At 35.7% G+C, this 72,089-nt stretch overlaps 1 protein-coding gene and 1 long non-coding RNA gene across 2 annotated transcripts; both read right to left on the bottom strand.

Annotated features, from left to right (window-relative positions):
- Positions 1–4,151: 4,151 nt before the first annotated feature.
- LOC133092329 (uncharacterized) lies at positions 4,152–11,035 on the bottom strand. Its single transcript, XR_009701040.1, has 3 exons — positions 11,002–11,035; positions 7,803–7,845; positions 4,152–4,245 (listed from the first exon to the last, which is right to left on the bottom strand). It is a non-coding gene; the product is annotated as an uncharacterized LOC133092329 (long non-coding RNA).
- A 2,102-nt stretch (positions 11,036–13,137) lies between these two features.
- On the bottom strand, positions 13,138–70,154 carry MRPL1 (mitochondrial ribosomal protein L1). Its single transcript, XM_061191513.1, has 9 exons — positions 70,055–70,154; positions 61,816–61,927; positions 51,161–51,419; positions 48,682–48,765; positions 47,048–47,119; positions 43,586–43,697; positions 37,576–37,682; positions 14,721–14,802; positions 13,138–13,299 (listed from the first exon to the last, which is right to left on the bottom strand). Exons 1-9 carry the CDS (start codon positions 70,092–70,094, stop codon positions 13,181–13,183), a joined length of 987 nt encoding a protein of 328 aa, XP_061047496.1. The 5' UTR covers positions 70,095–70,154; the 3' UTR covers positions 13,138–13,180.
- Between the last annotated feature and the right edge of the window lie 1,935 nt (positions 70,155–72,089).

Genomic DNA, 72,089 nt, shown 5'->3' with positions numbered 1-72,089 from the left:
CCCCCGCAGTGAAAGCGTCAAATCCTAACCACTGGACCGCCAGGGAATTCCCTGATTCTAAAATTTAGGTAGAAATACAAATGATATAAAACAGTCAGAACAAATATTTTAAAAAAAGAACAAAGTTGGAGTGCTTATATTTTCTGACTTCAAGACTTACCATAAATTACAGTTATTAGGACAATGTGGTAGTAGTATGATGATAGACAAATAGATCAGTGGAACAAAATAGAGAGTTCAAAAATAAACCTACACATATATGGTTAATAAATTTTTGACCAAGGTGCGAAGTCTAGGGAAATAGTCTTTTCAACAAATGGTGCTGGGGCAATTGGATATCACTATGCAACAAATATACTTCCTTCATGACATCATGCAAAAAATTTATTTGAAATAAATCATAAATCTAAAAGTAAAGGTTAAAACTTATTAACCTTATAAAAGACATGTAATAGAGGAAAATACAGAAGAAAAATTTTGCAACTTTTGTGAGGGAAAAGATATATTAGGACACAGAAAGCTCTAACCATACAATAAATATTAATAAAATAGTCTTTATGAAAATTATAAAATTCTGCTCTTTGAAAGACACAACTAAGAAAATGAAGTCAGTCCTCAACTGGAAGAAGATATTTGCAATACATATATTTGACAAAGGGCTTGAAACCAGATAATATAAAGTAACCTTACAATTCAATAAGAAGACAAACAATCCAACTTTTCAAAAGAGCGGAAGATTTGAATAGACACTTTGTACTAATTACCAAAGGAGATAGAAGAATAGTTAATTATCACATAAAAAGATGCTTAACATCATTAGTCACTGGGGAAATGCAAATTAAAATCACAATGAGATATCACTATACACCCACTAGAATAGCTAAAATTAAACATAAAAAATCCAACTTTTCCCAAGGATATGAAGCAATTTCAACTTTCAGATATTGCTGTTGGGGGCATAAAATAGTACAACCACTTTGGAGACCTATTTGGTTGTTTCTTATGAAAGCTGTCACCATATGACCTAGCAGTTCCATTATTAATCCAAGGGAGAAGAAAACAAATGTCCACCAAAAAAAGCTTGTACATTAATGTTCAGAGAAGTTTTATTCATAATAACCACAAACTGGAAACAACACAAATACCCATCAACAGGTGAATGAATGGATAAATACATTTGGCATATCTATATAATGGAATATATTTCAGCAATAGAAAAGAATAATCTATTTGATACATGCAGCAATGTGGATGAATTTTAAAATATTAAAACGTATACATAACAGTGTATGATCCATCCATATGAAATTCTACAGCAAGCAAAACTATAGTGACAGAACACAAATCTATTGTTGCTTGGAGCTGAAGGCAAGAATCAGTACAAAGTGTACAAGTAAACTTTTGGGGGTGATGGAAATTTTCTGTATCTTGATTTTCATCATGGTAACATGGGTGCAAACTTTTGTCATACTAGGTGAACTATACAGTCAGTTCTACTACAATGTTTGTTTTCAAAAATGCAAACTTGTTTTAACACAATAACAAAAATTTTTAGTATTAACTTGACTTTTGATTTTACATGTGATTTCATCCACTAAAAATACTAGATGAACACAGAAAGCTGCACGCAACTGAAATAAGCCAAGTATAAGTATATACCATATGCCAACCTTTGTGCTATTTTCCTACATTTTACTTCAAACTGTTATAAACCCCACTATACACTGTTATTACATTTGCTTTTAAAAGGTAATTTTTTTAAAAGAAAGGATAAAAATCAGAAAAGCATTTTTCGTATTTTCCCACATATTTTCCATTTCTGGCATTCTTCATTCATTTGTATGGAACTGGGTTTGTACTGGTATCAGTTTTCTTCCTCTTGAAGGACTTCCTTTAACATTTCTTGTAATTCAGGTCTGCTGGAAATAAATTCTCTGTGTTTTATTTGTCAAAAAAGTCTTTATGCTGCTCTCATTTTTGAAGGATATTTTCACTTGACATAGAATTCTACATTAACTTTTTTTAAAGCATGTTAAAGTTATCATTCCATTCCCTATTTGGCTTGCATTATTTCTGACAAGAAATCAGTAATTCTTATCTTGGTACCCCTGTATTTAATGTTTCTTTTTCTCTCTGGCTGCTTTTGAGTTTTATGTTATCACTGGTTCTCAACAAATTGAATATGATATGCCTTAGAATGGTTTTCCTTTCAATTATCCTGCTTGAAGTTCGTTTACTTAGATTTAGAAATCATAGTTTTCATCCTGTTTGTTAAAAATTAAACCATTATTACTTCAAATATACATTTTCTGGCTCCTCTCCCCTGCCCTTTTCCGATACTCCAATTACACATACATTAGATCACTTTGAATATTCCTCAGATCACTGAGGATCTGGCCTTTTATTACTATTATTATTTTCATTCTGTACCTCAATTTGTATAGTTCCTATTGCAGTATCTTTAAGTCATTCTTCTTTTCTTCTGCAGTGGCTATAGGTGTTAATCCATTGGTGAATTTTCCGTTTAGATACTGCATTTCTAAATTGCATTGCAGCTCTAAAGCTCCCTTTGCCTTCTTTAATGTCTCCCATTTCTCTCCTCATTATGCTCACGTTTTTCATTACACACTTGTACATATTTACTATAGTTGTTTTAAAGCCCTTGTCAGCTACTTCATTCATCTCCATAATTTCTGAGTCAGTTTCAATTGACTGATTTTCTTCCTTACATATTCCTTCCTTTTTGCATGTCATAATTTTTATTGGGTACCAGACACCATAAAAGCTATGTTCTTAAAATTTTGGATTTTGTTTTCTGCATTTAAAGAGTGTTGAATTTGGCAGGCAGTTAACTTCCTTGCCAATCAATTTGATCCTTTTGAGGTTGTTTTTAAAGTGTTATTGGTGGTCCAGAGTAGCCTCTACTCTAGAGCTCTTTTAGCCCTATCTGAGGGCACAACTCTGGGATATCTACTGAATGCCCAGGATTTTCAATAATGTCTTACCACTCTGGTGGTCAAAACTCAAATGTCTCTCAGCCACATGTAAGTTCTGGGAATTGTTCAACTTAAAGCTCCCCAATAATTGCGTTTAGTCTAGCCTTGTGGCATTTCACTCTATGCAGGCCCATCTTAGCACAGAGCAAAAGTCTCAGTGAACCCCCCTGCAGAGTCCTGGAGCTTCCCTGCATAGCGCCTACATCTCTGGTGCCATGCCTCACAAACTGAAGCTGCCACAGCCTTCCCCAAATCTGATCTCAGTGACTTCTATAAAGAGACTGCCATGCTTTCCTTGGTTTCCTTCTTCCTGTGCAGGGTCTGGAAAGTGACATCAGGCAGAATGCTGAGGCTTTTGTACAACTTATTTGTTTCCATCCATTTAGAGAACACACACCCGTACTGCATGTTTTCCAAGGTCAGAAAACAGTAGCTTCAAATATTTTTGTCCAGTTTTCTAGCTGTTCACAGGTAGAGGGCAAGTCTGGTATACGTTATTCCATTATGGGCAGAAAAGGAAAGCTAGAATTTTTTTTTTTTTTAACCCAGTTTGAGCTATGTACATGTTGAGGCTCACATATTATCCTAGTATTTATGATAACAGCAGTTGATTGTACCTTCATTTTATAAAATAATTTCATTTACATTACCTGAGTAGTTTTCACAACACTTTGAGTTAATAAAGGTGACCTTTCTTATGATTGCGTTATAGTCAAAAAGATTGAGGCTCACAAGGCAAGTGAATGCTCAAAGTAACACACTTAGTAAGGGTTGGAGCTGGGAATATGACATTAGCATAAACTACTACTGCTAAAACTTATCTCCTGGTTTCATCTATATCACCAAACTCTTTTATTTTTCATCTATCCTCCCTTCCTTCTTTATCCGCTTCAGGTTTTAATTATCTTTCATCTTAGGTTTTAATCATCAGCTTTATCATTTTAGCATAGTCAAAATTTTTAAAGAAGCAACTTATTCTCTAACATTTCACTTTGAAAAATGCTACTTTGTCATTCACTACCATAAATTATTTTTAATTTTAATTTCAAGTGACAAGCTATGATCAATATACATCATACCATAACCAATATACTCCAAAACCATATAGGACTCTAAAGGTCTTCCTAACCCCCAAACTGTCAGTATTCATGTGTAACCCTGTATCTGCATCATCTTTCCTCCTCTTTCAAGTCATTTCCCCTAACTTACTTTGACCTATGAAGCTGCAGCAAACTTCTCAGAATTTTTCCTAGTCCAAAAGAAAAAAAAAATCAATTAAATATTAAAATAGAAAGGAAAACAAAAAATTTTGAACAAGAATAAAATAAAAGTAAGCCAGCTCCTCAGTTAGCATGACTAAGTAATAGATTTAAATGACAGCTTTCTAAGAATGGGTCACATTTCTCTCAGTGTAATATAGGGCCAACCAGCAATGGCAATACTTAAGAAAATTTTAAGACTCAGCTGATTACCTTGTACCTTGAGGTACAGGATGAAAAGAGTGTTTTAATCTTCCATCGCACTTCTATTCAACAGTGTGACCACGTGGAGCACTGTACTGAGAAAAAAAAAAACCTGAGACCACACAGAAATCAGTGGGAAAACATTCTGTGAGTCACGTCATCTGTCATAATCTGCCTGGTTGGAAACAAGGGATGACAGAATGTGAGTCAGGTATTTGCAGTCTCCAGTCTAGGTTAAGAGTAGTAATATTTGAAATTGCATAATATACCAGGAACAATAATTTTAAAACCTTAAACACCTAATTTTACCAAACATGGGATTTAGATATAAAGAAGGGGTAATGTTCAAAACCAGGTTCTAGAGTCTGATGGAGGGCCCTTTATTACATAGGATAATCCAAACGAAATTAATCCTTTCCCCAGAAGATAGTAACTTGTTGGAGTCAGAGAATAACAGATTTCTTCCATCTCTTTTAATTTTTTGAAGAAAAAGTTATTTTATAAATCCCATAAAACTCTAGATCACCTGATAATTTTTTTTTTTTTTTTAACAAAACAGAGGCTTTAACCAAACAGCAGTAAAGGTACAAGGGGCTGGAAGGCCTGAGGGGGCACAAGGCAGGAGGAGCCAGGAAGGTGGTGACCCTGGGAAGGAAGGAGGCACTGGGCCTCTCCTGGGAAAACTATCCGACTCTTGTGGCTCCTGTCCCAGCCTCTGCCCAGATCACCAGCCCAGATGCAAGGGACAAGCCCTTGTATTGTGCTTCTCAGGTGATCCCTTTTTCCAAAGGGCATGTGGGCCCCGATACAGGGAGAGGGTAATGAAGAAGGGCAGGAGTGCTGACATGCCAGCAACCCCTCACCCCTAGGGCGGGTCTGCCCAGCCCGGGCCTTGCCCGACCTCAGAGCCAACTTCAATCACTGGGGAGTGACACCCTACATTCTGTCTTCCCCACTAATGGGATTTTTACATTCTTCAAAAATTACTGGACCATGTCACGTTCTGCAAAATGGTTAAAATGAAAAAGATAAACCAATTATCGGCAAGGATATAGATCAGTGGGAACTCTCACACACCGTTGGAAGTTATATTGGTACAACTACTTTGGAAGACTGTGAAGCATTATCTACTATAAATGAACATATACCTAACTTACGATCCAGCAATTCCGCTCTTAGGTATATATCTAAGGGAAATGCATACATATGTTCACCAAAAGAAGTGAACAAGAATGTTAATAAATAGCATTATTTGTAAAATCCCTAAAACCTCCCCCCCAAAAACTGTATAAGAATGTCCAGAATAGCATTATTTGTAATACCTCAAATTGTAAAGAATCCACATGTCCATCAACAGTAGAATGGATAAATTGTGATATATTCACACAATGGAATATTAAAACAGCAATGAGAATTAATAAAATATAAATACATACAACATGGATGAGTTTCATAAACATACTGAGTGAACCTGGGCCTCCCCCCCAAAATGCATATGGTAATTATTATTCCATTTACAGAAAGTTCAAAAAGAGGAATAACAAATACATGTTCTTAGAAGTCATGATAGTGGTTACCTTGAAGAGGAGTATTTTTCAAGGAGGGAACAAAGGGGTTTCTGGGGTACTGGTATTATCTAGTTCGTGACCTATATGCTAGGTACATGTTCACTTTAGGAAAATTCATAAAGTTGTTCATAGTTATGATTTGTGTTGTATGTCAATAAAAAGTTTCCTTAAAATTACTGGGCAATACCAACAATATACAGCTACATAGGAGAGCTAGAACTTGAATCCTTATAGTTTGTCTCTAGGGTCTGTGCTCTTAACCACTATACTATTGTAGCAATCTACCTTAAAGAAGTACTTGCTAATACTATCTATTTTTAAATACGAAAAACCTACATATGCCAACAGGCAATTAACTGTAAATGTAGGAACATAATTTGTACAAGTATAGAAGATCCACATGGAGCCACAAGGGACGCTGATTGGGAGAATCATAGAAGTTTTGCTGTATCGGATTTAAACTTTTTACCATGGGAATCTGTTCATGTGTTCCTATTTATGTTTAATAAAATGAAATTGACATTTCTCCCCTCCAAAAAATAAATGGGCAACATTTTTTTTGCATTCAAAGAATATTTGCTATGTATGTAAAAATACTTTGAGTAACAAAGTAAATGTTTTTATTTCAAAGAAATACATTGATTTCATAGAAATCATAGGACGAGACATTTAATAACTATTCAAGGAATGAATGACCCTTAGAGATTTGTTGACCCTCCTATCATTGCTATTAATTCCTCCTAGTCATTCATCAGAGATAGTGACGTGATATAGTGGACATCTATTGGTCTTGCCTGCCCAGCACCCAGTGAGCCCCTTCTTTTGGTAAAGGCATTTCAATATTCCCCCTGGGCAATTTCTTCTACCCTACTGCATGCAGTTTTGGTGAGATTATCAATTCTGCCTTCTCCTGACCAAGGAGTGGGCGTGTAAACTAAACTAGGCCAAACAGACTCTTTCTCCTTAAAATTTAAATCTTGAGTAGAGTGACACAAGGTCAGAAAACAAATTCACCTTGACAGTAGCTCTCTGAAGAAGCTGTCCATTGGTTCCTGCTACTTAGATCCCTTAAGCTGCACTGCTTCCTATCCTTTCCAAGTACCAGTTGTTTAACTTTTCCTTAGATTCTGTGAATCACTACATATCCTTACATTACATTTCTTCTCTGGTTAATTTCTGTTGACTGTAACTGAGGAAACACTGAAACAGCTGGATGTAAATATATTCAATAAAAAGGTTACTACAACTTTGCAAGAAAGTCCATAGTATTTAACTTTTGCTTAACTTTTTGCCAGAATTTGCTTCCCTAGAAAGTCTACATTAGTCCTACCTCCACTTCTGGAGCTTCATAGTATAAATATACTCCATCTTCTAAATGGCACACATTTAAAACTCTATCATTTATCCCCAAGCACTTTCTCAGCAAAATAATTTATTTTCAAATTAAAACATATATGACTACTACACACTCACTAGAATGGCTATAATAAAAAAGACAGACAATTCCAAGTGTTGGCAAGGATGTGGAGAGACTGGAACCCTTATGCACTACTGGAGGGAATGTAAAATTGTATAACCAATTTGGAAAGCAGTTTATATAGTTTATATATTTACATAATTTACACAATATTTTTAAATAGACTTTACAAATAATCATCTAGGCAATGTCATCCTAGGCAACAATGACCATGAAGTCATGGTCATTTATGTGCAAGCTATATTTTCCTATAATATAGTAAAAACATACTAAACTCTTAAAGATGTGGCTCACTTACCATCAAAATTCATTTCTTGGTCTTCCTTGGTACACTTATTGCCCTTTGGGAAACACTGGGTTATTCAACTTAAAATTTACATAAATTAATTTTCATTAAAGTAATTACCAACTTAGGAAACAGTACTATAAAGTTTTATGCAACATATGACAAGATATAGGAAGTGTTAAACCTTTCATTTAGCAAATAGTTGAAAATTGCTTTTGGTTGGTTTTTTTCAAATAAAAGTGACTAAAGAGCTGGAGATGTGGGAAACCGCCAAAGCCAAGACATCTCCCTTCCTACCCTATACCCAACATGATCACAACCATGTTATTTCAGGGAGAAAAAGGAGACCTCCCCATGGGAAGAAGAAAAAAAGGAAGTATACGAAATGTTAAGCAGTTATTTAAGGAATTATGGGTCATTGTTTTCTTTAAATTTTTGATTGTGTTCTTCCTTTCTCTACTTGCGAAATTTATTTAATGTCCTTCTATTTTTTAAAATAAAGCAATACAGTAAAACTTTTTGTTCCTTTGAATACCTTCAGAATGAAAACTATTATTTCAACCTATCCCTTATAATAGTTACATTTCTAATTTCATATTTTGATTCAAAAACAAAAATTTAAGTGAAGATACCAATTTCTTCCTTCTTATTTTTTAAAGTATTGATATTTATATACAACCTTTTGTGGCTAGTTCTGTTACTATGTACTCTTAAGTTCTCAAAGCACTAGAAATAGGTGTTTTGCCATTACATGCAAAATACAATCCAAAGAACCTAAATGCCCTCAATGGCCAGAGGAGAACACAAAAACATTGGGTTCTGAAAAATGGAACTAAAATTTTCTTGTACTTATAGCTTGATTATTCTTGAAACTCTTTATAGGGATTTGCTTTTAATTATTCTAACAAGGATGAGGACGAGCTGGGGAGTGGTAGGTAGATGGAAGGGATAGACGTACCTAGAACAAGAGCATAATGTTGATAATTGCTGAAGCTGGGTGGTAAGTAAATGGGTGTTCTTTTTTTCTGTATTTGAAAAAATTCTATAATAAAAGTTAAAACAGAAACAAATTCTTTAAATTCTAAAAATGCATTATTACAGAGTGACAACTAAAGCAACCTCTGTAACATGTCCAAAACAGAACAAAAAATAAATACATAAACAAAGCTCCAAGGGGTCTATAAAGTATTTTTGCTATTTTATTTGTATAGTCAAATGAGAAAACAAATATTTACCAATAAGTACACAACTATTTAAAAGTTGTATGAAAGGTTACTATTGCCACCTACTGGACACTGCGATTACTACTTGCTATTAAAAAAACAGTCACTATTGAGTAGGTCTCCCCATCCCACCATAAGCCTCTGGTCTTTAACAAGATAATAAGTAATACCATTAAACTTATGTTTACGTGTGTCTATATTAGTAATGTTAATTAATAATGTTATATCACATCATTTCTAACAACATGAAATGCCAACTACAAAAGCTGTGTCATAAAAGTTTTGTTAGAAAGTACATTAATGATCACCTTATGATGTCCTTGTTTTACAGAAGATCCCAGATTTTGAATTGTTTGCCCATAGGAATTTAAATTGTTTACACATAGGGATAGACCAGGAAGCTAGAAACTACTCCTGGCTCTTAAATTCAGTGCATTATCGTTTTTTTCATCTGTCTTTTAAAATCTTGACTTTTATTAAAAAATTTTCACCTCTTATAACTTGGTTAATTGCATATACCAGTGATTCTCAACCTTGCTGCACAAGAATTACCTGTCGAATTTGAAAATAAACTAATGCTGATACCAAAGCCAGAGTTTTTTTTATCCAAGGTTAAAAGATCCATTAGTAAGTATCAGTGGTTCTCAAAATATAGTCTTTGAACCAGCAACATCACCATCACCTGCGAATGAAACTGAGCAGGACCCTGTGGACAAAGCCTTTCCTTGTCCTCCACTTCCTTGCTTGCAGGAAAAAGGCTTAGCCTCCTAGATGTTCCCTGAGTTCCAGAGGGCAGATTCAAACAGAAGAGTGAAGGAATGCAGAAACAAAGGAAAGGCAGTCAAGAAGCAGTGCAGCCATGGGGCAGGGTCCCTGTTCCTCCTGAAGGGCTATACATAACAATCTGATAGTTCTCCAGGAACTATCCCACCCAGGTAGAGGATGGTAACTTCAGTCAGAGCACAAGCTCTGGATCCCAGATAGGTTGGAACCAGAAGGCTAATGATTGAGCTTCGTGGAACATCATCCCGTTACCTCACCACCAACCAATCAGGGGAAGGTCACACACCTTTCAGTCCTCCCCCCCACATTTTGCCTATAAAAACTCTTCCCTAAAAACCTTGGGAGAGTTCAGGCTTTTTGAGCACCAGCAGCCCATTCTCATTGTTCGGCCCTTGCAATAAACCTTTCTCTGCTCCAAACTCCAACATTTTGGCTTGTTTGGCCTCACTGTGCACCAGGCGCACGAACTGGGTTTGGCAACAGGAACTTATTAGAAATGTAAATTTTCAAGGTCCACCCCAGATGCTGACTGGTGCCAAGCAATTTGTGCCTGCAAGCCCTCCAGGTGATGTGGATGCAGGCTAATGTTTGAGAATTACTAGTATTGATATTTACCATAATTATTTAAAACTTTTTACTCTTTTTAAATATAAGATTTTAATTTACTGTTTTCTCAGAAAGAAGAAAATACATTAATAACACAAAAGAGAGAGGTTTATGTGAAGAGTAATCTAGTGCAACTCTACTATTTTTCCAGAAGCATACCATTATGAACACTCAACATTAGTTCTAGTTAGCCAATAGGAAAAATGCTCTAATGGAAGGTTTGGGAATAATTTATTCATAGGCCAGTTAATAAGACCCTGGAATACTCTTGCCCAGAGCAAGTTTTCCAACCATATTTCCTTGTTCTGGTTTGTTCTGCTCAGAAAGGCATCTTTCTAAGACATAATTAAGACCTTTAGCCATATCATACCTTTTAACTCAGGAGTGTCAGTTCTAGAAATATAGAGGAAACTAAATTATGCTCAAAGGTTTTCTCCAAAGCATTGTAAATAATAAGGTTAAGGGGGACCTGAAAGCAAGTTAAATGCCCCAAAACTAAGAAATGACTCCATAAATTAGAGCATCAATAGGATGAAATATTGCTCAATCATTAAAATGCTTTTCATATGAGATTTTAAATAATATGGGGAAATGCTTACTTTATATAACATCATGTGCGTACATGTTCCCTCTGTCTCTCTTTCTCTGTCAATTGAAAAAGATAATGGGAAGCACCAAAATATTAATACTGGTTATCTGAGTAGCGGGACTCTGAGTGATTTATTTTTTTATATTTATCAGTGTTTCTAAAGTTCTCTATAATAAGAGTATACTTACTCTATTAATCAGAAGAAAACCCACAAATACAGTAATAGAGTTTCTACTCTGTGAACTAGGGTCTTTAAATAACAATCAGTATGCTTTCAGAAGACCATAAATGTGGGAAACAAGTAGATATCTTTTTCTCTCCATCCTGCACTGCTCTTTTCTCATCCCACTCCTCCAACCCTTTTATTTCAACTTTCTTCACATCACTCTGCCATAACCCCATAACCAGACATACCGAGAAACTGAAGTGTAATTATTCAATATTTTAAAAATTTAAAATTGGTTAGTTAAATAGTTTATCTTAGAACACATAAAAAGGAGGTAAAATAGCCTAATGGTTAAGAGAACAGGCTTCAAAATCAGACAAATGTAGGTTTGAATCTTAGTTTGCCACTTATAGGACCTCACACAAGTTTCAATTTCCTTAACTGTAAAATGAGAGTACCGCCCTTCTTACTAAACTCCAGCGAGGATGAAATGAGAGAATGCATATAAAGCATAAGATAGTAGTAGGCACTCAATAAAAGGTAACTGCTGTTACTGTTTTGTAGTTAATGCCACAGTTGTTTTTAGTAAACAGCCCTTAAATTTTAATTTTCCTGTGGGAAAAAAGGCTTAGTGGAGTACAATGGTTGTTCACATCTTTTGGACTTCTTAGACCACTAAAATTTCAAAAACAATTGGAGAGACCTACATGGAGCCATCAAAATATTCTTTACAAAGTGAGTGTTATTAAAACCCACCAACAAATTTATCAGGACTATTATTTCATATAAGAAAAAGCCCTTGGGCTTCCCTGGTGGTGCAGTGGTTGAGAATCTGCCTGCTAATGCAGGGGACACGGGTTCGCGCCCTGGTCTGGGAAGATCCCACATGCCGCGGAGCAACTAGGCCCGTGAGCCACAACTACTGAGCCTGCGCGTCTGGAGCCTGTGCTCCGCAACAAGAGAGGCCACAATAGTGAGAGGCCCGCGCACAGCGATGAAGAGTGGCCCCCGCTTGCCGCAACTACAGAAAGCCCTAGCACAGAAACGAAGACCCAACATAGCAATCAATCAATCAATGAATCTTTGAAAAAAAAAAAAAAGAAAAAGAAAAAGTCCTTGAACATTCCCTAAAAAAAGTGGAAGACAGTCTCAGAGTAAAAGAAATCGTTCCCAAGAAAGGACAGTTGGCAACTGCATGACAAAATTATCCTTATTTTTTTTGTTTTGTCACATACCAGTAAACACTTAAGGACCAACACCAGTAAGCAAACTGGTAGCCTGATTCTTCATCCATAAATTAAGTTGTTTTATCTACCTCATGGGATATTCATTCAACAAACACTAACAACTTGCTATTAAGCAGAGGAATTCAGGATCAAATAAAGTATATAAAAACACCATACACAGTGCCTTGTATATTACAAAGCACCATTAAAATATACAATATTTTTTAAAATAAATAAATAAATAAATAAAATATACAATATTGTTATTACAAAAAAATACAAATACTATAAATTGATTCCTAAGAGAAAAAAAAGGTTTTCCATCCACTTGTTTTAAGGGCTTAATCATTTTCTATATTCATGCTATCACAAAAGACATTAAGGAATTATTAGAATGAAGATTTTCCATATTTTTTCTTTAGAAAATAGTCATATTTGTGATGTAGCTCATGATTCTGCCATTCTCTGTCTTATGGGAACTGAGGACGTTACTTTTCCCTCAGATGGTATGGCTCTCAAGGGAAAGTTATTAAGCTAGAAATTGCTGCTGTAATTACCAGATTGTAGAATCTGAATACTAAGGAAGAAAAGTTAACAGGATCTAAAAGTTAGGTTCAGACACAGAGCAAATTTTATTTTCTTAGTTTTGAAAGTATTATAAGATTTTCCAGTGTTAAAATTTACTTTCAAGTATGATGATCAAGAAATAACAAGACACCAAACTTAGAAATTAAACAGTTTTTAATTTTCTCTGTTGTTTCTTGATCCACTGAAAATAATTTCTCAATGCAACACATTTAGGCAACTTTTTTGTCACTTTCTTTGGGTTCTACTTCTTTAGGCAATAATGACTCGATCTTTAGTAACAAACCTTCACTTGCTGAACTTCGAAGGAAAGCACGTACCACAAAGGGTCCTGAAAACAAAGACAAGAATCAATTTTCATTTTATTCCACAGATACCTAATGAGCAAATACAAACGTACAACAAGAAACTTTATAGGACTCGTGTTACCTTTTCACTTGAAAAGTACTGATATTACTGAACTATTATTTTGAATTATAACAAAGGGAAGATCGCTTCATTTCTAGAGTAGAAGACAAACTAGCTGTACCATAGTATATTAGAGATTTATAGATGAAACTACACATATTCACTAATAATTCATTTCTCTCTTTCAGAAGGTGATCACCTAGAATTTATTTCATTGCAAAGTCAACAGTAAAGGGAACAGGTGATGATATTTACATTGATGGCAAGATTCTAAATATTTATTTAAAACAGTCAGCACAGATGCTAACTCTGTGTTACCAAACATTTAGTAAAATTCCTTAAAAATTAAAAAGCCTTTCATAAGAACAATGTTAAGGGACCCATTTCTCTTAAAATGGCAAAGAGAAGATAACTACATTGTTTTTAGAGATTTACTGTTCATCATTCTACTCCTGATATAGGTTCAGAGGCTCCTATAATCAAAACAAAGTTCTCCATGAAAGAGAAGAATCTATACACATACAATCACTAAGTACTATGGTCATATCTAGCACAACAGAATTAACAAATGAGGTATTTATTCACCAGTGTGTTTAACTCCCAAAGAAGGTTAAACATAACGTGAGATTGTGTTTTAATTATACACTTGGTTTATAAAATGAAACATGACAGATTCCTATAATGGTAAGCCTGTAAGTGCATAGTCAATTGAGGGTTACAGACTCTTGCTTGCTTTCAACCAGCGGAAAGAGAACACGTTTGCCTGAGGAAGGACTGTGAATGGCAGGTAATGCAGTGGGTACTACACGTGTTCCTAGCCTATGACACAGCTTCCACATCAAATTTCACTGTTCTCCATGAATCACCCCATTTATAAATAGTGATTCTTGTGACATGATTAAAAACCTTGTTTCTTTTCTAAAATAAATAAGATTAAGAAAGCCAACTGCTAGTACCAGTGACAAAGTGAATGGTCTGGCTTCAAAATACCATCTATCTCATAAATGACTTTAGTTTCTGCTTAAACACTATTGTAGTAAGTTTAAGGCAATCCGTTACAGTTTTCTTTCAAACTTTATTACATTTAATGGTAGAAATAATGTGGGAATTTATAAAGGTTTCACGATGTATTCCTTATTAATGTTAAAGAGGTCTCCTCTCCAAACAACTACAACTTCTTAATAAGGTCATTAGGAATCCTTTGGAGAATTAAATTGTATTTCTTTAATCCCTGGAAATATTATTGTTATTGCAGTTGCATATTAACTGGATTGTTTTCTTAATATTTTACATTTTTAAAGTATCACAGAGCTACAAGGAAGTCTACCCCAGAGAACCACTTACCCAAATTCAGTGGTCTTTGCCTACAAACTTCACTGATAACTGCTTGCAGATTGGCAGCTATCTGGTCACTTGACATATCCAGCTGAAAGAAAAGGATATATAACGTTAATGACGTGAAAGTGAGATGATAATACAATTTTTGGTAACTGTATCAGTAGTTGTTCCAGACAGTTTTTTCAAATATTCAACTAGTGCAAATTATGTATTAGGAGACCCTACTGTGAAAGAAAAAAACTTCCATAACTCTTTTTTCAGAATACTACATTAACATGTCTTTACATGTCAAGACTTAATTACCTTTTAGAACACATTATAGCAAAGTGTTTTAAAGTTGCTCCACTTGCGATTCCTTGAATTCCAAGTAATTTCCCCAAAGCATATCCTGCGGCAGAATACACCATTCCCCCCACCCCTTCCCTATCACCAAGGAATTAGTGATATTCTTTCTTCAAGTTATTTGTTTATTTTTTAAAAGAAACTAAGAAAATATTTAGAAGTTCATGCTTTCAAAAGTCCAAAATGAAACTACTTGACAACACACATTCAAATAACATATCCCACACAGAGACATTTTCAAGATGCTATGCTAACACTCTAACTCTGCAGTAACAATTATCCTGCTACTTAGTAAAAGCTACAGTAAGTAAGTATATAGTGAATGAGCCCTATTCATAAAACACCTAAACCCAGCACACATCTTTGGAAAGTCCTTGAGTTTATCATTCAAATTCAGTGCATGTTATTCTTCTTAAATATACCAGTTAAAATCAGTTCTATTGCATTCTTATGTTTAGAGGATTTTGCACTTTGCCAAATGAATCCAGTTTTTAAAATTCATATAAAACTTATTAATAGTGTAATTGGCAAAAATTAGACAGTAAGAGTTCAAACAAGAATTCTATTTTCCAATGACTCTTGAGACCATTGTGAGAAATGTGGTACATAAGCATAAAGAGAATTCCTCCTGAAACAAATTATTATCATCATCATCAGACAACATCTATTCGACATTCACTTAGGCATGATGCAGTACTAAACCCTAAATGAGAAGGTTTGGGCATTACCGGAGGAATTTTCACTTTATGCCAATCCACAAGTGGGAGTTTGGAGAGGGAAAAAATCAAGCAATGCTTAGTTCTCCTTATTAAATCCATAGAACTTATAGACTTTAAGTTGTATTGAAGTAAGTAGTTCACTGACAGACAGGGCACCTTACATTTGCTATGGTAAAAAGAAGAAAACAAAACAAAACACCAAGAGTATCAACATGTGTCCTTTCATTCCTCTCTTAATTCTCCACTTTCCCTCAAAATGTCCTCTTTTCTATTATCAACTGAAGTAACCAACACAGCTCTAAGGAGTTCCTTTACCCTTTGTAAAGACCTATACCTACCTTAGATTTGGGAAAGCAATAGATACAAGAAAAAGCAAGAGGTCCAATATATCTTCCTTGATAGTTACAAGCTATACTGTTGGACTGTATATACTAAACTTCTCAGATTTTTGTAATTGTACTTTCTGCAGACTTATATTGCCATTCCTACAATAAACTAACAACATAGGCTTTAGAAATGCAAAACAAAAAAAACAAACAACAAGAACAAAAAAGAAAGGCAAAACAGATGCCTTCAATGGTTTCATTAAGTTTTAAAATATACAAATTGTTTTAAAATATAGTTTACACTTCTGTCCAAATTTTAGCACCTCTAATTATCAGTACTATGTCCTCTACTGAATCTTAAAATATATTTTTAGCCATAATACCTCATTTTACTTTTTCTTTTAGATATTTTGTAAAATTATGAAAAAGATATATTTTATGGGCATAACTTTGGTTACACAGTTGACTACCGATGACAAGATAGCTATGTAAAAAACAAATGTATGCATGCATTTTATCAAAACTTGCATAGGAAATTTATTTGGGCCGACAATGATCTAGAGATAACTCAGGTAAGCAACATTTACAAGCTTCTCCATCTATATCTCAGTTGCTCTGTTCTTCCAGTAGTGCTTTTCCACACCGTAACATTTTGTGGCCTGACAAAGGTAAGGAGGACCATTTTGAGGATATATTATCTGTTAGATTCTCAATAGCAGAGCATTAGACTTGGCAAAGCAGGAAAAAAGTGGGGGCAGGGGGAGTGGAACGGGTTGACCTTGAAGGCAATATTGAACTATGTTAAGCATTGTATTTTTGTGTGTACATATGTGTGTATTTGAATATATAATAGTCACAACAGTACCTATGTTTAGCTAAAGTGATTGTCCACTACAGGGCAAAATAGTTATTCCTTGTTCTGTAGCATAAATGTTTTTAAGAAAAGACTGATTTACTGAATCCTCCCTTCTGCTTAACATCCTTATTATATCAGAAATAATTCCCTAAGCAGACTAGATGGAAGACTTCCCAAAGATGTCAGGGTGGTGGCTCAATCGATACAGCTGAACTATACCTCTTTGCTTTAACTCTCAGATTTTCCTCTTTCTATGCAATTCCTAACCTTTGTCTTCAATCACTCTCTACCATTATGAGAAAACTAAAAAACTGTGGTTCTTAACCATTGTTTGTCCCTTTGAGATGCAGACATATGCAGGACAAACTACAGTCATGAGAGTGTCTAAGACAGTGATTCTTAAACTTTTTTCGGGTTATCAAACCTTGCTCCAGAAAAATGCACACAGGCACACAAAAATTTTAGCCTATGCTTTTAGGGTCTTCAAGGATTCTTTGATTAAAAGAAAGGGGAAGAGAGAAGAAAGGCTCCTGAGGAAAGGGGCTCAGTTAAAAGGGCTACACTTTGAGAACCACCAGTGTCGCTGTTTAATTCGGCTCAAATACTTTGAACGACTAAGGACAACAGTATGGAAAAAGGATTCAACTTAATTTTCTACATTTTACAGAGGACAGAAATAACAAAGAAAAAGCAAAGTATGTGTGCACAGTTTTTAAACAATCACATGTTCCACCTAAAGTGGCCAGCTTGTGTCACTGTAAATGTTGTAACAGCCTCTAGATGACTGATCATCTCTAGCTGGGAACTGCAGAGAGGACTGCTGCTTTGGATAAGCACTTGTTAGAACACCTGACCTCCAAAACTCCTTCCAAGTGCAATGTTCTAGGGTTACAAAAAGGGTAGCCTGGCAATGGTTTCTGCAGGTGGGCCAATACTCAATTCCCTTGACTCCTGAAAGTCTAAACCAAGAAAAGGAAGACGAGACAGTCTGTGTATCTCCTATACAACATTAAGTAATAGTAGTATTAGTAGTAGTAGTAGTAGTAGCAGCAGCAGCAGCAGCGGCAGCGGCAGTAGTAATAATAATAATAATACTAGAGCAGCTCTATTTATTGGGTGCTTACTCTAAGGCAAACTCTGTTCTAAGCATTACATAGATATTCTCATTCATTTCTCCCAAGTATCCTAAAGATGCGAACCATTACCATTCCTCTTTTACAATTAGAAACTGAGACTTAGAAAACTTTGTAACTTATTCAAAAGCACCCACATGATAAGGAGTGGCCCAGCAGCTATGTGCATGAGCTCTAAAGGCAGAGAAATGTGACTCTGAACCCCATTTCCACCATTTACTAGCTTGTGACCCTGGACACAGCTAGTAAGTGTTGGTAATCCTTATGAAAATTGAAGTGTCACTTGTCTGGGAAACACAAAAGAGTTGGTTATAAACTAAGGGGAGAAAAAGAGGAAACTAAGTGAAATACTGAAAGGGAAAGAATATACATTTAAGTGGGAAAAATATGAATTTTTCTTTCCACCTAATGAATCCTTTCCTACCTTCCCAGTTTTTAGATGTTAACAGCATACAATTCAGCAACATTTACTTGGCCTTCACTCTTTGTGGAGCAACATGCTGGGGACTAGGAACAGAAAGATGAGTAAGATACAAACCTTACCGTCAAGGAGCTTCCCATCTGGTCACTAAAATACAACATGACAGGTGCTACTCTAATCACATGAACAAAGTGCCACAAGGGTAGAGAGGAAGAAGTGACTGACTTTGACAGAGAAGGCTTCACAAAGGCTATATTTAAATTGAGTCTTAAAGGATGAAGAATTCTGAAGGACAAAGAGGGTCTTCTAGGCAGATGGAGCAGCAAGAGGTAATGTGAGAACAGGGGGATCGGGTGCCCAGAAGGCAGCTCACTACATCCAGGCCCAGGGTTGCAAACTCAAATGGCCACAGTGGCCAGAGCAGGTGACATGCATGACTGAAGAGGACTGGGCTTGAGTGCCTGTGCACCCAGGACCCACGGGACACAGGCTGTGCATAGGTGGAGAGCACTGCTCCATAGGGAAGAGGCAGCAGCCATTCAGTGCTAACAGAATGTTACACTGAGGGCTCTGAGGCTGGTTTAACAGAACTCTTGACTGGTGAAAAACAACTAGAAATCTGGATTTCTATGTGACATCATCTAGTTTTTAAATGCTGAATCAATAAAACAAAACAAGTCTGGGGGCCAAACTCAGCCTGTAAGCTGCCAATTTGTAACTCTAGACTTCAAGCTGCATCACTGAACATAACAGGAAATCCTGAATTTGAACTTGACATAGTGATTTGACACTAAATTATAAAAAGATCTGAATGTAAAGCTAAAGATTTTAGAATATATTCTGTCAACAGTGAGAAGCTACTTAATGTTTTTAAGCAGACAAATGGTATTTCTGGTTTACGTTTTAGAAAGAATTTTAGAGGAAGGCTGTAAAACAGGAGTTGGCAAACTTTCTCTGTAAATGGTCAGACAGTAAATGTTTTGGGCTTTGCAGGCCTAACGGTTTCTGTCGCAAATACTCAATTCTGCTGTTGTGGTGCAAATGTCATCATAGACAATACATAAACAAATGACCACAGCTGTGCTTCAAGAAAACTTTACTTACAAAAACAGGTGGAGAGCTGGAAGTGGCCCACAGGCCACAGTTTGCAGACCTCTGGTGTGGAAGATAGACCAAAGGATGTCTGAGAAAGTGAATGGGCAAAAGAAACCATTACTTTTTGCTAAAGCAGGAAAGATTTTTGTTTTGTTGTGTTTAACAGAAAGCTTTGTTGGGTGCTGATAGACTTTTGGTATCCTACAATGCATCTACTATGCAGATGAGGCAAAAAAATGTTTTGTCAAGCTAAGAATTGCACTGCCATTTAAAATAAAAGTAGGAAAAATGCTTAGCAACTGTTTCAACAAATGCCATAAATTTTATATATGCACTTGAAACAAGATGTTGCATGGGGCCTTTCTGGAAGTTTCTTCAGGACTGATGACCAGGGCCTAAATCTGAAAGCAAAAAAGGCATGCAGTGCGTGCCCTATATTTTAAAGAAGGATGCCAACAATTAAGGCCAAAAAGTTCTCACCATAATCAACAACCATGCTAAGTAGAAGCAGGCCAAGAGGCAAGGCTCCAAGAGGCTCTTGTGTAGAGACTGGGGGCACTGCCAGAAGAAGATACTAGCTTGCTGAACATATGCTTGAAGGACATCAAATCAGTACGAGCTGGCCACTGGCCAGAGAAGTGGCAACAACCAAAGCAGGGACCACAAACACAGGCAGATAAGACGGGGCAGTTGCCTCTTCTCCCTTATTCCCTTTGCTAAGCCTCTACCACAGAAGAATTAGGCCTGGAACAGGGAGTGGGGTGAGGTATTTAGAACTGAATCAAGTCACTGCAGCACTCTACAGTCTAGAGTGGGAGAAGGTGAGTGAAATTTTACTAAGCCCTCCCTGCTTCAGATCACGAGCTATAAAAGCCTGGTTCCAAATTGAACAAGGAAAATCTCTGGATATGAGATTACAGTTTTGAACTGAATCTCACTGCACTTTTAATTACTGAGAGCCACTAGAATTATGCCTGTCACCTAACATGCCTGTGCATAACAGAGAAGAAAAATTGTACATGGCACACTTGGAATCAGGGGATGGAGAAGACTATTTCATGTTTGTACTCCACTAAATTCAGACTTTTCAATAGAGCTGTACATTTACACATAGACTGTATTCTGTGCACATGAGAATTTATGTGAATTTATGTTCATAGGAATCATGGTTATAATAATGAGTGATACTGGAAACAATCTAAATGCCCAAGAAAAGGAGTAAAATTGAATAAATTACGATATATCCACAATACAGCTATGAAAATAATACTTTGTAAGAATTTTAATGATTTCGGAGAATATTCAAGATACAGTAATTAAGGAAACGAGAATAGAAAACTCAATATATAGTATGACAGCAATTACATAAAAAATAAATGCATAGTGCCTTGGAAATCTCCTCCCCTTTCCTGGAGCCCTGATGAAATGCCTGCCTCCTAACCCTTAAAATTCATTTACTCCTCTCCCCTCAGGGAGAAGGTGTTTTTAGGGCTCGAGGCTTCCCTTTTCCATTCCTTCATCAAGGTTTCTGAATAAGGTTTCTGCTCTGCTACACACACACACAAATACATGCATAGAGAAAGAGCAGTAATGAAAAGCACTAAAATGTTACCAATTGCAATTTTAAAATAACGTTTATATTCTTATTTATGCTATTCAGTATTTTTCAAATATTATTATTATGTGCATGTTATCACCTGTTGATAAAAAACAAACAAACAAACTAGTTTTAGTTTAGCATTTTAAACTATAAAACCAGTCCTTTAAGATGCTATAAATGACAAGGCATACTTTATTTCTTCACGTTTCCCCGAAACAAAATAAAAACCATTCTCACTGTTGGTACTGAGGGATAGACCCAGACCTCCACATCCCTCCACCACCATGGGTCCTAACAGCTAATTATGTTGTTACAGGCTTATATATATATTTAATTATATTTTTTGAATTGAAAGGCAGTAAAAGTAACCTTTTTGGGGGTGTACAGTTCTATAAATTTTAACTCCTGCATATATTTGAGTAACTACTACCACAGTACTGGACACAGAACCCAAAAAATCCTTCCTCATCCCTCATGTGGCCTCTCTTAGCCACTCCTAATCCCTGGCAACTTTTCATCTCTTTAAAAATGTCATACAGATGGAATAATTATACGTAACCTTTGTTTTCTTTCCTCCATAATTTAAAAAATTATGGTAAAATATACATAAAATTTACCATTTTAACCATTCTGAAGTATACAGTTCATTGGCATTAAGTACATTCACATTGTTGTACAACTCTGACCACCATCTATCTCTAGAACTCTTTCTATCTCCTGCATCTAAAAGTCTGTACCCATTAAACACTAACTCCCCATTCCTTTCAACCCCCAGCCCCTGACAACTACCATTCTACTTTCTGTTTCTATGAACTTAACTGCTCTAGGTACCTCATATCACATCTGGAATCATATAATATTTGTCCTTAGAGTGTAGGAAGTGCAAGTGTCAGAATTTCCTTCCTTTTTAAGCTGAATAATATTCTACTGTATGTACATACGCATTTTGTTTATCCGTCCAGCCTTAGATGGACACTTGGGTTGCTTCCACCTTTTGGCTATTGTGAACAATGCTGCTATGAACATGGGTATACATATACCTCTCTGAGTCCCTGCTTTCAATTCTTTGGGGTATATATCTATAAGTGGAATTGATGGATCTTATGGTAATTCTGTTTAATTTTTTGAGGAACCGCCATACCATCTTCCACAGCAGCTGTACCACTTCACATCCCCATCAGCAATGCTCCCCATTCTCGCCAACACTAATTTCTGTTTTTTTGGTAACAGCCATTTCAGTAGGTGTAGTGCAGCATCTCATTTGGTTTTAATTTGCATTTTCTTGATGGCTAATGATGCTGAGCATCTTTCATGTGTTTATTGGCTATTTGTATATCTTATTCGGAGAAATGTATGTTGATACTTTGCTCACTTTATTTATCTTTTTATTATTGAGTTATAAGAGTACTTTATAGGGCTTCCCTGGTGGCGCAGTGGTTGAGAATCCGCCTGCCAATGCAGGGGACACGGGTTTGAGCCCTGGTCTGGGAGGATCCCACATGCCGCGGAGCAACTGAGCCTGTGCGTCTGGAGCCCGTGCTCCGCAACGGGAGAGGCCGCGACAGTGAGAGGCCCGCGCACCGCAATGAAGAGTGGCACCCGCTCGCCGCAACTGGAGAAAGCCCTCACACAGAAACGAAGACCAAACGCAGCCAAAAATAAATTAATTAATTTAAAAAAAAAAAAAGCGTACTTTATATATTTTAGATACAAGTCTCTTATCAGGTATATATATAGTTTGCAGATATTTTCTGCCATTCAGTGGCTTGCCATATTATTCTGTTGATAGTGTCCTTTGATGCACAAAAGTCTTGTTTTGATAAAATACAATTTATCTCTTTTGTTACCTGTGCTTTTGGTGTCAGTATGTAACCTTTTGAGATACTTTCACTCAGGTTACAGTATGTAACCTTTTGAGACTGACCTAAATTGTTGTGTCTATCAATAGTTCACACCTTTTTTTATCACTGAGTCATACTCCATTATACGGACGTACCACATGTTTTTTTTTTTTAATCCATTCACACATAGAAGGATAACTGAGTTTTTTCCATCTTTTGATGATTATCAATACAGTTCCTATAAATATTTGTGTTCAGATATTTGTGTGAACGTTAAGTTTTGATTTCACCACAAATGTTTCAACTCTATGGGAATGGGATTGGTGGACCTTACAGTAAACGTATGTTTAGCTTTACAAGACACTATCAAACTGTTTTCTAGAGTGGCTGTACTATTTTTTATTCCAACCATCAATGTATGAGAGTTTCTCCATAATCTTGCCATTTTTTAAAAAAGTAATTTTCTGCACAATACTTCCTCCTTTCCTTTTGAGACGCCGATGATATGAAAGTTAGATCTTTGTTATCGTCTCATAGGGCCTTGATGGTCTTTTTTTTTTTTCCCAATCTTTCATCTCTGTTTTTTAGATTGAATAATTTTTATGATCTACCTTCAAGTTCTCTGACTCTTTCCTCTGTCACCTCCATTAATTTCAGCTCCAGAAGTTAATACACAATTTTTATGAGATCCCTTTCCTAAGTACCCCGCCCCTTGATATCCCCAGTACTTTCTGGTTCCCTGGGGCTCTCCTTTTCAGCACTCTGCCCAGAAAGCTGAGGTTTTACTTACATTTTGCCTCTTACTTCCTCCAACTGTTTTGGCAGTGGGGGCCAACTGGCAGGAAGACAGAGAAGATAAGAAAAGGGTGCATGCCCCTCCTCTTGAGACCATAGATCCTCCAATCAGAAAGTAAGGCAACCCCTTTCCTCAATTTTAGATACCTGTGTCTTCCTTTGCACCCACTGTCACTGTTAGGAGCCATGATCTCTATTTCCCAAGCCTGAGGTAGAGGGCTTCTCTTAGAGCTCTCCTGGGGCTCTCTCTGCCTGCATTGATGTCCACTTCCCGGTTTCAGGCTATGTTGAGACCAGGCCATGTGACAACACAAAAGGAAAAATGGCAAACTCACCGCCAGTTTGGTGGTACTTCAAATTCTGGCCTTCCCTAATTCACCTGCTACTATTGACTTTTCAGAGTCTTCAAATAGCTGCTCCATGCATTCTGTCCAGGTTTTATAATAGGTGCACTCATTGAGAGAGATAGGGTGTCATGTGATTATTACACCATCTCACTTGGAACCAGAACTTCCCAGGCTTATGTTTTATATATTCATATTTTAGGGTTGGCAAACTTTTTCTGTAAAGGACCAAAGAGTAAATATTTTAGGCTTGGAGGGTCACATATGATTTCTGTTGCATATTCTTTTTTTATACAGCCTCTTAAAAGACCATTCTAAGCTCACAGGTGGTACAAAAACAGACCATAGAGCCATTGTTTTCCAACTCCTGTATTAGAATACATTATTTATCTCCAAGTATACAAAAATTCATGCAAAGACAAGTTGTAGTATGATTTATGCTTTACATCACTTTAACAAATCAATATCTTTACCAAAATCTACGGGCGCTGTAAGGCAAAAGCAGCCTTCATCATTGCTCATGATAAAGTTGTTTGAAAAATCCGTAATTTTGTGTTACATTTAATATATTTAATAATTCATAATAGGATCTTATAGATGTTTTATTGTTTACTGTAAATACTATATTACTAAATGTAATTATTTGTTTAGAAGTAACACTAATGAAAATTGCAGGGAATTATCTTTCAGATCCATTCAATTTCTTCTACCAGGATTTGGATAAAGACAGAATTCAGTAAAAGCTATCATACTTATCACTGGTTTTTGAAATAAAGCTAAAAAAAGAAAGCTGTGTGTGCAGTATACTGACAATTACTTATTAACAAATGGGTTGGCAAACAAAGGAAAGCAAGTCAGTTTACTTCCCTACTGCATGTTATGTCACATATTTTTCATCATGTGTTATTCTATTGATCAATGATCACTACATTGTTGAGTTACTGCAATGAATTAAAAAGCAAAGTTAGCTGTTTCTCTCAAATGGTATGGTTCTTCTTATGCTATTATTTATATCTGATTGAAGGGGAGAGTCACACTTCCAATCCCAAAAGTTCTGGGAAATTAAAATCTGATTTCATGACAGTATAGATAAGAAAACTAAAAATGATAATAAACTATTTTTAATTCTAATATGCCTACTGGTAAGAACACTGATAAAAATCCATACAATGGATATACCCTAAAATACTATAAGGACTATTCATCCCAGTTAAATAAATATACATCTCTCACAATAAAGCATCAAGCAAAATGCTGGCACATACTGGGTCCAGGATAAACCTTATTTCCTCCTCTTTCTTAGCCCCATACTTTTAGAAATCTAAGATCTACTGCCAGTCTACTTCTTTTATTTTTAATGAGAACTAAAAAGTATAGAATTTGACTTTCATATTCTACAGTTTATTTTCCACCTTTAAATTTCCTTATCTATGACACAGTACACTGCAATATACCAAAAATAATGCAACGAAAGAAAAGTTAATCATCAACTGGAAGAAACAGAGGAAAAGGAGGAGGGGAAGTGGCAATGAGCCATGAGCCAATGAGCTGCCGCCTTGTATCCAACTATTGTTTGTATCTAATTGATTTAAGCAATACTCCTTGCTTGACACTTTCTCAACTTGTGGATCCAGATGCTTCAAAATAAGGCTTCATTTTCCATGCGCTATACTATTCACATCTTGTTTAACTGAACTCCGACACATTCACTTTTCCTGTTCTAACATGTTCGCTAAATCTGAAGGCTCTGATTTCAACACAAGATTTTACTATGCTTATATTCCCTTGCCCTGAACTTGTTTATTTTTGTTACCATATACATCATCTTTTATCAGCTGGCAAGTTGACAATATTCTTGCCACAAAACAATTCACTATTACACAAGCAAAACATAGTGATACACACCTATGAATGGACCATGTCTACAACTTTAAAAAGAGGGGGGAAAAAGCACATCAAAGACACTACCTTTATATTAAGTATGTCAAAGATCCAAGTATATTTGAAACCCAGACAAGAAACACTAGTTAAATCAGGTCTTGGCATGATTTATTATAAACAGAAATCTGAGATGTCCTATCCTCTGTTTTTTTATTTTTCTTTTAAGAAAATGGTTTGATTTGCCAATAGCATTATTATTTACAAGTCCTCAAAATCTGGATATTTACATGATTGTAAAAGGGTTCCAGTTGTTTTCCCTTTAATGTTATGATAACCATTCATGTCAAAGCTAGGCTATTATATTACATTTAAAAGATGTTCTTCAAAATTTCAATTATATTTAATGAAGTTTTTAGAAGTCTTCCTCAATCCAAATTATTTAAGAGTTTATGTTCTAATTCCATATTAATAAATTAAAAGAAAAGAAATAGCAATAGTTTCTAAATCAAAACAGAACAAGTGGCATACATATTTTGAAAGTAGTTTCTTTAGAATACTTTACTCTTTTATTTACTTAAGTTGATTTCACAGGATACTAGTAGGAATCTGTCTTGTGATATAAGAAAATAAATAGGAAAAGTAGGACTCCACTCACTCACAGGAGGAATCAATGTTTCATAAGAAACTTACTGACGCCACTAATTTGGAATTAGTAATAATTCAAAGACTGTCAAATATGTTTTAAAAGTTTTATGATGTAATGAATGTGAATGTAATGAATATGATGTAATGAATGTGATAAAATGAATGTGAATTAAGATTACAGAAAAATATTTAAACATCTTTAGAGAACATTTACATTAAAAACACTGTTTAATATAAACCACTGATTTGTTAATTATATAGCATAATTAACTGAGGCAGCATCTATCAAGCAACATTTTTGCATTAGATACTCTATGTTATCAGTTAGTTGTATTTCATTGAAAAACTAGTCTGTGGCATTCACTTTCAACTAATTCACATTAATTTTCCCATAAATTTAATTCTATTTTTCATGTCTTTCCAACATGTAGGTGGATGAACAAGGAGGTAGGGAAGAGTAGAGAAGAGAAAAAAAAAGAGATACGGAAAAAGAAAATAGAAAAGAAAAACTTCAGAGAGCTATTAAAAGAAGGAAAAAATAAAAGGAAAGAGAAAGAGGGAGGAAGGAAGAAGGAAGGGAAAAGGGAGCCTGAAAACAAGTATCAAAAACAAACTACATTAAAAAAAAAAACCCTACAAATAATAACAATTATTTTTAAATCATGTCAAATAATTTTCATCAAAGTACCAGAAATGAACTAACTCTTCATCCACAGACTGAAAGAGTAAAACAACCATGAATGTTCAAATGGGGAGGAAAATATTACAAAGCTGCTCAAAAGCCTATTATAATTATTCTTGAATTAATCCTCATCTAATCTCCTGCCTAGATTGGTGGCCAGAATTCTGAGAGCCAGGTAAGGAAAGAGGACTGGGTGGGGAGGAGGGAAGGATTTCTCAACATTCCATATACATATATTCACTTAATCTCCCTGTTTTCAATTTTCTCAACTCCTGATCTCCCCCAGTAAGAGACCTTTGTTTTAATCTTTCCCACCATCTGCTAGCATGGGAAAGGGCAGTTACCCAGGGTCATGAAATATGTAAAAATCTTCAAGAGTTTTCAACTAATCCTATTTCAGAGGGTTCTTGCCCCATCCCCACACATACCATTAACACTCAGTTCCAGAGATATCTAGAGCCAGATCCTAGCCTTTTTAAAGATCCTGAAATTTAAATTATATTAATATTTTGGCTTTCTCCATTGTTGACTTAAGATTTGACATTTTCTAATCAGTTACTACTGTGGTATGCATTCAATCCATCTTTACCTGGAAGCCTCAGAGCACATGTTATTTTCAAGTGTCCATGTGATACTTGGAAAAAGAATATTAATCTTATACTATGGGCCACAATGAAAGTCTTGAGGAATTTTTTAAAAGTAGAAACTAAAAAGGATGCAGTCTTCAACCATAAGGCAGTCAAACTAGGATATAGCAAAAATTTAAAAAGTCAAAAAAGGTTCCAAAATTTTAAAATACTCTCCCAAATAAGAATAAAAAGTCCCATGGCAGATTATTTAGAAAATAATGACAAGAAAACTAAATATCAAACATGTAATTAGAGGCAAATTCACAAATTTAAACTCTTAAGAAAAAAAAAAAACCTCACAAACCTCATATAAAACTTAGAAAATTAGAAAACAACAAAACAAATCTCAAGATAATATAATAAAGAAAAAGAGCAAATCAATAATTTATAAACAGAAAAAAATAGCAATAAATTCTAAAAACTATACTAAAAAACAAAAGTACTTTAAAAAACATACACAGGATAGCACAGGGAACTATAGTCAATATCCTGCAATAAACCATAATGGAAAAGGATAGGAAAAAGAATGTATATCTATGTATAATGGAATCACTTTGCTGTACAGTAGAAATTAACACATTGTAAATCAACTATTCTTCAATAAAATAAATTTTAAAAAAACATATACAGAAGAATGTCCTATTTTAGGCTATGCATATAAATTATGATATAAAATATTTGCATATTTTATATGCAAATAAAAGTGTTATGATGAATGAAGTGTTATGATGTCTGCAACTTAAAGTGGTTTAGAAAATATAAAAGAATATCTACTATTTTCTCTAAGCAAACTACTTATACTAGTTTTTCTAAGCAAATGTGACAAAATTGGTGAATCTAGGTGATGAGTATATAGGTGTTTGTTATACTATTCTTTCAACCTTTCCATTCATTTAAAATTTTCCAAAATAAAAAACTGAGGAAAAAGATATGCTGACATTGAGGGTATTTAAAAATAAGAGCTTAAGCTCTTTCAAGTAAGAGCTTAACTAAGCTTTATTAAGCAATAAATTCCAAGAAAATGTGTAATGTTTCATTATTTTCTTACCTAAAATGTTATGTGATTTAATTTCTCTTTAGATTTTCTTTTCTAAAGTGCTATGAACCAAGGAGTCCCCAATGCTCTAAGATAAAATGAAGACAGATCATCAAGATTCCTGATTTTATGGTGTTTCAGAAAATATTACAGTGAAAAGTCATTTTTAAAAGCTTGTATGTACATGTATACTTGAATTACTTTGAAGTGAAAAATTAAAACAGAAAAAGTTGATTGGACATGATCCTATAGAGATTTTGTAAGCATTTAAGAATAAAAATATATAGCTGTTTTAATTGTGTAAATATAAAAGCTGGTATGCAGAAGTCATTCTTCTTTGTACTTATTCATTTTTAATGTTCTATAAAGTGAAATGTGAAGTAATATTTCCCTAGATAAATGGTTTTATGTGGATTTCAATCATATTCTAACTCAAATATCTGCATAAATATCAGCTTCAATTAAAAAAAAAAAAGAAAAAGTTGATTGGAAATATAGCAGGTCCTCACTAAACATTCTTTTGAAAGTGTGGAAAATCCCACTAAGTTTCTGTGCTGACACCAAAGCACTTATAAAGGGGCCAAAACTACAAAAAATGATCTGAAACTGAGTAGATTTTATAGTACACTGCACCCTTTAAAAGGTCCATTGTGCATTATAACACAAATCTACGTTTTTATCCTCAAACTTTATCTAACTTTATTAATCCCAGAAGATTTCTAGGTTAGACTTGATTTGAAAATCAAAGTCTAAAACCCATGAAAACTACAGTAACTATTTCTACATATGTGAGATTCTACTGAACTGGATTCAGACATAAAAGTTAGTTGCTACTTGAAAACATATATACAGAAACATGGGTCAAATTTTATAGGTTCTTTTAGGAGTGTATATAATAGGCCATGAGAGTCATAATTTATTATGGTATGAAATACTATGATAGGTTAAATACATCAAATAGGCACATTCCAAATTTTCCTTTAAACTACAGTTCATGTTCTTTCTTCTTGATAAATGCTCCCTACTACAAGTCCTAATGTACCATATTTTATAGCTGTAGAATTTTTTTCCTAGTGAAAAGTTCTATCTCTTGATCTCCACCACTCTCAGCAAATGAAACCTAACAACAACACTATCACCTTTGATTTTAAAATATGTGAAGCAGTCAATATTAACAAAAGTGAAAGAAGGAAGAGAGAGAGAACATTTTAGTTTTTGACAAATATAATGATATTATGTGTGTCTCTGTAAAATGGGAAAGTCAACATTAATAGAAACTTGGAAAGAACTTTTACCTTATAATAAAGGACAAGTTAAGAAAACCAGTCAACAATGGGACTGGCTTACAATTACACTTACAAGTGATCTGGTAAAGTAGGCTTGAGGCTAAGATTCTTAAATCAAACAAGCAATCTATCAGTGAGAAAAAACAAAGCATGTTTCTGAGAGCCTCATAGCTGACATAAAATGGATTTGTGGTATGTTATAAAATACTAACAGACACCCTTTGAAAATTACTTCAAAGTCTTTATTCTGGCAGGTTTCTGCTATAATATCTGGACACTGTTTAGTTTTTTTGTGTAATGTCAAAATATACACCTGACTAAGCATTCCTATAATGAATAAAGGACAAGATTCTTAATTCTGACTCTCATTTTGTGAAATCCCAGGAATGAAAATTTTCACTTTCAATATTACTTCTAAGGACTGTTTGAAAAGTTTAGTGTAAATTAAATTTTTATAAAATAAAATATTGATTCACCATATATAATATATATTTTTTAAGGGTGTTTAGGCTGTAACATTTCTGGAAGGACAAGATAAAACTATTAATAGGAGTTCCATAAGAAAACAATTGCAGAGAGATGGGATTTAGTGTTCCCTTATACATTTTTGTAAACCGCTTGAATTTAACCAAGTGAATACATTAATTTGAAAAATTTTAAATGTCAACAGGTTTATCTGGGCAGCAGAATTATAACTATGATATTGTTTTCTAAATATTAAACTCAGATTAATCATTTGTAAATTATCTAATTACTACCTGAAATTAAACTGCTATTTAGAATATATATACTGAGACACATTATGTCTCAATTTCATTTTTTGAGAATCTGCCTTAGTTTCATTTCTATTTCGTGGAAAGAGTCATAATTTAAATTTTTAAAAAACTTAAGGTCCAGTTGAAGAAATGTGCTTTTTCTCCCCTATAAACCTTTATTTTTAGTTTTATGCTTTAAGACATTTCCCTTGAACCTGATCACTTAGCAACTCACTTTTATCCCAACCAACTTATTCTTCATGCCAAGAGAGAAAATAAAAGGTGATTGCATAACAGCAATATAAGAGACTGAAAAATAAAATATTCCAATAATAGTCTGTTCTGTCAGCATGATGTTCAATATATCATCTGAATGACATTTTCACTGATATGAGTATTTTATCTGATAGTGTGTGTAGACATAAACAATTTCACGAATATGTAAACTACAGTTACAAATGGTAGGAAAGATTAAGAAGGAAACTAATTTACCTGCAAGTAATGCGGACAAATGTTAGATACTGGCTGGCTATAAGAGCATTAGTAAAGTTCTGATATACAAAGGCATTAGTGGTTGAGTTCTAATAACCAAGATGCTAATCCTCAAGTCAGATAATTAAGAAAGATCATTCAACTGATTGTATTTATCACTTTGATACAGCAGAAAAACCAGCTTAAACTACTCAAGATCAATTTCACATTACAGCAGTATTAGAACTGGATCCTGAAGCAATGTGGCAGTACAGAATTATAACAAGGGAATTCTAGGTGATTTAACTAAAGTAAGATAGTCTCTCCCATACAAGCAAATAAAAACACAAAACTAATACATTTCACTCTCCCTCAAAACATCTTTCTAGATTAGGAGTCAGCAGAACTTTTCTCTAAAGATCCAGAGAGTAAATATTTTAAGCTTTGTAGGCCACATATAATCTCTGCAAACTCTTTGTTTTGCTTGTTTTTTAAAACCATTTAAAACTGTAAAGACGATTCTTAGGTCACAGGTTATAAAAAAGAAAAACAGGCCACAACTGGATTTGGCCCATGGACGTACATGGGTTTGTTGACCCTGCTCTGGATAGCCCCCTTTTATCCAAAATGAGGCGGACCCTGAATGGGCATGTAATGCTGTCAGTGCCCCTTCATCTGCACACTCATCCTAAATCCAATCCTTGTATCATATAGGTGGCAACAACAGAAACAAAGCAACAACAAAAATAAACCTTTAGTATTTCCAACTATATAATAAGAATAACATCACTTGTGGAAATCGCCAACTTTTAAGGAAGATATATTACTTTTCTTTGAAATCTTTTAAAAAAAATCTGTTACCTCTGATAATTATAAAAATAAATATTTTTATGGAATAGTTATATTGTATTAGGTACAATTGTAGACAGATTTTTATTCCTTTTTCAACAACTTTATTGAGGTATACTTGATAACTTTATAGAGGTATATTTTGCCTATTATGTTATTCACCATTTTCTAATTTATAATTCAATGATTCTTTAGTACGTTTATCAACCAACACCATAAATCAGTTTTAAAACTGATGATCCCTGAGGCATATTTACTGTTAATGCCTGTTTCCTCCCACCCCCTCGCCCCAGGCAACCACTAATCTACTTTTTGTCTTTATAGTTTCACCCTTTTTTTGGACATTTCACATAAATGTGGTTTCTACATCTGCTTTCTTTCACTAAGCATAATGTTTTTGAGGTTCATCCACATCATAGCATGTATCCATAGTTTGTTCCTTCTTATTGCTAAACAGTATTCCAAGGGATATGTTGCACATTCTTAAAGTGTCAATTTATTAAGTTTTGACATATGTATACACTCAAACCATCACCAGTCAGGATAACAAACATGTCAATCATCCCCAAAATTCCTTGTGCTCCTTTGTAATCCCTCCTCCCCACCCCATCCCAGCCACCTTGTCCCCAAGGCAACTACCACTCTAGTTTCTGTCACTATACATTACTTTGCATTTGCCAGAATTTTACATAAATGGAATCACACAGTATGTACTCTTTTTTTTCTGGCTTCTTTCATTCAGCATGATTTTTAAAAAATTCATTCATGTTAAAGCATGCATCAATTGTTTTTTATTACTGTATTAAAGAATATTCAATTGTATAGACATAATAAAGTTTGTTTATACATTCACCTGTCAATGGACACGTGAAATGTTTCTGGGTTTTGGCTATTACAAATAAATCTGATATATTTGTTTACAAATCTTTGCATAACCATATGTTTCCATTTCTCCTGAGTAAATATCTAAATGTGAAGTAGTGGGATCATATAGTAGGTGGGTATTAAACTTCTTAATCTACCAAACTGTTTGCCAAAGAGGTTGCATCATTTTACATTCCCACAGCAGCATATGAACATTCCAGTCGCTCCACATCCTCACCAACATTGGTATGATCAGTCTTTTTAATTTTAGTCATTCCAATAGATGTGTAATGATATCTCATTGTGATTTCAATTTGTATTTCCTTAACAACTACAATAATGTTGAGCGTCTTTCAATGTGTTTGTCATCTGTCTGCCATGTGTTTGTCACCCCTTAGTGAGGTGTGTTCAAATCTTTTGATTTTTAAAACTGGATTGTTTTATTGTTGAGTTTTAAGAGTTCTTTATATATCGTGGATTTATCAGACAGATGATTTACAAATATTTTATCCCAATCTGCAATTTACCTTTTCATTCTCTTAACAGTATCTTTTAAAGAGAAAAAGCTTTTAATTTTTAAAAAGTACAATTTATCAAGTTGTTCTTTTGTGGATCATGCTGTTGGTGTCATATCTAAGAAATTATTCCCTGACCCAACATTTTCTTCTAGAAGTTTTATAATTTTAAGCTTTACATTTAGGTCTTTGACCCATTTTGAGGTAATTATATATGGTATGAAGTGTGGATCAAAGTTCATTTTATCAGATACAGATATCTAATTGTTCCAGTGCCGTTTGTTGAAAAGACTTGTTTCGCCATTAAAAATGCTTTTGCATCTTGTTTTAAATCAGTTGTCCATATGTGTTTTGTCCTTTTTTTTTTTTTTTTTGGACTCTCTATTATACTCCATTGATTGTTTTGTCTCTTTTGACATCAACATCACATTGTCTTAATTCCTGTAGCTTTATAAATCTTGAAATCAGATAGACCTCCAACTTTGTCCTTTGTTAAAGATATTTCAGCTAGTCTAGATCCTTTGTATTTTCACATGAATTTTAGAATCATGTCAATTCTACAAAAAACCTTAATGGGATTTTGACTGAGAATGTACTGAATCTATACATTACTTTGAGGATAACTGACACCTTAACAATATTAAGTTTACTAATCCCTGAACATAGTTCATTCCATCATTTATTTAGATCTTCTTTATTTAATTTCTCTCCACTATGTTTTGAAGTTTCCAGTGTATGGATTTCACATCTTTTGTCAGATTTATCCCTAAGTATTTCATATTTTTTAATACCACTATAAATGGCATTCCTTAGTTTTAAATTTTAATTTGTAAATGTTCATTGCTGTTATATAGAAGCAAACTGATTTCTGTATATTGATCTTGTATTTCAACTTACTTAACTCACTTCCTTGTTCTAGTAACTAGATCATGTCATCCTTTGAAAAATGAGTTTTACTTCTTCCTTTCTAATCTGATGCCTCTTTTTTTTGCCTGACTACACTACTTAGAATCCCTAGATTAATGTTGAACAGAAGTGGTGAGAGTGGATATCCTTATCTTGTTCCTGATCTTAGGAGGAAAGCATTCAGCCTTTCATCACTATGATATCAGCTGTTGCTTTTTCTTAGATGCCCTTTATCTGGTTGAGGACATTAACTTCTATTCCTAGTTTGCTGAGACATTTTAGTCAGGAACAAGTGTTGGATTCTGTCAAATGTTTTCTCTGTATCTACTGAGATGATCACATGACCTTTGATTTTTAGTTTGTTAATGTGGTAAATTATAATGATTGATTGTTGAATGTTAAACTAACCTTGAATTCCTAGGATAAGCCCTACTCGGTCATGATATGCTATTCTTTTTATACATTGCTGGATTCTATTTGCTAAAGTTTAGTTTATAATTTTAATATCTACATTCATGAATGATGCTGGACTGTGATTTCCTTTGTCTGGTTTTGGTATCAAGGTAATGCTAATTGCTTTAGGTGGGAGAGTAAATCAGGTCCCTGTTACTCCATCTTAGCCAGAAGTAGAATTCTGTTTAATAGTTATTAGGTCATTATCTCATCTACTCCTTCCTAATCTAGAAAGTATATATCATTATCAACATCATTTTACATATAGGGAAAATGGGGAATGGGGAAAAACTGAGGCTCAGAGAGCAAGGTAACACAGTTCTAATCTGGAACTAGGATTTGAATCCACACATATGAATCTAAAACCCCTTCTCTTAACCTCCTACTATACTATACTATTTAAATAGAACTCAGAAAAGATTCTCTTTAGGCACACAGATTAATTTCTTTTTCATTAAGAAAAAGCATTATATCTCTAAAAGACCCAGGTAGTCTGGTCTGGAGCCCATGTCTTAATCACTATGGTATTTGTTAAAAAGAATGAATGAGATGCCATGGTTTCTTATACACTGAGTTAGGATCTATATAAACTATTAACTACTCAATATACTGAAAACATTACTTAAGAAAAAAGATACATCTAGGAAGAAAGAGTCTTATAAAGATACTTTACAGACCTAAGCAGTCCAACTAAAACAGTAACAATAGGTGTTACCATTCTAAAATTTTATTTAATCTTTGATACCACATTGTGAAATAGATATTACTATATAAATTTTATAGATGAGGAAATTTGAGACACAACAACATTAAGAAACTTGTTTGGGAGGAGGGGCAATATAGGAGTAAGGGGTTAAGAGGTACAAACTATTATGTATAAAATAAACTACCAGGATATATTGTACAACATGGGGAACATAAACAATATTTTATAATAACTATAAATGGATTATAACTTCTAAAAATTGTGAGTCACTATATTGTACACCTGTAACTTATATAATATTGTACATCAACCATACTTCAATTAAAGAAACATTTTTAAAAAAAGAAAAGAAACTTGTCTAAAATCTGCCATCCCTTAAGTAGCAGAACAGGTATTCAAGCCCAAGTCTCTACAGCTCTAGAATAGTCTCTTAAAATTTGTATTTGGTTTTCTGTTTGTGTTTCACATTGCAATGTTGCCATCCCTGAGAAACAAGACACACTGCCAAGGGCCTTTTGGGAACAAGGAAATTCCAACATCAGATTCAAGCAGAGCTCAAGGTCAACTGAATTAGAGCTAAGCTTTGATGATAATGAAGGCGATGGGGGGTTTCCCAATCCCTGACTGGATTAAACTTGCTTTGCCCCTTTTCTAAAGCAAGTTTTCCTTCCATAAAACTAGATAAGTTCCTTTTATATATTTCTGATGATTTACAATAGGCACAGCTCAATGAGTTTGGACTGCTAGTGGTGGGCTATAATGCAGAATTGCTCTCAGGAGTAGGATGGGAGGAGGAATAATAGCTCTTCAAATAACTTCAGTCATGAGGCAAAACAGGCTAAAGAGCCTGGACTCTTGAGGAGACTCCCAAGGTTTAAATACCAAGGATGCCTCATACTAGCTGTGAGACACTGGAAAAATTACTTAACCTCTTTGGGCTTCCATTCCTTCATCTAAAAATTAGGGATGATAACTTACCTCTTATAGGGTTCAGGATTAAAAGACAGAATATATGAAAAATGTCTGGAATAGTGCCTAGCACTTGGTAGGCATTGTTTAAATTTGGCTAACAATATTATTATTACTCCTATAGTTACTGCACAGGAAAAAATTACATACATTAAATAGGCACGTTAGAAATTCTGTAGGATTAAGAAATATTAGCAAAAAACTATATCTTTTGAAACACAGTCCTATAAAAATCTGATTTATCTATATTAGTGTCCAAAAAATGGCTTTGGAAATTAATTTCCAGCATCTTCTATAAGTGGGCAAACAGCTTTTAAAACACAAGCAGGGATAATCAGAAACAATTCATTAAAATAAAGCAAATTACTCAATTCCATTAAAGTAGTATTAAATACTTACTATGGACTCAGCATTATGCAATACTCTATAAGGTACATGTAAGATCTAGACCCAACTCCCAAAATGCTTAAAATATTAGCAAAAATAACATAGAATAGACTAATAAGGCAAAGTACAAGTAAATGTCAGAGAGTGGCACATAACTCTAGAAAAGAAGGAATTCTAAAGCACCACTAAAATTTATAAATTCAACCCATAAAAAAAATATCTATGTATATATTTAGTGCCACTCCTAATGCTACTGACAAGGACAAGTTCAAAGGGCTGGTATGTTATAAGTTATTAATGAATCACTTAAGCAAAAAATAAAAGGGGTTACTGAATAATTTTCACTGTAACTTACTGTTGCTATTTTGGTCTCCAGAAAGTTCTCCCTTTCTTCATCTACCTTAATTTCATGTCCAGTTTTAAATAATTCAAGCATTTTGGGGATGTCTCGGCCAATGGAATCTGGTTAGAAAAGGAGAAAATCCAAAGTTATCACTACATCTAAACAAGTAGCAAAAATTACTGAATAAGAGAAACATTCAACCAAGTTAAGATATAAAAAATGATTTCTGGCAGATAGACTTTAGGGTGGCCCAATTCCTGGTGTTCATGCCTTTGTGTGATCCCTTCCCCTTGCATATGGATGAGAGTTGCAACGTGCTTCTAAGCAAGAGACGGTATGATTATGCATACCTGATTACATTACATAAAACTGCAATGCCTATCTTGGAGGAGTCTCTCTTCCTACTGGCTTTGAAGAAGCAAGCTACAATGTTGTGAGGTGGCATATGGAGAGAGCCATGGGTCAAGAAACTGCGATCCTCAGTCCAGAAACCTGCAAGGAACTGGATTCTGCCAAAAAGCCATATGAATCTGGAAGGGAACTTTCTCCAGTCAAGTCTCAGATAAAATCACAGCCCCAGCTGACACCTTGATTGTAGCTTTATGAGATCCTGAAGCAGAGAACCTAGCTTAGCTGTATACATATTCCTGACACACAGAAGCTGAGATAGTAAATGTGTGTTGTTTTAAGCCACTAAATTTGTGATATTATTGTTGTACAGTAATAAATAACTAATAAATAAGTATATACAATGATGATGCTTATACTTTAGAAACACTGATGACAAATTAAAATAAAACCTATAAAATAACCCACGATAAAAGCTGACAGTAGAGTCTTGAAATCTTTGAAGAACTTTTTACTTACCTTTGTGTGAAATTTGTCTGACCTGCCTTACCATAAAGAAGGGAAGGAACTAGAAAAGTAGCAAGATCTAGCAGTAGAAATAATATCTCAGTTGAGTGGTACAATCTGGAAGCAGCTCATTGCTGCACAAATGGTTACAGAAGCTGGCAGGAAGAAAGAGTTAAGAATTGAGACTTTATTGGATTCTAATGTCACTTTGTCCTCCATTAGGGTGGAAAAAAAGATGCAACTGAATAAAGAAAGGAGAAAAAAGGAATCAAGGTAAAAACTAAGAATTTTCAAAGGATCATGGAGGAGACTCCAAATGTAAGCTATACCTTCCTAATCTTTAATCATTAACATTTTAACTCAAATTCAACACATAAAAATATATATATATATTTTTTAGTTTTACTTTAAACTTATTTTAAATTTATTTTTTATTGAAGGATAGTTGAATTACAATGTTGTGTTAATTACTGCTCTACAGCAAAGTGACTCAGTTATACATATATATATTCTTTTTCATATTCTTTTCCATTATGGTTTATCACAGGATATTGAATATAGTTCCCTGTGCTGTACAGTAGGACCTTGTTGTTTATCCATTCTATATATACCAGTTTGCATCCGCTAATCCCAAACTTCCAATCCAACCCTCTCCCATCCCCCTCCCTCTTGGCAACCACCAGTCTACTCTCTATGTCCCTGATTCTGTTTCTGTTTCACAGATAGGTTCATTTGTGTCATATTTTAGATTCCACATATAAGTGATATCATATGGTATTTGTCTTTCTCTTTCTGACTTACTTCACTTAGTATGATAATCTCTAGTTGCATACATACTTCTAATATTCTACAATACCATAACTTAACCTGAAAAAATTTCAAGTTTGTACCTAGAAAATGTAATTTATTTGAAGGGTAAGAAATACAATAAGGAACATACCACTAGAGACAAACCACTCTCAGTGTGTCTCCAGCAGCTCTTCCCATGATAAGTCAATATGAAAATCTCATTATATGCAGCCACTGTGGAAAACAGTATGGAGGTTCCTCAAAAAACTAAAATTAGAATTACCATATGATCCAGCAATCCCACTCCTGGGCATATATCCAGACAAAACTATAATTCAAAAAAATACATGGGGACTTCCCTGGTGGCAAAGTGGTTAAGAATCCGCCTCCCAATGCAGGGGACACAGGTTCAAGCCCTGGTCCAGGAAGATCCCACATGCTGCAGAGCAACTAAGCCCATGCGCCACAACTACTGAAGCCCGCACACCCTAGAGCCCGTGCTCTGCAACAAGAGAAGCCACCACAGTGAGAAGCCTGCGCACCACAACGAAGACTAGCCCCCGCTCGCCGCAACTAGAGAAAGCCTGTGCACAGCAACGAAGACCCAACGCTGCCAAAAAAACCCCAAAAAAAACCAAAAAAACAACACAATAATGAGAAATCCGGTGATAATGGGAAGTGGAGATTAATATTTTATATATGATTAATATTTTATATTAATATTATATATTAATATTTTATATATACAGAAGGCTTCTCTGTTTAAGGTGATATTTGAATAAGAATGTGAGCCAGGCAAATTAGCAAAGAGCATTACAGACAGATGGGACAATGAGTCCAAAGACCTGAGAAAGAAGAACACTTAGTGCGTATAAAGAAGGGCCAAGAGGCCACTATGGCTGGAGTAAGGGAAATGAAGGAGAGCAACAGAACCAGCTGTAATATATCAATAATTCATCTATAATAATTATAATCATATCTAATCATCATTGGAGTCTTTCACACATAAATAGTTTTTAAACTAACACATGAGAGAGGGAAATTTAGAAATATTTCAAATTGGTTACCCTGCAAAACTTCCCTGTGTTTTAGCATTTTTCTTTATATAATCAAATTGTTTCAATAATGCAAGCAATACTCTGAAGTACAGCATGTCAATCTATGAGTTAAAAATAATTTACATTAGATTTCAATAATTTTATATCCATTACTCTCAAATATGATACAATACCAACTTCCATACAGAAAGCAGTGTCCTACTCAGTAGATGTGAATACTCTTTGGACAAGTCTGCTGGAATATCCTTTTGACAAGACTCCAACTGGAGCACTGATGTTCAATCCTAAGAACTATGTGTTAAGAGGAACACACAGTAGTGGGTTCCAGTTTTCTAATCATATCCCTTACCTGCCAACAACTTAGCATGCTTTAAAAGAATTCAACTATTTCCACATATGCCATAGTACCTACTATGGCTTAATATGCGTAATAGAAAACTGATTCCATTAAGTCAAGATATTTTTCATACTAGTATTTTTTGTTTAGTAAATGCTAAAAAATAAGATTAGGAATAAAGAAAATCAAAAAATATCAATAAGATATGTCTATATTAGATATGAAAGAATTTCAGAGGGCATTTGTATTGTGGAGAAAAAAAAGCTAAGTTGCCAAGCAAAATGAAGGCCAATTTCTTCCAAGAAATTTTAAAAAGCAAGTTTTAAATGTCTTTTTTAAATGAGATAAAAAAGAAATACTCAGAAAACAAGCCAAATGTGCACTGGAAAAATAGAGAACTTGCCTATAGTTACGTAAGCAATTAAAATAAAACAAATAAAACTGCAGCATTAAACATGCTGCAAAATGTGCACATTCAATCCAGCCAAGTTGGTTACACCCACTCCCACTAGAAAAACAAAATGTAAGATAAAATGGGAAACTAATGAGCTCAGCTGCAGGGGCTTGTTTGTTTGTTTTTTAATTCCATCCATTTGCTCAAAACGTAATTTCTATTTTACCCTTACGTCTTTTGTTGGATGTAAGGGGAATCAAATGTTCCTAAACAAGATTCTGAATAAGCTCTAAAAATGCATAATACAAGCTTCATTTGTTCTAATGCACATCTGGCGTATTCTGTTTTTACATTTTTGACAGGTTTATCATTTGTCTTCATGTTTAAAGAACACAAATGTTTTGCCAGTGCTGTTAAGCAGATCATGTGGGGCTGAAAAGAAAAACTTAGGGAAGGAGAAAGGTCTGCCTGGTTTTCCAAGATGATTTGTTAAGCAAATTGGGGGGGCTGGGCGGGGAGAACATACCTAGGTAACTTGACCATGGTATACACAAGCTATGATTCATTATGAAAGCAGAAACAAAGCCCACTAATAAAAATAAACATTTTCAACAGAAACTTCTCTTATTTGAAATAAAGAAATAAGTTATCTGAAAACCTTTCAGTCCCCAAATTTGCAATGAAAATGGTAATAAAAAACCTCAATGCTAAAGAAAATTGAGGCCAAAAGAGTTATTCAAAGAAGGGATAAAGCAGCAAAGGTGACAAAATTAATTTCTGTGAAAAACCAGTTAACTGTGCAAAGCGAGGAGCGAGCTGAATACAGATATATTCAGTATTCAGTTTCAGTTTTAAGTGACTATACTTAATATTGTTTGGCTTTGTTGAGCTTGAATTTAATTAGAAAAAAATATGAGAATTATTTTCAAATTCAACTGCAACTCCGGTTTAATTTTTTAAATAATGTTCAATTTCAGGTCCTACTTAGGAAAGAAGGTAAGTGTGCTTCCATGAAAACAAACACTACGGTATTGGAAATCCCTAATAAAAAGTGTCAAACCTCAGTCCAATATCTCAAAAGGATGTGTTATTCAATGCAGGCTATCAAGAATAAACAAAACACTAGTACAACAAAACTGAAGAGTACATTTGAATTTGCTTACAGCATAGAACATGATCTATAATTCAGATGAGCATTAGTGGCTATCATGTATGAAGAATTTTCGCAGGATTTTTTTTTAGCTCAACTAGAGTTAAAATTTGAAGACCAATCTACTAAAATGATTTTAAAATACTTGCTCTTTTACCTTATAAAATTTTATTTGAAATAACATCTATCTATAGCAGATATCCAGCACCATCTAAAAGAAACAATGTCTGCAAATGAACTTACTTTTCCTCCCAAATCTACTCCCTGTTTCCATTAATGACATGAACTTATTAGGAGAGATCCCAAGATTTAAATCTCAGCATCATTTGACTCTTCCCTTTCTCTCTCTCAACATGTCCCTTCCTAACTACTTAGTGCAAAGTCCTATTATCTTTGACGTCCGTCCTCTTCACTCCAGTCTCATTATGAAGACTTTAAACATTACCTTTATTAGTCTCTGGCGATTGCACCTGAACTGGTCTCCCTGCCTCTACGTTTGATTCATGCCAATACATCTTACAAACTCTTGCTAAATTAAAGCTCTGAAGAATCCCCCACCTTAAAACCTTCTAAGAAATTCCTGCTGAATACAGAATAAAAGTCCAAATTTATTAGGATCTTATTCAAGATTCTGCTCAACATGGCATCAATCTACCTGTCCAACATATTCTCTTTCATTTCAAAGTAGGGGTACCATTCACTACAGCCAAAGAGAACTAACTGATATTTCTGGAATGTAGCCTATAATTTCTAACTTACTTCAGTGTCTATGATTAACAGATTCTTTCCACTTAAAATAATATCCCCCTTAATCTGCTCACCAAATTATTCAAGGTACAGTTTAAATGTCACCCCCTTCAGGGTGCCTTCTCTGATTTCCCCACCTATGTATAAATTCCTCCTCTACTGAACACCTACAGCATCTTGTGAATTTATCATATAATACTTCATACTTTATAACAAGGCTATTTATGTAGCGCCCTTACTTCTCTTACTAGGTTTCATAAGGCGGAAATATCCACAAGGGAAAAATTGCTCAAGGGAAATAACTGCAGAACCATACACAGTAAGCATTCATACATATATGTTGAATGCTAACATAAATGAGCATACATGTTATATTGATAAAGAGGTATAAAATAGTATGATGATAACATACCTAGTGGGTAATATGTTCCACTAATTTAAAACTAGAATATGGCCTAAATTTAAAGATCTGGTATTATAAAGTAACTAGGTCTTCAAATTACATTAAATCACCAATATTAATGCCAAAGGAAAAAAATATTAAATCCATATGTTCCTATATAACACAAAACTCAAACACCAGAACATATTATTTATTCTACACATATATTAGCAATTTTGTTTTCTAACTAAACATATATATTAGAAAGTTGTTGATAGCATATTGAAATAGTAAAAGAATTCTCCCTTACTTCGAGTAAGCTTAGGAAATCTTTTTTTCAGTTTCTTCCTTAATGGATTAAGCTCCGGCATTATTTCTGGAACAGCTACATAAAAGTCTGGTTGAATTTCATCATCCAAAATCTAAAAATCAGGGGGGAAAAGATAACCTTAGATTGTATAAAAAGCTTTATCCTTCTAAAAATAAAGTCTAATGTAGCAATAATTTCCCTTATAATTTAGAAAATAGCTATTAAGCACAATTCTTTAACCACAAGGATCATTTGAACACATTTATCAATTATGAAAACCATCAGAAGCAAAACATTTTCTGATGTTTTCTTTTAAAAATAGCCACATTCATTAAAGACAAACAAACAAACAAACATTTAATGGGCTTAATTCTTCCATGGCGTTATGTTAGGCAAAGTGTTACAAGCTAGAACATATCACTGATGTGTACACAGCTCATACAGTCCCATAAAGTTGAATTCATATGTCCATCAAAACTGAAGAAATATGTTGAAAATTTTGTAATAGATCACATGTAAAATTAATAACCACTAGCTGCCAAATCACTAGCAACTACACTGCTTTCCTAAATTTGGAGCATCAGGAGAACTGAATCTATAATTATTTTCACAAAGAATTGAAACCAAAATTCTCTTTGCCTCCAAAAAATAAAAGAGGAGTGGAATGGTCAAAGACAAGTTTACTTATAGTTTATTATCCATACTCTATTTCCATTCTAAGAGCAAAGAAAATAATTTCAATTTTTAAAAGACATTTTATATTAATTCAGGCAGGCACCCAAAATAATTGTTTTACTCCTACAGTATACTCCATTTAAAAATTCAGTTGATTACAAAATGAAGCAACTTTTTAGAACAATACTGCCTGGGCAACGAATATTTTACCAATGATTTTTTTGCATAAAGTCTTATCACAGTATGTCATCCAAAGCCCTGGTTTGGGGTTACACACTGAACTGTAAAAACCTGGACTCTGGCAAAATTAAGTGTGATTCTGGAATTTTATCTTCCTGTTACTATTTCTTCTTTTTACAAATTCTTTACTCCCTAAACAACATACTGTGCTCCCCTAAACAATAACAACTTACTTTAAAAGAGAACTTATAACATGCCAAGCATTCTGCTAAGCATCATACATGGTTTAGTTCATCAAGTCTTTACAATAAATCTACGAAGAAAGTACTATTGACCACACAATCCACATAAGGAAATGGAGGGCTTAAGGACGCCGAGTCAATCTGTGCACTTTTAAGAGGCAGACCCAGAACTGAAACACAGGCAGTGTGGTTCCAGAACCAGGGCTCTCATCACTAGAAACATGAAAGCAGAGGCAATTTTGAAATGTCAAAGAACTGAATGTGACATTTCTACTCCAACATCTTGTAATACTGATTCTAAAACATGTTCCTTTGAATTAAATTTAAAATTATGTTTGAAAGTTATGCTATAGCTAACCTTAAGATCATATCATTGAATAATATAAAACTATATGGATGAAAATCATGCTTTAGACACAAGTAAAAATGAAACTATTTAAAAATCCCTCAGAACCAAGCATACTTGTGATATTTCAGAAGTATTGTAGTTAAAGCAAAATGAATTTAGTAAATAAAGTCTTACCTAAGAAATGACTAAAAGTTCAGTAAATTCATCCTACATTTACCTATTATAAGCACTAAGTAAAATAGTATTGATATTTAAACTAATTAAAAAATAGAAGAATGTGTAAAAAAAAAATTGCAGCCATGATACTATTTACAAAACTGTACTGAATCTACCTCACAACCTGAATACCTTTTGAAAATAAAATGGATGAGTTTTAAAAGATACCAGGGGGTAATCTGCAAGAATATATTGGTTTTGATGCCTTATATAGGTGGCATTTTTCCCTCTAATAATAGATCATCAGTGGGGCACCTAAAGAGAAATTCTGTACCTGTAATATTTTACTTACCAAATAATTTCAAAATGCACCTGGTTTCCTTATTTGGGTTACTTTTTTCAAAATATTTTATTTAATGAACTTAATGATACAGAATACTTTCTGCTCCCATACCATTTCTTTCTTGAGAAGTAACTTCTTACTTAACATTTAAGAAGTGGAGATATCTAACTCCACTGTTGCTATGACAGTTCTATAAGATACTCTTATGTTTGCGGAAGAAAACAGACGGAAGGCAGTACACAAGTTTAATAAGAATAGTTAGCTCTCTGACTCCGGGGTCCAAGCTACACTCTCAAATTCCAAAGAATCTATGGTATTGTTTATTTTTTAATATTAAAAGAATTTTAATAATCTTACTAAATTAAAATTTATGATACATCAGAGAGAGTTAGGTACCACCCTCTGACTTTGACCTAGAAGCTGTATGAAAGTACAATCTCTTCATATCTTCCATTAGTTTTGCTCCCAAAAATAATTCTCGAGATTCCCCTTAAAAATCCAGAATCCACACCAAATTTAGAGAACTACTAGGGTAGAAAAAAACACGCTACAAGCACTGTTGTGCTTGGTCCAGTTAATGGTCCAGTTAAAACTTCCCCCAAATCAAAATCTGGATACAGGACAAAAGATAAATTTTCAAATCACTTTCTCCCATTCTAAAAACAAAACAATAAGTATTCCACAGTCTAAAGGATTACATTTAGAAGAGAAGATTTTAGAGAATGTTAGGGAAATCTTTTGTATTTCAGAAATAACTCCCAAAATTCAACAGATGTGCCTCTTCTCCCCACGTTTTGTTTTTTTTTTTTGGCCATGTGGGATCTTAGTTCCTTCGTCAGTGAAAGTGAGGAGTCCTAACCACTGGACCACCAGAAAATTCCCCTCCCCACCTCTTTAAAAAAAAAAATGTTGTCTTTGTTTCAAATGGGCTCCACAAATTCTTTGTTATTTTCTCAAGGCAGGCTATATAATCATTTTTTTGCCTCTGTGCTAAGCTTACATTACTTGAACTGATGAAGTTGGGGAGGTAAAAGTTAAGAGTAACTAAAAGTACCATATTATAGAGGTCAGATACTATCCTTTGTGATCTACTAAAGCAAATCACACTTTTCACTCCAAGAAAGCAAAACAAATATCTGACCTTCAAAACGTGAATAGAGATATCCATGTGTGCTACCTTTTGCACTTCATCTCAAATCTCACATTCAAAACCAAAGAGAGGCATACTGCCCTTTCCAGTCTACCCACAGAACTCTCACAAACATATAGGAAGCAAAGAAAAAAAAATCACAATATAAATCAAGCATAGTTAATATCAGAAAGTCTGGATAGTTTTTTCTTAGCTTGATTTTGAGACTCAAAAGAGTAGGAAAATTTTCCCCTGTTCTGTAAAGCTCTACTAACCATTTATCAAAAGATATGAACAGAGTGGTTATGTTTCACATGTAATAAATCAATAGATGGCAAAGATAACAGAACAATTTCTATAACTAATGAACATGAAAACAATACTGTACCTTCTGAATCAGATTAGTTCCTCCTGCAAATGCAGCTCCATTTTCTTCTGCTATTTTTATCTCTGATGCATTCTACCAAAACACAATAGTATGAACATCAGTCTTTAAGCAAATTCAGTCTGCTTTCAAGTATTTGTCAGAAATAATACCACAGTTCAAAATAAAAACTGTGGTTTTTTTTTTTACTTTTAACTGAATGTGCATCAATTTTCAACTAGATGCATCAGAGATATTACATCCAGAACAAGTTTAGTTTAGAGGTGATTAAAGTGTTTCTTGACTTAACATATGAGGAAACACATCAAAATGGCATATTAGGAACCCACCAACTGGTCCTTAGTCTCCAATGCTATCAATACATCATCTTCCAAAAGTAAAAGATTAAAATATATTTAGTTTTGCTAATTTAAATGGAGACATTTTATCAAACCAATATACAAGAGTAAAATTTTTTTAATTTAAGAAACAAGAACCAAAATTTAGCCTATTGTCTGAAAATTCAAAAGAAAAATGCACAGTATTAGGGTTTTTTTTTTTTCTATATGTTCCATTCATGCCATTTGGTCTTACTGTGAAAATATATCACTCCCTTATTTACTCAAGTTTTGTGGCATTCCAAGAGCTATATTCTCTACTTTCCTAGGAAAAGAGTAAAGAATTTCTTCATTGAAAGTGAGACAAATACAGTATGCTAACACAGATACATGGAATCTAAGAAAAAAAAAAAAAAGGTCATGAAGAACCTAGTGGCAAGATGGGAATAAAGACACAGACCTACTAGAGAATGGACTTGAGGATATGGGGAGGGGGAGGGGTAAGATGTGACAGGGTGAGAGAGTGGCATGGACATATATACACTACCAAATGTAAAATAGATAGCTAGTGGGAAGCAGCCGCATAGCACAGGGAGATCAGCTCAGTGCATTGTGACCACCTAGAGGGGTGGGATAGGGAGGGTGGGAGGGAGGGAGATGCAAGAGGGAAGAGATATGAGAACATATGTATATGTATAACTGATTCACTTTGTTATAAAGCAGAAACTAACACACCATTGTAAAGCAATTATACTCCAATAAAGATGTTTAAAAAAAAAAAAAAAAAGAAAGTGAGACAGATAGAGAAGAATCAAAACACCTTACAAAACAAATTCATGAACATGTTATAAACAAATGTTTATAATACAAAAAGAATGACAAAGAGCTGTATTACTACACTTGTTATCGCCTTGACTTTCTTGACTTTCCAGACTAGACCATTTTAAAAGCGTGGTTTCTATGTCTTCACAGCACTAAATGGGCCCACTGCTGTAACGTCAATGTTATTCTTGTTTGAAGAGTTTCAGTAGGAAGCAGCAGCTAGTAGGATAAATTCTATACTTCTCTTCAGTTTCTTGTGAGAAACATAATATGGTAGATGAATAATGATGAAGTTAATGTGGTGGCTTAGCTCTTTCTCAAGCTAATGACATAACCTCAAATAAGTCATCTAATTGCTTTGAGCTTCATGTGGGGAAAATAAGTCTAGAGGAATGCTAAGGTTTCCTCTAACTCTACTCATTCAGTTATTCTAATCATTGACTAATGTGATATGTAAAAAAAATTAAATGATATGAAAAGTTGACAAAAGTTACTCACCCCTGTAAATACAGCAACTTTACTGATCTCTGAAACAAATGGGTATGGCAAACTAAGAACACTGGCAAATGGCTCCACTTTTTTCTAAATACACAACAATGGAAAAACAATTATGAAAAATTCATTCAGCTTTTCTATATCTGAAATATTCACTGGTTACACTTTAAGGCATAAGAGATTATATTTCTTTTGTAAGAAATCCTAATAAAAATCTAAATCTCTCTCCCCAGCTCCATACTCCCGTGGCACTTGGCTTCTATCTCTACATCATTCATCACAGTCTCTCACATATTAAGAGATGTGTTTGCACAATCCATATCTTCCCCAGCACCTAGTACAATGCTTTCCACATGATGGATGCCAATAAATGTTTGCTACCCTGAATTAAATTCAAAAGAACATGTAATTTTTTTTTTATACCATCAAGTAGGACATGTATATAGCTATGCATATTGAACGATATCTAGCTGATCTGCTCAGTAGGTCACCCCTAATTTCCATCATTGGCTCTAAACAATCAGGTAAATCAGATGATATTAACTTTAAATTCAAGATAGATTGTCAAACCTGAAAGGCTCTTCTGAGTGGGTCTATTTTGAAATTACCTGGACCACCCACCACTTTCAGATATATTTGGGAAGCCAGTTGGAAAATCCCAAATAAATAATGGAATGCATTTGAGGCGCCCTAATACAGGTGGAGTTTCTACAGGGCCTCAGAACTAATATGTTCAGTCATTGGGTCAAGGACCTGTCTAGGCCTATGGCTCAGATCTCTTAGGGAGACATCACAGGGAATCAAGTTCTAGGCCCATAGTTCTGGTGCAGCCTTAAGGTCTGGAAGAAAGAGAAGAGTTGCTCCCTAATTAAAACTGATTGAAAGATTATATTTTTAGAAAAGCTTTGCATAGAGATAACCTTCTGAGAATTTCTTTTCAGACAAGAAGGCACAAACTCTTAAGCACACTTTATATCAGACATGCAACTCAGTTTTACTGACTGGCATTCCTTTGCCATTAACATGTCACAACTGACTTCAGTAAATTTTTCAATGGCAAGCAATCACAACAATAGCATCCCCTGGGGGAATGCTGGCTTGTTTTACAAGCACTCTATCAATAACAAAAAATGTCTCAGGAAAACAACTGTACCCTTTCAATGTTATTAGTTTACAAGTGGCTTCCATTTATGAAATAAAACCTGTGGTCCTACAAGACTTCGTTATAAACTACATTAATGGTTGACTGAGAAAGTGATTATCTTGGAAACTACAACATTTAAAAATAAAAGAACAGTAACACTATGGTATAAAATAAAATTACAACAGGGCTGGTATGAACTATAATAAATAAGAACTAAGAAATGAGACAGACCTTGGTTCAAATCCTAACTCCACCCCCTACTCTGGGACCTTGAGCAAGTTACTTCACTTGCTGTGTCTCAGCTTCCTCTTCTGAGATTATTATAGAATTAAATGAGCAAATACATGCAAAGCATTTAGCACTGTGGCTGGTACATAGAAAGTTTCCAGTAAATGTTGATCGTTATTATTAAACTCTTACCAAATCCTTCACTATCATCTCATTTAATCCTCACTATAACCAAATGAACTAATAAGCATTTTATCCCCCTTATAAAGAGAGGAAAAAACTGAGATTTAGAGAGGTTAAACCAGAAGCTCAAAGAGCAGGTAATTGGTGATGCCAGGATTCTGGCCTGTACTGTAACCCGACTCCAGAGTCTACGCTCTTAAGCACTATGCTGTACTGCCTCCTTCTACATGCTCAATTAATTGTTGTCGTTGAGGCTGTTAAATTGTATTCAAAAATACATACCTTCTAGTTTGACCAAAAAAAGACATTCTCAGAATAAAAATTAAAATATCATCGCCAAAAAAATTAGACTTCTTAAGTGAGAAGCTTATAAAATTTAGAGCTGTAATGGACCTCAAATCTAATCTAGTGTTTTTCCCACTTTTAGAATTTTATAAACAAGTCTTCCATGGAACTGCAATATATAAACAGACAAAGTAGAAAGGTTCTGGCTGAGATGAGAGTAAGGGGCTTGGCACCCCACCCAAACTTAGTCTCAACTTTAGGATTCTAAGGAACACATCTGAAGGCTACTAAGCTAATCCAAAGTCCTCCTTTACAGAGAAGGAACAACATACCCAGGCAGCCTAAGTCATTTTTCAAAGTTACAGCAATACCTCAATTAATTTTAACACTACTTTTGTTGAAATTTATACCAGCGACTTTCAGATGAAGAAGAGATATATGTTCATCAACTCTGCAGAGTACATTCAACATTTTATTTTATATTTGGAAAATTAAGACAAACAAACATATTTTTCAACATAAAGTTCAGAAAGAGCACAAGATTTTCTAAAAATTATTACAGGAGACAAAAATTGTTTAAATGAAGAAACAGCAATTCATTCAACCACTGTTCACAAATAAATTTTAATTGAGTCTACATACCTTCTTCCCCAGTGTCATATCCAGTGTCAAATCAAGATAGACACCTTGCTTTGGATTAGTAAAGTCCAGAACTTGAAATTTCTTAAGTAAGTGAATAGCTTTCTCCACCTCGTATATCTGCCTTGGATATAAGCATTTTAGGTAGACATCATCTTCAGGTTCACCTTCCATAAAGGGATATGACTTTATTTTTTCTATCTCATCTTTTTTCTCATCCGATGTTTTTTCTTTGGCACCTTTTTTTGTTTTCTTTGCAGGCCTTAAAAAAAGAAAAAAATTCAAGATCAGTTATCTCAATATGTAGTCCAAGAGACTTAAAAAAAAGGCAATGTACATTAGACCAAAAAAAGACAAAAGATAAAGTTTATTTTAATTCAAAAGCATAGATTATTTTACAGTTTTTCTAGTGCAACAAATATTAAGTGAACTTTTGAACTGTTTGCAATTGATACAAAGTTGGATAAGGCATTGATGTTGCTCTCCAGAAACTTAGAGGAGACAGACATGCAAAGAGATAATTTCAATATGATGTGGTAAATACTTTGAGAATGTTATCAGGGCCATAGGGAAAAGACATTAACCCAGCCTAGGAGGAAGGGAAGAGTTCTGCAAGAGATGACCCCAAAGTCAATTCTTGAAGGATAAGGAAGAATTAGCCCAGATATATACCCAAGAGAAATGAAAATATATGACCACACAAACACTTGTACACAAATATTCATAGCAGCATTACTCAAAAGAGTCAAAAAGTAAAACAACCCAGATGTCCATCAACTGATGACTGGATACACAAAATGTGGTATATTCATACAGCAGAATATTAATAGGCAATGAAAGGAAATGAAGCACTGATACATGCTATAATTTGTATAAACCTTAAACACATTATGCTAAGTGAAAGAAGCCAGTCACAAAAGCACCACATGTTGTATGGTTCCATTTATAGGAAATATCAAGAATGGGCACATCTATAAAAACTGAAAGTAGATTTGGTGGTTGTCTAGGGCCAGGAGAGAGGGTTAAGGAAAGGGGGAGCGACTGCTAATGGGCATGAGGTTTTGAGGGAAGACAATGAAAATGTTCTAAAACTGACTGTGGTGATGGTTGCACAACGCAGTGAATATACTAAAAACCACTGAATTGTACACTTTAAATGGGTGAATTGTTTGGTAAGTAAATTATATCGCAATAAAGCTATAGAGTTATCCAGGTAAAGAAACAATGTAATAAAAGTACTGAGGCATGATAAACAGAATGGTACATAAGGGGAGCTATTATAAGTTCTAGCTGACTAGAGCAGGGGTTGGTAAACTTTTTCTGTAAGGGATCAGAGAGCAAATATTTTACGGTCTCTTGTCTCAATGACTCAACTCTGCCATTGTAATGTGAAAGCAGCCACAGCCAATTCAAAAATGAATGAGTGTAGCTGTGTTCCAATAAAACTTTATTTATGAACACTGGTTTAAATTTTATAATTTTCATGTGTCACAAAATAGTTCTTTTTTTCCTTTTTCTTTCCTAATCACTTAAAAATGTGAAAAACATTCTCAGCTTATGAACTGTACAAAAATAGATGGCAGGCCAGATATTTTGGCCCCCTGGCCATATTTTGCTGACTCCTGAACTAAAGGTAAAGCAAAAGGCAGGAAACAGCAGCACATGAGGCTGGCAAATCTAGATCACAGAGGGCCTCCTCTAGAAGCAATGAGAAGCCACTGAACAGGAGTAGGATCTGTACTTCAGGTAGAGTATTCTGGCTGCAATATAAGGGATGGATTTGAAGGAAGCTAGATTGGAGACAATTAAGAGACAACTCGCTCCCTCTCTTCTTAAGGAGCCTGAACCAGAGCAGTGATGGTAATAGGCTGGACAGATTATAGAGATATTTTACAAGGTAAATATTGAAGATAGGGAAAGGGGAAAGAAAAGACTCTAGAATACTTCGTAGGGTTCTGGCTTGGGTGACTAGACATAGAGTAGTATCATTAACTAAAACCAGAAATAAAGAAAGCAAAACAGGTTTCTTATGAGGGAGGTAGTCACAGAGATGAGTTCAGTTTGGGGCAATAGAGTTTGGGTGTGGGGTTAGTTGCATCACTGGCCCCAATTCCTTACCCCCTCTCTCTATTCAAGTCCCTCTGCTAAGTGACTCTGCAGTTCCTCCCAATTAAAAGGGTGGAGTAGGGGCTTCCCTGGTGGCGCAGTGGTTGAGAATCTGCCTGCCAATGCAGGGGACACGGGTTCGAGCCCTGGTCTGGGAAGATCCCACATGCCACGGAGCAACTGGGCCCGTGAGCCACAACCACTGAGCCTGCGCGTCTGGAGCCTGTGCTCCGCAACAAGAGAGGCCGCAATAGTGAGGCCCGCGCACCGCGATGAAGAGTGGTCCCCGCTTGCCACAACTAGAGAAAGCCCTCGCACAGAAACGAAGACCCAACACAGCCATAAACAAACAAACAAACAAACAAATAAATAAATAAATAAAAACCAAAAGTAAGACAAATGCCAAAAAAAAAAAAGGGTGGAGTATATTTCTCAGTGCCTTGATTTGGTCATGTGACTAGTAGACCAATAGAATAAAGCAAAAGTGACAGTTTCTATGCTCTAAGCTTAAGGCATAAGAGGTTTCACCTGTTTCCACTTGTAAGTTTGTATTTCTGCCATTTTCATAAGAATAGGCCCGGGGTAGCCCAAGGCGGGAGGATGCGAGAAGTGTGAAACACAGGTGCCCCACAGAGCCCCTAGATTAGACAATTCTCAGCTGACCTGCAGCAGACTCACGGATGCACAGCAAGCCCAGCCAAGGTCATCAGAGACACCCATCCAAACCTAGCTTAGATCAGCTCACCCAGAGATGTGTGGGCAATGATAATTAATTATAAGGTAGTTTGTTACATAGCAAATGCTAACAAGATGCTTACAAACTAAGAAAATATGTTCAACAGAAAATTACAGGTAGGAGTTTGAAGTTAAGAAGTCAGAGCTAGAGGTGATATATTTTCTCAGCATTAATTCAAATCACACCTTTAATCTTTTAACCATAAAAGTTTTAAATCAGTGAAATAATATTTTAGAAAGACGTCTGGGTTCTAAGGTAGACAGAATAATGGCTTCCCAAAGATGTCCATATCTACCTGGCAAAAAGGACTCTGCAGATGTGATTAAGGTTAAAGAACTTGAGATGGGGAGATTATCCTGGACTACCCAGGTGGGCCCAAATCACACAGTCCTTGAAAGCAGAGAAACTTTCCCCTTTCTCATCCGCATCTGATAGAGATGGGAAGAGACAGGAGAAATTTATTGAGCATGAAAGGGACTCAATATGCCATTCCTAGCTTTGAAGACGGAGGAAGGGGGAGCCATGAGCCAAGGAATATGGGTAGCCTCTCGAAGCTGGGAATGGCAAGGAAACAGATTCTCCCCTAGAGCCTCTAGAAAGGAACGAAGCTCTGATGACTCCTTGATTTTAGTCCAGTGAGATCCATGTCAGAATTCTGACCTACGGAACTGCAAGATAATAAACTTGAGTTGTTTCAAGCCACGAGGTTTGTGGTAATTTGTTACAGCAGTGACAGAAAACTAATATGGGGTCCTATAAAATTTATGCAAAAGAAATGGATGACAGTAAAATGATATTTTAAAAAAGAACCTCAAAAACCAATCCAACATATAATTCCATTCTCACTTATAGCACTCGATGAATCCTTATTACCATAGCTAATAAGAGTATCCTCCCAACTAATAAGCAATTTGACTGAATAGCAGATAATGACAGTGCTCATTTTTAACAGGACACAGGTATCCTACCACTGGACTGCTGATAAGTCTAAGTAGGTGCCCGAGTGGATGATGCGACATGCCCCAATGGTACTTGGGAGTACACCACAAAATCCCGAAACCTTCCAAACTGGAGAGATCACATTTTATATTTAGTAAAAGAGCAGTGAGGCCAATAGAAGAAGGAGCCTAGAGAGCCTGTTTTAGTAATAAACTCTCTAAGATAAACAAAGGAATAAATATTGTAACTATAACCTACAGATTTACTTTATGTAAATGCTGATTTCACCACTATATTTTTAACCATGACTGAACCTGTCCATTTAATTTGCAATTAGTAATATGAAGTTCCCAGAGGCTAAAATATGATTTTTAAAGTAATAAATATTTGCAAAACCCAATATAAGACTGATACATAATGAGACTGAGTTGGGATATACAGCAGTTTACTTATTTATACTTTAGACCTTGTTTCACAAAATATTTGAGATGGTTCAGTGAAAATATTAAGTTACAAACAGAACACTATTTTAGTAAAAAAAAAAATAAAGTACATCATTATAACACAGAGCAAATAGGACTCTAAGGAAAGCACTGTCTTCCAAAATTAAAAAAAAACAAAACTGCAATTGAATAAAATCTGTCAATAATAATTAATTTTATAAACCCACCACCTGTTGTTTTCCATGACGCTCCAAAAATTGTCTGCCTTTATTCACAAGAATCACATCCAGAAGAACTCTGTTGTTCATGCAGTTATGTAAGGCCCTATCAGGAGAGCTTAAATACTACGATTCTCAGAGAATAAGATAATCATATTAGAAAGGTTTTGGGGAAGATGAGGGAGAAACACCTGGCAGTCTGAATTAGCGAGAACAGAATTTAGCTGTAGTTACCTGGGTAACTAAACCACACAGATTAAATGAGTAATAAGAGACTGTTTTCACGTAATAACTTTCTCCCTGCTTCACCTGTCTCCTACCTCCAAGAGCATGAAAGGAAAAAATAATTCCACGGTCATACCCAAATAAAACAAGATAAGAAAAAAAATCAGTGCTATAATCTCACTTCAAGATCCTTGAAGATCTGTGACCCCAGAGATCCAAGTCCTTTTAAGGCTGAAGAAGCCTTTACTTTGAGGAATTGGGGTGGAGGCAGGAGGGTACACAACCTCAGTCAAACTAAACTGAACTAAACAGAACTAAAGAGAAAATGCCTAGGGCATATAACTATTAATGGAACCCAATGTTTGGAATTCTTACTTCTCAGTGTAATCACATAAATAAAATCACAAACACCCACCTCTGATGCTGGTTTATTCATTAAACTTAAATGCAGGGACTTCCTGGTGGCGCAGTGAATAGGACTCTGTGCTCCAATGCAGGGGGCCCAGGTTTAATCCCTGATCAGGGAACTAGATCCCACATGCATGCCACAACTAAGAGTTCACGTGCCACAACTAAGGAGACCACCTGCCACAACTAAGACCCCAAGCAACCAAATAAATAAATAAATAAATAAATAAATTTTAAAAATAAATAAATAAACTAAATGCAGAAGTCCTGCTTATACCTAAAATGTAAAAACTGACAGAATAAAACCTAGTCAATAATAATACAAATAAAAGCTGGAAAGAGCATTAACAATGACAGAGTCAGATAAAATCACAACTTTTCTTGAACCCATCACAGAGCTGAGATCGTAGGGCAACGAAGTAGGTCTGAAATCTCCCCACAACCCCACTCCATATGCATACAGCCAGGAGAGTCTCACCTGTAGCAGAGAATAAGAGGAAGGCAAGCAGGCAGGAAAAAAAATCAGCTAAACTTTTAGCACTAACGTATAAACCCCCTGAGAGATCCAGACACAAGGGGAGTTCACACTCATTGCGTGGGCCTTTTCCACAGACCTCCACCAGATGCTCCCAGGAAAGACGGGAGCAGGCCAGGGGACTAGGGAGCCTCCTTCAAGGGTGCAGTATGGAGAAGATCAGCTACTACGTCCGGAAAGGCAAGTAACCCTGAAGCCCTCTAGGGCACAGGTAAACACCCACTGTATGTAGGGAAACAAAAGAAGAAAAAAAACACTAGAAAGAAGAAAAAACACTAAAACTTCTATCCTCGGGGGTAGGGCAGGAAATAGTCCTGAGTGCAGTATCATCTACCAATAAAGCTATGGAAGTGCCCAGACACTATGGCACAAGACCTGCAATAGATACATACCATGGGGGGAGGGAGAGAAATACTGAGAAAACCTCATCCCCAAGGACCAGCAACACTGCGCCTACTTAAGACAATGGCTGAATTTGGAAAACACAGAATCCCTCCTGCACCCATCACCAGCCTGACAAGCACTGAGTAATAAGCAACAGCAGTCTTCTACTTGGGGAGGAGCAAGGGTATGGAGAGTGACCCCCTTCTGAGGCATAGCTACACAGGCAAGGCTGAAAACTGAGCATGCAACAGCAACACTGAGGAAAACAACCTTCCAGCAACCCAGCCCCCACCCTAAGCACAAGGTAACAGTACAGAAATCTGAAGCTGGTGGTGGTAATCATAGCAGTAACAAAACCAAACCCCAGCTCAACTTTTGACTGGATTGACTTAACACTGTGACAGATGAGGCATGCCCATTTCCAGGCATAAATAGTATGTACTTTAGACTCAACTGTTTGAACAAAATATCTAGCAGTCAATAAAATATTCTGAGATACACAAAGAAGCAAGAAAAAGAACCTATTGTCAAGAGAGAAGCAAAACCAGAGTCAGAGATGCCACTGGCAAACCATGAGTATATGCACATACACGGAGAAGAGAGGAGATTCAGAGTGACAAGAGAGAAGAGAGAAGCAAGCACAAGCCCCTCTACCCTGTCTCAGATCCTGATAAAAAATCAGCCATGAAAAAACTATTTTTTTAGTATATTATAAAGTCAATACATTAAAAAATTAAAACCACAATTAAAATTACGAATACTATGATTCTCATCAAGCTACTGAATAACTCTCATTGTTAGACGTGGAAAAAATTATCTGCTAATAAATTTTCACAGTTTTTTTTTAAAACATGCATATTTCTTATGCTACAGTTTTTAGGTGAATGGAAGCTCCTTTTAAAATTGTACTGGAATAGAATATGGGGAAGACATCAAATGAAAAATTTCTATAGGATAAAAGAAAACAACACTTAAAGATAAAATATTCTCAAAATAATTTATGTCCCTAATAAACGAATACTTCCACAAAGCAGAAAGAAAAAGACAAACAGCCCAATAGAAAAATGGGCAAAAGATATAAATTAGACACACAATGAAGAAACAACAATAAAGACTGATGATATCCAGAGTTGTTAAAAATGTGGGCACACTCACTCACTGCTGGGTAGGGATGTAAATTGGTACAACCAATACTCCTCCAAATTCTCAAAAAGAATCCAGGTACTATTCAGACTCAAAGGAAGCCTCCATTCTAGCATCATTTCTGCCTCCTCTCTCTTAATCCTATATTCAAGCTATATCATTCACTTTCATCCTTCTGCACCAGTGAAATACCTTTCTCCCAATTCCCCTGCAAAATCCTATCTATCTTTCAAGACCCAGCTCAGGTCTTCCCTGGTGGCGCATTGGTTAAGAATCTGCCTGCCAATGCAGGGGACACGGGTTTGAGCCCTGGTCTGGGAAGATCCCACATGCCACGGAGCAACTAAGCCCGTGCACCACACCTACGGAGCCTGCGCTCTACAGCCCGAGAGCCACAACTACTGAGCCCACGTGCCACAACTACTGAAGCTTGTATGCCTAGAGCCTGTGCTCCGCAAGGAGAAGCCACCGCAATGAGAAGCCTGCACACCGCAACGAAGAGCAGCCCCACTCGCCGCAACTAGAGAAAGACCGTGCTCAGCGATGAAGACCCAACGCAGCGAAAAATAAATAAAATAAAATAAATAAATTTATTAAAAAAAAGAAAAAAGACCCAGCTCAAATACTTCTTGCCATATTCTCCTCCAGGAAGAATTAATTGACCTTTCATCTGTGATCCCACAGTACCTGGTCCATTCCTCTACTACAGCAGTTAAGACATATTATAGTGCAGATATGTGCTAATTTATAATGTATAAAGAGCTCCTACTAATCAACAACAAAAAAATAGGAATAGGACATGAACAGAAAATTCACAGTAAAGAAAATATAGATGGCTCTTAAACAGATAAAAAGATATACAACCTCAATAATAACAGTAATAAAATATAAATTAAAACCATGATGATACCATTTATTACCTATCAAATTGGCAAAGTTCAAAAATTTTGACTACATTGTATATGGGAAAATAGGCATTCTAACAATACTTTCTGATAAGGACATAAATTGGCAAGATCTCTATGAAGGCAATTTGGTATTACCTATCAAAATTATAAATGCACACATCTTTTGATTCAATTCTATTTCTGAGTTCATACTACAAATATATTCATAATATTTGACAAGATCTATGTACATGATTATTCAATGCAGGATCATTTGTAATAGCAAAAGGCAAATGTCTTTTGGAAAGACATTTCCAAAATGTGTTTCAATAAGGGAATGGTTAAGTAAGTTATGGTATATTCACACAATGAAATATTATAACCATGTTCACTGTAGCAATATATACAATAACCAAGACACGGAAGCAATCTAAGAGTCCACTAATGGAGATAAATGGATAAAGAAAATGTAATACACACACACACACACACACACACACACACAGGAATATTATTCAGCCATAAAAAGAATGAAATCTTGCCATTTGCAACAACATGGATGGACCTTTCTCTTATGCTAAGTGAACTAAGTCGGCCAAAGAGAGACAAATATATGATCTCACTTATATGTGTAATCTAAAAAAAAAAAAAAAAAATGCACTTACAGATGCAGAAAACAGATTGGTGATTGCCAGAGGCAGGGGAGTAGGGTGTAGGTGAAATAGGTAAAGATGGTCAAAAGGTACAAACTTCTGGTTATAAAATAAATAAGCCATAGGGATGTAATGTACAGCATGGTGACTATAATTAATAATACTGTAATGTATATTTGAAAGTTGCTAAGAGAGTAGATCTTAATAGTTCTCACCACACACAAAAAATTCGTAACTCTGAATGGTGATGGATGTTAACTAGACTTACTGTAGTAAGCACTTCCCAATATATACAAATATTAAATCATTATGTTGCATACCTGAAACTAATATATGTCGATCATATCGCAATTTTAAAAAAATGACTAAACAGCTCCATCTGAAACAATCTCCAAGATACACCGTTAAGTTAGAAGTAAGGAAGTGAGATGCAGACAGGGTGTATAGTTAGACAGGAAACTATTTTCCTCTACTCACAACAATTCTGACACTAAATGTGTGGATTTTTTTCCCCACACCCTCCAATTATCCAGCATCAGCTGGATAGCCTGTAATTCAACACAATTCTGACACTATTTGGATTAAACATCAGATCCCACAAGTTAAGGGTTCGGTCCCACAAGACTGCCCCTACTTCAGATGCCAATTGCAAGTCCGGGCCTCCGGTACTTTTGGTCAACAGCTATATATCGGGGGGGCCCCAGGACCTCCCTCCTCAGGCTTCATAATTTGCTAGAATGGCTTGCAGAACTCAGACAAAAGCTTACTTAACATTTACTGGTTTATTACATAAGAAATGATATGATAAAGGATACAGATGAACAGCCAGATGAATAGGTACAGGGGACAAGGTCCAGAAGGGTCTGGAACACAGGAGCTTCTGTCCCTGTAGGGTTTGGGTGTATCACCCTTTCAGCACGTGGATGTGTTCACCAACCCAGCAGTTCTCCAAACCCCATAGTTCAGGGATTTTTATGGAGGCTTCATCATGTAGGCATGAGCAATTATGAACGCAATCTCTAGCCCCTCTCTCCTCCCTGGAGGATGGAAGGTAGGGCTAAAAGTTCCAAGCTTGTAATCACAGCTTGGTCTTTCTAGTGACCAGTCCCCATACAGGAGTCCACCAAGAGTTGCCTCACTAGACAAAAAGACACTCCTATCACCCAGAAAATTAAGGGTTTTATGAGCTCTGTATCAGGAACTGGGTCAAAGACCAAATATTTTTGAAAAATGCTCCTAGCATCCCTATCACTCAGGACATCACAAGGATTTTATGAGCTCTGTGTCAGGAGCTGGTGGCAGAGCCCAATATAAATAGTTCTTATTATGTCACAGAATCCTAGCTCCAACACTTACTAGCTCTGTGACCTTGGTCAAGTTACATAGTCTATTGGTTCCTTGCTTTCTGCCTCTAAAAAAGAGCATAACAATGGCTTCCACATAAGGTTGCTGTAGGTATTAAATTAGTTATTGAATGTTAGTATTCAATACATGTGAAGTATTATTATAATACGTCATGCCTCTCCTTCAGGACTATCAGGTCAAAGAAGCAGAGATGATAAACTTTTACAACTATATATCCCTGTATGTCTTAACAGAACCAAGCATATTGGTTTTTTTTTTTTTTTAATTTATTTATTTATTCTTGGCTGCATTGGGTCTTCATTGTGGTGCATGGGCTTCTCAATGCAGTGGCCTCTCTTGTTGCGGAGCACGGGCTCTAGGCACGCGGGCTTCAGTAGTTGTGGCTCGCGGGCTCTACAGCGCAGGCTCAGTAGCTGTGGAGCACGGGCTTAGTTGCTCCGTAGCATGTGGGATCTTCCCGGCCCAGGGATCGAACCCATGTGCCCTGCATTGGCAGGAGGATTCTTAACCACTGTGCCACCAGGGAAGCCCCCCAAGCATATTGTTTTTTAATCAAAGATTTAAATGATAGCAAATGAAATAACTAAAAAAACAAAAACAAAACAAAAAAACTTACCTTGTAGCAGCAGCAAAATGTCTGTTGGGCACTGGAACGTATACAGAACAAGGATAAAGAGATGTCTGAGAAGCCATCTTGGAAAGACTATGCCTTTGATGATGTATCAAGACTTGAAAGAAAAAAAACATGTAAAATATTAATATTAATCACTACATACATAGTTTTTACATTCTCAGTGTTCTCTAAAACAAAAATATTCAATATTTGTGAGTTAACCACAATCTTTAAAAAGTGTAAAAATGGAAACTGTACTTCTTGAAACTAAAGCCAAGTAAACATATCTAATTGAAGAATTCTGTCCTAATTTATTTTTAACTTAGTCTAGTTAAGGCTCAACAAAGTATGTTAGTTCTATTATTATAGATTACAAATACGTATCCTGAATTTTTAATTTAAATTTTCTTCTTCTTCTTTTTTTTTTTCTTGTATAGATAATACATTCAAGTTGCCCAAGGTACTTCTGAAGGATAAGAAAGTGGAGGGTACTGTCTTACCAGAGGTCAAGACTTGTTATAAAGCTATGGTAATTAAGACACTTTGGTATTGGCACAAGTATAGAAAAATAGACTAATGAAACAATAAACAGCCCAGCAACAAACCCATGTACATATGGATACTGAAATATGACAGAGATGTTATTGCAAATCACTGTGCAAAGAATTCAATAAGTGGTGCTAAGACAAGTGATTATCAACAGGGAAAAGAGTATATTTAGATCCCTATTTCACACCACACACACACACACACACACACACACACACAATCAATCAAATCTAGATGGACTAAGGACTTACATGTGAATGGCAAAACTTAAAGGTTTTCAGAATATAGGAAAATATCTTTACGACCTTTGAGAAGGGAACAATTTCACAAACAAAATCCAAAAGCACTAACCAAAAAGTGACTACATTAGTGTTAAGAACACCTGTTTATCAAAAGATACTTTAAAGAAAGTGAAAAGACAAGCCAAAAACTGGGAGATTATAATAGTAACATACATACTGGACTAAGGATTAATATCCAGAATACATAAGATCAACCCAATTGAAAAATAAACAAAAGAGATGAACAGACTTCTAACTGAAAAGGAAATACAAATGATGTATAAACATATAAAAAAAGTACAGTCACATTAGTAATCAGGTAAATGTTAATTTCAACCACAATAAAATATCATTTTACGGTGCTACTTAAAGAGTGGTCTGTGAGCCTGTTACAGCCTATCTGTTACCAAATTAAAATTACCCCAGCATGTAAATCAAACACATCACTAAGTAAGTATATTATTTAGTGCAGCTGACAAATTTTTTTCCACAAGACTTTCTCAATGAAGAAAGAGTGCTTTGATCTTATTTTGGACAGGTAACAGTTTGTAGATGAGATAATTTAAGTAGCACTGTTTTACACGTAGCAAATTGGCAAAACTTTTTTTAAAAGTCCTGTATAGCTGAAAATATCACATAAGGATAAATTTTACACATAGCAGTTAAGAGCATGAATTGGAATACCGTCTTGGTAAACAATACGGCATTACCCAAAGAGGATGGGCACGCACACCTCAATGTTGCAGCAATTCTACTCCCGGGCATGTACCCTAGAGGAACTCCTGCACACGTGTACTAACAGACATGCACAAGAACGATCATCACATCGTTGAAATGGCAAAACTGAAGAAAAGAACCCAAGTGTGTATCTACAGTAGGATGGATAAATAATTTGTGGTATATTCCTATAATGGAAAGCTACAGGACTGTAAAAATGAATAAACTATATGCCATATATATAGATGGATCTTACAAACATAATTTGAGCAAAAATGTCACTGGCAAAAGAATTCATTTGGTATTATTTAAATTCAAAAACATGCATAAGTAATCAATATTGTATTTAGGAGTGTGTGTGTGTGTGTGTGTGTGTGTGTGTGTGTGTGTGTGTGTGTGTGTGTTAAAACTATACAGAAGGGGACTCCCCTGGTGGTGCAGTGGTTAAGAATCCTCCTGCCAACGCAGGGACATGGGTTCGAGCCCTGGTCTGGGAAGATCCCACATGCTGTGGAGCAACTAAGCCCGTGCACCACAACTACTGAGCCCACGCACAACTACTGAGCCCACGCACCACAACTACTGAAGCCCATGCACCTAGAGCCCATGCTCTGCAACAAGAGAAGCCACCGCAATGAGAAGCCCGCGCACCGCAACAAAGAGTAGCCCCCGCTCACCACAACTAGAGAAAGCCTGCGCGCAGCAATGAAGACCCAATGCAGCCAAAAAAAAAAAAAAAAAACAAACTATACAGAAAAACAATGGAGTGGTAAAATAGAAATTCAGGAAAAGTGCCTTACCTCTGGGGAAGAAGCAGATCAAATAAGACAAAGGCACTTGGGCCTTTGAAGGTATTGATAATGTTCTTTTTTTTTTTTAAGCTTACTAGTAAGTATCCAGAATTTTAAGTTATTATTCTTTATATGTTATAAATATCTTTTGTATGTAGAAATACTAGGAAAATATTTTTATTTAAGGATTACAAAAGAATATACAAAAGTAAAGTCTTCCTCCAACCCCTAAAACCCAGCTTCCATCCCACGTTAGTAATTTCTTATGCATCTCTCTAGAAATATTATTTCCCTACTCTTTTATTAAATGGTAGCACACTCTACTCACGGTTCTACACCTTTATTTTTCATGTAAAGGTATTAGAGCCCATTTTCACACATAGATATAGATGTACACACATTATTTATAAGAGATGTGTATATATAATCTCATGTATGCCTTTCATAAAGGTACATTTATATGTATATATTACAGCAATAATTTCATATCAGTTCATAAAGACTTCATCTCTTCAGGGCTGCAAAAGTACTACACTGGGTGGTTGTATCATAATCAGTGACCAGCCATTAGTTCCTTTATAATATTTTGCTATTATAAACAGTGCTGCAGTGAATGACCTTGTACAAACATCATTCTGCACACATACAAGTATATTCATAGGATAAATTCAAGAAGGGAATTTGCTTGGTCAAAGGATATGAACGTTTGTAATTTTGATAAATACTGCTCTCTACAATAACAGTGCCATATACATTTCAATCAGCAATGAAAAGGTTGCCTGCTTCCATACACTCATGCCAACACAGTATGTTACCAAACATGTTGATATTCGTCAATCTAGTAGATGAAAGATGGTATGCAGAGTTGTTTTAATTTGCATTTCCTTATGAATTAGGCTGAATATGTTTTCATGTTTGGTCATCTATATTTTCTTTTCTGTTTAATTGGGCTTAAACTCAATTTTGTTTTCTTTTTTTTTTTGGCTGTGCCATGTGGTTTGCAGGACGTCAGTTCCCCGACCAGGGACTGAACCTGGGCCACGGCAGTGAAAGCCCAGAATCCTAACCACTAGGCCACCAGGGAACTCTCTAAACTCAACTTTTTAAATTAGTGCTCTACAACTAGGTTTTCATGTAAAATAACTGTTAAAACCTAATATCTTAAAATCCACTCATTATATAAACCAATAGCATGTAAACTGTAAGACTTGTCTACACATCAAATGAATTCATTTCATGAGTTAAGTTTCCAAGTGCAAGGCACTGCGCATGCAGAAGAGCTACCGAGTCCGCACTGTGGTCTACAAGGCCCTATGTGAGCTGGCCCCTGCTATCATTCCATACCACTCTCCTACTGGCTCACTATGAACCTTCTTTCAGATCCTTGAATCCCTAGAGTCCCTCAAGCTAATTCCTCACTCAGGGCCTTTACAGTTAATGTTACATTTGACAGGGATGCACCAGCTCCATATCTTCCCCTGGCCTACTCCTTATCATCAGCTCAAACGTCATCAAAGCCACATGCTTAACAACTCAATTTCATCTCTAATTCTAATCTTCCAAAACAAAGTTGAAGTACAAGAAAACCACCAAAACTGTGAATTCTGTGAACATATGGGTCCGACATTTGGGACAGTATAGGAAACCTGTTTATTTTTGCCACACAAAAGCCACAAGAGGCTTTAATGGCTAGGAAAAAGAAGAGAAATAGACTAATGAGATCCAGTTCCTGACCTCCAGAGTCTCAAATTTAGTGGGCTATGCTGGTATGCAACAGTTTAAGAGGAGATTCTCCACATTTTTAAAGAAGCCAGCTATCTTGAAAAATCACATATGGTAAATGAAGGAAGAGCAATTATCCACTCAAGATTTGGAAAACACTTCCAAAAAATAATTCTAATTGTACTAAACAAGAACCCCACAACCTTGGCAGGATCCTCAAAATAATAATTCTCTTGAATACATCAATTGCAACCTGCTATAAAATACTCAACCACTACTTTCAGAATCCCCAGTCATGACAACCAGAAATTAAAATTTTCAACAGAAATCAAACTGTTACAGACTAAGAAAAAATAAACTACAAAAATACCACTACTTAAATAGCACTGCTAGGCCATGATATCTGTATTTTCAATCCTTCTGTAGTCAATTTATCTATCTGTAGTATTTTATTATATTCCTTTAATATATTTCTTCTCCTCTCACTCTTAGCAAATAACCTCAGTCGCTACTTCAGAGAAAACAGAAGGCCTCAGAACTTCCTCCACTACTTAGGAACCTAACTGAATCTGCACTCATTCTCAAAAGTTATCCTCACCCCTACCCCATGGCAATGAGATGGAAATAACTCCATCTCCTTCGCTAGCTGATTCTCTTAAACATGATACTGAAATGTTAGAGTTCCTCAGGGCTTCTCAACCTAACTCTACAATCTTCACTTTCCCCAGGAGATCTTATCCATCTAGTCTTTGCCTTCCCACCATAAGCACTGCAGTCCAGGCCACCATCATCTACTACATGGAACACTGCGACAGACGCAAACTATTCTACTACTCTTGGCCCTTTCCATTTCTTTTCCACCTACTAGTAAGAGGGATGATTTAAAAACGAAATCTCGTCATATCCTTACAACACTTGGATGGCTGCACCTTGCTCTCTGAATAAAGTAAATTCTTAAAAAGGTCCTCCATGAGCTGCTTCTATCCTATTTAGCGAGCTTCATCTAACACCATTCTCTCTCATGCTTGCCACACTTCAAATACACTGGCCTCCTTTGTTTCTTGAACACACCGTGGGTTTTACAACCTTCAGATTTTCAAATATAATCTTCCCTCCATCTGTGACATTCTCCCCTACTACTTCCCACTCCCCCTTCCAATAGCTAATTCGTAACTATCCAGTGATCTTTCAGGGACTCTGCTTAAGCTACTCCTTCAGAAAAGACTTCCCTGAAGACTCAGAATAGATTAAGGTCTCTCATATACACTCTTATAACAACCTGTACTTTTCCTTCACAGCACTCAGGACAACTGTAATTAAAAATTAATTATACAATGAATGTCCGCTCTTCAATAGATGATAAGTACCATGGCCAAGGAGTGTATATAACTTGTTCACTATTCTGTTCCTAACACAAAACACAGTGTTTGGCAAATGAAGACATGATAAACATCTGTTGAATGAAAGAAGGAAATGTCAACTAATGAGAGCAAAAACTGGATTCAAATTACTTTAATATTCATTACAACACATGGAAGAGGGGTGGCATTTTGTTGAAGATCCATGTATTCATTCACTCATTTATTTATTAGACAACGATTATGCCAACGAAACATGTGCTAGCACTGCTTTAAGTATTTAGTGAACAAAACAAAATCCCTGTCCTCACGGAGCTTACATCCTACTGGGGACAGACAATACTAACAAACATAAAATGGTACTGGTAAGAGGAAACCCACTGGGTAAAAGGAATTGAGAATCAAGGGGAAAGTGGGTTGCAGTTTTAAATAGGAAGGTTAAGGTAGGCCCTTTTAAAAAGGTGACATTTGAGCAAAGGCTTGAAAGAAATGAGAAAGTCAGTCATGCAAATATCTAGAGAAAGTGTTCCAGGCCCACTCCACTTGGGAGAAAAAGTCCTCCCAACAGAGGAATGTTCTTGGTGTGTTTAAGGAACAAAGAAGCCAATGTGCTATAGCACAGTGAGTGAGAAGGAGGGCAGCTGGAGAAGAACTCAGAGTGGTAAGCTGGGTGAATGGAGGTGGGAGAAGGTAGGCACAAAATGATATGGAAGACCCTAGGCCAGTGCTGTCCAATGGAATTATAATGTAAGCCACATGCATAACTTTAACTTTTCTAATAGCCACAATAAAAAAAAGGTGAAACAGAAATCAGGGAAATTAATTAATAATAAAAATTAACATATTTTATTACAGCTAATACCCCAAAATATTATCATTCCAACATGTTATCAATATAAAAAAATTATTGAGATATTTTACTTTTTCTGGTAATAAGTCCTCAAAATCTAATGTGTATTTAATACACTCAGGTTGGATTAGCCACATTTGAAGTGCTCAATTGTGGATAACAAAATGGACAGCACAGCTGTAGGCCATTCTAAGGACTTTAGATTTAGAAAAATGGGGAGGTTTTGCAGAGTTTTGAGCATAGGAGTAACATGATTTGATTTAAGTTCTTAAAGGACCAATCTGACTACTTGTTGAGAGTACACTGTAGAGAAATCTAGGTGAGGGATGGTAGTGGCTTGGAAGGTATTTGCAGTGAAGTAGTGAGAAGAAGTCAGATTCTGGATTTATTTTGAGGGTAAAGCAGAAAGGATTTGTCAACCATTTAATGTGAAGTGTGAGAAAAAGATGGGGAGTCAAGGATATTCTGAGGTTCTGGTCTGAGCAATTGAAAGGATGCAGTAACCATCAAATGAGATGGGGAAGGCTCCAGGCAATGACAATGAGTTTGATTTTAGACAAGTGTTAGGTGCTGATTAGATATACAAGTGGAGATCTAGAATAGAGAGATGAGTTTAAGAATCTAAAGTTCAGGAGAGAGGTCCTGATTGTAGATAATTTTGAGAACCATTAAGATACAGACAATAGTCAAAGCCACAAAACTTGGATGAGATCACTAAAAGAGTGAATTTAGATATAAAAGACATGAGGATGAAGGATGGAATCCTTGCTCCTGAGACATTCCAAGGTAAGAGACTGGGAAGAAGAGGAGGAACCAGCAAAGTAATGTGAGAAGTGACAAGTGAGATAAAAAGAAAATTAAGAGAGTGAGACATCCTGAGAGCCATGAGAAGAAAATGTGGCAAGGAGAGAATGATAACCTTTGATTCTCCTTCTGGTTCCTTTAGTTTGTCTAACATAATGTTATTTCTGTCATACATGAAGATAGTGCCATTAATCTCTTTTCAGTAAAGATATACTTTTTGGTTTGCTCACTTAGTAGTTATCAGGGTCTGTTGTGATCTCTTGTCACCCCTATCTTTTAAGCAACAACTGTCCCAAATAGGGAATGCTGGTCTTTACACTGAGCTTTCCTGTTACGAAGCTCAAAGAGAAGACTATGATGCTGTTAAAAAAAAAAAAAAATCAATTAATCACTGGCCTAGGAGTTAAGCTTCAGTCTTCCTCTGCCACTAAGTAGTTATATGAACTTGGCGACATACTTAACAGAATCAGTTTCTTCCTCTGTAAAATGGGGGTGTTCCTGGCTGCTGCCTCCACCCAAAAATCCACTATAATTAAATAACAATACGTATCACTGTACTTCAAAAACACAAAACAAAAAAATTTTAAGTATTGTACCCAAAAAGGGTTGTCATCCTAGCCAACAAATTAGACCTTATTAACTGCTGAGAAGAGTTGCTAGCAAGAAGTACCACGGAACTAGCCTCCAAATGATAAATGTTGATCCAAACTGGACAACATCTGGAAGTTTAAGAATTGGAATTGCTTGCAACGATGTGCTCCGAAAGCACCAAGCATTCTAAGTTTACGGATGTAAGCCACTAAAATATACCACCTTTTCCATTCCAGATCTCTCTTCACGTATCAAACTCTTTTCCCCCCGCAGCCCACATCCCCAGCATCGGAGACAGAACCAAGTCTCTGCCTCGGTCCCTACGGGTGGCTGGAAGGGTGTCAATGTATACCCACTCCCACTCCCGTGGACAGCTCCAGAAAGGAGTGAAACCTCTGATAAGGTCGTTTTTAAGTAGCAACGACCCTCTAGAGAACTTAAGAGTCCAGAAAGAGTAGAGGCTTATCGAGACCCCAGTGCAGACCCGCATCTAGGAGAGTCCGGCTTGCACTGTGCAGCCACAGAAGACCCGGCGTCAGAGCTATTTTCCCCGCAAGCCCAGACGACCCCTCACTTTACCTCTACCGAGGCATCTTACAGCTGCCACCATGTTAACCATTCCGGATTGTGTTGACGAAATTGGTCCCACGCTTCAACTTGGAAAGAATTTACAAAGGGTTCCTATCCGGAAATGGCGGCGGGGGAAGGGATTCGAAGGAGCAAGAGGAAAGGAGGTGGGACCAAAGTAAGCCTTCGAGCCGGCGTGGGCGGGCGCATCGCGCGGGTGCCTCGTTGCTGTGTTCCCCTTAGTCCTGCGTGCTGTGTAGGGCCCAGTGTTTCCTGGTTCCAGTTCGACAGTTCAACCATCTTCAGGGAAACCTGCCCTTCCTGGAAAGTACGGTCCTGTTGGCGATGCTCCAACTATTTTATTCCTTTTTTTTTTTTCTTTTTGATTCTGCAAGTGCACTCAGAACGATCATTTTATTAATAAATTGTGAGAGTACCCAGGAGAGCATGAAAAACAGAAAATCTGAATAATCTCACCAGCTTCCACCGCCACATTTCCAGCCTTGTAAAGACTTTAAAAAATTAACCAGGCTGTCCACTACCACCCAAGGGGGGTGTCCCACTCACTAACAAACTCGTTTGAACTCATCGCAAGATCAGCGAGGTTTTCAGTTAATCTGAACATTAAGCAGTTCTACATTTTCCCGCTGCTGACAAACTGTGCCATTAGGATCAACTGAATAATAAAACTTGACAAATTTATATAACACTTCTAGTTTTAAAATGGCAGATCTAAGACCTACGCACAGGTTATTCTGACCGGGGTGGGGGGGGGGGGAATATCAGTATCCTTTCCATTACGTCACAACTGTCAGTGTAGTTTATCTAAAACAAATCTGATCACGAATTATATCACTTCCCAGTTTAATATAAAACCCTCCCTTGACTACCTCGAGCTCGCTTCTGGCCTCCGCCTACCTCCCCGGCCTCAACCCACTGCCCACAGCCCACCCCCATTCAACCCCATTCACACACACGGTTTCTCACCTCCAGGCCTTTGTTCACTCTGTCCCCTCTGGAACGTCCTGTACAGTATCACCTCGGTAACTGTTTTTTTTAATTTTTTTTATTTAAGACTTCAACTCAGGGTTTATTCACTGATGAAGCCTCCCTCTTCCCTTCCCAGGCTGATTTATGGCCACCTCTTCCCCGTTTTGTACAAGGCTTACACCTGTTTTTGTTTATCTTTTTTTTTATACAATTTTATTGAGTTATAATTCACATACCATACAATTCACCAGTCTAAACTGTACAATTCAATGGGTTTTAGTATATTTATAGAGTTGTGTGACCATCACCACAATGTTATCTGTTTTTCTCAACTAATCATCTGAGCTCTTGGGGACAGAAATCATGTCTTACTCATTTTTGTAAACTCAGCACATACTACCTGCCTGGCACACAGGAGGCTCTCAACAAATATTTGTTGAATAAGTGAATGTTATACGCACACATGAATTATTGACTCGATTAGAATGGCAAGCTTGCAAATTTGCTTCCCTGAAGCTGCCCATAGGACTGGATCAAAGTAAGATTTTCACAAATGCTTTATTTTGTATTTGTATACTGTACTCATCTACATGAAGTATAAGATTTCTAATTTATTTGCCTGCCTTGCCAACACCTAAGCAGTTACTTCAAAAGTTCCACACCCATTTATGGCTGTTATACAAAAAAAATTAGAAAAAACTGAATCTACCTTTATAACTTTCTTTCCTGTCTCCCTCCTTACCCTTCCTCCCTTCCTTTCACAAATACATGAGTGCCTGCCATGTGTCAAGCAGTGTGCTTGGCTATGCACAGATATGGTGAATAAAAGAGCCGTTGCTCTCATGATACTTAAAAATGAATTTCACGTAAGGGTAAATGCCAGAATTAGAGCAAGTTCCCTTAATTTATCTCAGACAAAAACCAAACATCCGGATTAGAGATTCTGGTCCTTAGACTCTACATCTCTTCCTTTTCGTAGTTGGGATCAGTTGGCCCCCATGTGTGTTCTTCTTTATGTCTCCTGTTATAATAAGAGAATTTAAACATCCGATATTAG

The sequence above is a fragment of the Eubalaena glacialis genome, chromosome 5 (assembly GCF_028564815.1).
Source record: "Eubalaena glacialis isolate mEubGla1 chromosome 5, mEubGla1.1.hap2.+ XY, whole genome shotgun sequence".
Classification (NCBI taxonomy): domain Eukaryota; kingdom Metazoa; phylum Chordata; class Mammalia; order Artiodactyla; family Balaenidae; genus Eubalaena; species Eubalaena glacialis.
This window is presented reverse-complemented; position numbering and strand designations above follow the sequence as displayed.

Bases quoted from the DNA above. Each gene is read 5' to 3' on its own strand.
- MRPL1 (XM_061191513.1), bottom strand. From the start codon at position 70,094: ATGGTTAACATGGTGGCAGCTGTAAGATGCCTCGGTAGAG. The intron at 51,420-61,815 runs GTAAGTTTTTTT...TCTTTTTTTAAG, and splicing joins CATTTTGCTGCTGCTACAAG to GCCTGCAAAGAAAACAAAAA. The intron at 37,683-43,585 runs GTAAGGGAGAAT...TTTTCTAACCAG, and splicing joins ATTTCCTAAGCTTACTCGAA to ATTCCATTGGCCGAGACATC.